The sequence below is a fragment of the Dama dama genome, chromosome 33 (assembly GCF_033118175.1).
Source record: "Dama dama isolate Ldn47 chromosome 33, ASM3311817v1, whole genome shotgun sequence".
Taxonomy (NCBI): domain Eukaryota; kingdom Metazoa; phylum Chordata; class Mammalia; order Artiodactyla; family Cervidae; genus Dama; species Dama dama.
This window is the reverse complement of record NC_083713.1, coordinates 8839772-8911026: the sequence shown is the minus strand read 5'-3', so window position 1 is coordinate 8911026 and position 71255 is coordinate 8839772. Positions and strand designations below refer to the sequence as shown.

General features: G+C 47.0%; 2 protein-coding genes across 2 annotated transcripts; both read left to right on the top strand.

The window, feature by feature from the left end:
* The first annotated feature begins 38095 nt into the window (after positions 1-38095).
* Positions 38096-54046, top strand: LOC133050748 (liprin-alpha-1-like). Its single transcript, XM_061135001.1, has 8 exons — positions 38096-38233; positions 42605-42724; positions 42821-42874; positions 50281-50379; positions 50851-51015; positions 51669-51743; positions 53083-53365; positions 53991-54046. Exons 5-8 carry the CDS (start codon positions 50905-50907, stop codon positions 54044-54046), a joined length of 525 nt encoding a protein of 174 aa, XP_060990984.1. The 5' UTR covers positions 38096-38233; positions 42605-42724; positions 42821-42874; positions 50281-50379; positions 50851-50904.
* A 3793-nt stretch (positions 54047-57839) lies between these two features.
* LOC133050747 (liprin-alpha-1-like) lies at positions 57840-70302 on the top strand. Its single transcript, XM_061135000.1, has 6 exons — positions 57840-57939; positions 58107-58173; positions 58488-58724; positions 59689-59920; positions 69196-69347; positions 70173-70302. Exons 1-6 carry the CDS (start codon positions 57840-57842, stop codon positions 70300-70302), a joined length of 918 nt encoding a protein of 305 aa, XP_060990983.1.
* Positions 70303-71255: the final 953 nt, after the last annotated feature.

The window sequence follows — 71255 nt, the reverse complement described above, 5'->3', positions numbered from 1 at the left end:
TGGTGGAAATAAATGAAGCAGAGAGGAAAAAAGAAAAAAGAATCAAAAGAAATGAGGACAACCTCAGGGACCTCTAGGACAATGTGAAACACCCCAACATTGGAATCATAGGAGTTCCAGAAGAAGAAGACAAAAAGAAAGGCCATGAGAAAATACTCGAGGAGATAATAGCTGAAAACTTCCCTAAAATGGGGAAGGAAATAGCCACCCAAGTCCAGGAAACCCAGAGAGTCCCAAACAGGATAAACCCAAGGTGAAACACCCCAAGACACATATTAATCAAATTAACAAAGATCAAACACAAAAAACAAATATTAAAAGCAGCAAGGGAGAAACAACAAATAACACACAAAGGGATTCCCATAAGGATAACAGCTGGTCTATCAATAGAAACCCTCCAGGCCAGAAGGGAATGGCAGGACATACTTCAAGTAATGAAAGAGAATAACCTACAACCTAGACTACTGTACCCAGCAAGGATCTCATTCAGATACGAAGGAGAATTCAAAAGCTTTACAGACAAGCAAAAGCTGAGAGGATTCAGCACCACCAAACCAGCTCTTCAACAAATGCTAAAGGATCTTCTCTAGACAGGAAACACAGAAAGGCTGTATAAACGCAAACCCAAAACAACAAAGTAAATGGCAACGGGACCATACCTATCAATAATTACCTTCAATGTAAATGGGCTGAATGCCCCAACCAAAAGACAAAGACTGGCTGAATGGATACAAAAACAAGACCCCTATATATGCTGTCTACAAGAGACCCACCTCAAAACAAGAGACACATACAGACTAAAAGTGAAGGGCTGGAAAAAAATATTTTACGCAAATGGAGACCAAAAGAAAGCAGGAGTCGCAATACTCATATCAGGTAAAACAGACTTTCAAATAAAGGCTGTGAAAAGAGACAAAGAAGGACACTACATAATGATCAAAGGATCAATCCAAGAAGAAGATACAACAATTATAAATATATATGCACCCAACATAGGAGCACCGCAATATGTAAGGCAAACGCTAACGAGTATGGAAGAGGAAATTAACAGTAACACAATAATAGTGGGAGACTTTAATACCCCACTCACACCTATGGATAGATCAACTAAACAGAAAATTAACAAGGAAACACAAACTTTAAATGACACAATGGACCAGCTAGACCTAATTGATATCTATAGGACATTTCACCCCAAAACAATCAACTTCACCTTTTTCTCAAGTGCACACGGAACCTTCTCCAGAATAGATCACATCCTGGGCCATAAATCTAGCCTTGGGAAATTCAAAAAAATTGAAATCATTCCAGTCATCTTTTCTGACCACAGTGCAGTAAGATTAGATCTCAATTACAGGAAAAAAATTCTTAAAAACTCAAACATATGGAGGCTAAATAACACACTTCTGAATAACCAACAAATCATAGAAGAAATAAAAAAAAATATCAATATGCATAGAAATGAATGAAAATGAAAACACAACAACCTAAAACCTATGGGACACTGTAAAAGCAGTGCTAAGGGGAAGGTTCATAGCATTACAAGCTTACCTCAAGAAACAAGAAAAAAGTCAAATAAATAACCTAGCTCTACACCTAAAGCCACTAGAGAAGGAAGAAATGAAGAACCCCAGGGTTAGTAGAAGGAAAGAAATCTTAAAAATTAGGGCAGAAATAAATGCAAAAGAAACTAAAGAGACCATAGCAAAAATCAACAAAGCTAAAAGCGGGTTTTTTGAAAAAATAAACAAAATTGACAAACCATTAGCAGGACTCATTAAGAAACAAAGGGAGAAGAACCAAATTAACAAAATTAGAAATGAAAATGGAGAGATCACAACAGACAATACTGAAATACAAAGGATCATAAGAGACTATTACCAGCAGCTCTATGCCAATAAAATGGACAACTTGGAAGAAATGGACAAATTCTTAGAAAAGTATAACTTTCCAAAACTGAACCAGGAAGAAGTAGAAGATCTTAACAGACCCATCACAAGTAAGGAAATCAAAACTGTAATCAGAAATCTTCCAGCAAACAAAAGCCTAGGACCACATGGCTTCACAGCTGAATTCTACCAAAAATTTAGAGAAGAGCTAACACCTATCTTACTCAAACTCTTCCAGAAAATTGCAGAAGAAGGTAAACTGCCAAACTCCTTCTATGAGGCCACCATCACCCTAATTCCAAAACCAGACAAAGATGCCACACACACACACACAAAACTACAGGCCAATATCACTGATGAACATAGATGCAAAAATCCTTAACAAAATTCTAGCAAACAGAATCCAACAACATATTAAAAAGATCATACGCCATGACCAAGTGGGCTTTATCCCAGGAATGCAAGGATTCTTTAATATCCACAAATCAATCAATGTAATACACCACATTAACAAATTGAAAGATAAAAACCATATGATTATCTCAATAGATGCAGAGAAAGCCTTTGACAAAATTCAACACCCATTTATGATTAAAACTCTCCAGAAAGCAGGAATAGAAGGAACATACCTCAACATAATAAAAGCTATATATGACAAACCCACAGTAAGCATTACCCTCAATGGTAAAAAATTGAAAGCATTTCCCCTGAAATCAGGAACAAGACAAGGGTGCCCACTCTCACCACTACTATTCAACATAGTTTTGGAAGTGTTGGCCACAGCAATCAGAGCAGAAAAAGAAATAAAAGGAATCCAGATAGGAAAAGAAGAAGTGAAACTCGCATTGTCTGCAGATGACATGATCCTCTACATAGAAAACCCTAAAGACTCTACCAGAAAATTACTAGAGCTAATCAGCAAATATAGTAAAGTTGCAGGATATAAAATTAACACACAGAAATCCCTTGCATTCCTATACACTAATAATGAGAAAACAGAAAGAGAAATTAAGGAAACAATACCATTCACCATTGCAACAAAAAGAATAAAATACTTAGGAGTATATCTACCTAAAGAAACAAAAGACCTATACATAGAAAACCATAAAACACTGATGAAAGAAATCAAAGATGACACAAATAGATGGAGAAATACACCGTGTCCATGGATTGGAAGAAGCAATATTGTCAAAATGACTATACTACCCAATGCAATCTATAGATTCAATGCAATCCCTATCAAGCTACCAACTGTATTCTTCATAGAACTAGAACAAATAATTTCACAATTTGTATGGAGATACAAAAAACCTCGAATAGCCAAAGCAATCTTGAGAAAGAAGAATGGAACTGGAGGAATCAACCTGGTGACTTCAGGCTCTACTACAAAGCCACAGTCATCAAGACAGTATGGTACTGGCATAAAGACAGAAATATAGATCAATGGAACAAAATAGAAAGCCCAGAGATAAATCCACGTACCTACGGACACCTTATCTTCGACAAAGGAGGCAAGAATATACAATGGAAAAAAGACAACCTCTTTAACAAGTGGTGCTGGGAAAACTGGTCAACCACTTGTAAAAGAATGAAACTAGAACACTTTCTCCCATCCAAGTACTAACCAGGCCCGACCCTGCTTAGCTTCCGAGATCAGACGAGATTGGGCGCGTTCAGGGTGGTATGGCCGTAGACTAGGACACTTTCTAACACCATACCCAAAAATAAACTCAAAATGGATTAAAGATCTAAATGTAAGACCAGAAACTATAAAACTCCTAGAGGAGAACACAGGCAAAACACTCTCTGACATAAATCACAGCAGGATCCTCTATGACCTACCCCCCAGAATATTGGAAATAAAAGCAAAAATAAACAAATGGGACCTAATGAAAGGTAAAAGCTTTTGCACAACAAAGGAAACTATAAGCAAGGTGAAAAGACAGCCCTCAGATTGGGAGAAACTAATAGCAAATGAAGCAAGAGACAAAGGATTAATCTCAAAAATATACAAGCAACTCCTACAGCTCAATTCCAGAAAAATAAATGACCCAATCAAACTATGGGCCAAAGAACTAAAAAGACATTTCTCCAAAGAAGACATACAGATGGCTAACAAACACATGAAAAGATGCTCAACATCACTCATTATCACAGAAATGCAAATCAAAACCACAATGAGGTACCATTACATGCCAGTCAGGATGGCTGCTATCCAAAAGTCTACAAGCAATAAATGCTCGAGAGGGTGTGGAGAAAAGGGAACCTTCTTACACTGTTGGTGGGAATGCAAACTAGTACAGCCGCTATGGAGAACAGTGTGGAGATTTCTTAAAAAACTGGAAATAGAACTGCTATATGACCCAGCAATCCCACTCCTGGACATACACACCGAGGAAACCAGATCTGAAAGAGACACGTGCACCACAATGTTCATCATAGCACTGTTTATAATAGCCAGGACATGGAAGCAACCTAGATGCCCATCAGCAGACGAATGGATAAGGAAGCTGAGGTACATATGCACCATGGAATATTACTCAGCCATTAAAAAGAATTCATTTGAATCAGTTCTAATGAGATGGATGAAACTGGAGCCCATTATACAGAGTGAAGTAAGCCAGAAAGATAAAGACCATTACAGTATACTAACACATATATATGGAATTTAGAAAGATGGTAATGATAACCCTATATGCAAAACAGAAAAAGAGACACAGATGTACAGAGCAGACTTTTGGACTCTGTGGGAGAAGGCTAGGGTGGGATGTTTTGAGAGAACAGCATTGATACATGTATATTATCTATGGTGAAACAGATCACCAGCCCAGGTTGGGTGCATGAGACAAGTGCTCGGGCCTGGTGCACTGGGAAGACCCAGAGGGATCGGGTAGAGAGGGAGGTAGGAGGGGGGATCGGGATGGGGTATACATGTAGATCCATGGCTGATTCATGTCAATGTATGACAAAAACCACTGCAATATTGTAAAGTAATTGGCCTCCAATTAATAAAAATAAATGAAAAAAAATTAAACAAAAACCATAAAAAAAATGAATATTGTCATTTGCAGCAACATGAATAAACCTAGAAATTTTCGTATTAAATGAAGTCAGGCAGAAAGACAAATATCACATCATGTGTATGTAGAATCTAAAAAATAATTCAAGTGAACTTATTTACAAAACAGAAATAGACTCACAGACATAGAAAACAAATTTATGGTTACTAAAGGGGAAGGGGAAAGGGTCAATTATGAATATGAGATTAATAGATGCCACTTTATTTAAAATAAACAAGGATTCACTATATAGCACAGGGAACTATATTCAAAATCTTATAATAACTGATAATGTAAAAAATCTGAGAAAGAATATGTAACTTCCTGTATTTATCACTGAATCACTTTGTTGTTTACCTAAAACTAACCTAATATTTTAGTTTAGCCTGTTCACCACTTGCTAGCTGCAACTAGAAAAACCCACATGCATGTGCGTGTTAAGCCACCTCAGTTGTGTCTCTTTGCAACTCCATGGGTTGTAGCCTGCCAGGTTCCTCTGTCCATGGGATTCTCCAGGTAAGAATACTGGAGTGAATTGCCATACCCTCCTCCAGGGAATCTTCCAGACACAGGGATGGTCTCTTTTTGCACTGGAAAGGTAGAATGTTTTAGTAGTTTTGTAGACCTGCATGTCTATGTTTTCCCCAGGTTTGTAAAGTTCTCAGCTGTATTTCTTTCTTTTTTCGGTTGCACCACTTGGCTTGTGAGATCTCAGTTCCCCCATTAGGCAACGAACCCAGGCCCATAGCAATGAAAGTGCCAAATCCTAACCACTGGACCACCAGGGAAGTCCCTCAGCTACTGTTTCTTTAAACAAACTATCTGTCCCCTTTTGTCCTCCCCTCCTTTGGAATCCTGATTATTTGGATATTTGCCTTTCTGATGGAAACCAATGGCTCTCTTAGGCTTTCTTCACTATTATTAAGTCTTCCATTCTTCTAACTGTATTCTTTCTATAGCTCTATCCTCCAGGAGACCATTCCTCCCCCTGGTCTGCCTTGCTGCAGATGCTCTCCACTGCATTCTTCATCTCATTCATTCATGGAGTCCTTCAGTCCAGATTTTAAAAAATAATTTCAAAATCTTTGCTAAGGAAATCCTTACAATTTTATTTATTTCTGGGATTATTAAATTGCCTTCTTGAGTTTTCTTGTAGCTTGTTGAATTTCTTCATAATAGCTATTTTGAATGCTTTATCAATCAGATCATAATATTCCATGCGTTTGTGTTCAGTTGCTGGAGAATTTTCAATTTGTGATAACTTATTTCCCTGAGTTTTCATAGTGTTTGCATCTATGCAACTGTGCATTCACCTTTGAAGTAGCAGACACATATCTTAGTTAAGGATTTAGGTCTACTTTGGTTCTTACAAACTGTGTTGTGCTGTGCTTCGTCGCTCAATCGTGTCTGACTCTTTGCGAGCCCAGGCTCCTCTGTCCATGGGGATTCTCCAGGCAAGAATACTGGAGTGGGTTGCCATTTGCTTTTCCAGGGGATTTTCTCAACCCAGGGATTGAACCCAGATCTTCCGCATTGCTGCTGCTGCTGCTACGTCGCTTCAGTCGTGTCCGACTCTGTGCGACCTCATGGACTGCAGCCTCCCAGGCTCCTCCGTCCATGGGATTTTCCAGGCAAGAGTACTGGAGTGGGTGCCATCGCCTTCTCCACTCCCGCATTGCAGGCGGGTTCTTTACTGTCTGTGCCACAGTGGGAGACCCGGGTTTAATCCCTGCGTTGGGAAGATCTCCTGGAGAAGGAAATGGCGACCCACTCCAGTATTCTTGCCTGGAAAATCCTATGGACGGAGGAGCCTAGTAGGCTACAGTCCATCGGGTTGCCAAGAGTCAGACAAGACTGAGCGACTTCACTTTCACTAGGAGCATTTATTTTGTATTCCAGTAGGTGGCGCTATAAGTCAAGTTTGTGATTTCGCTTTTGCCCACCGTTTGCGGTCTGTTTTCTGAGCAAGCTCCCTGTATCCTGGATGCCTCTCTCACAGTGGCACTGGGGGTGCACACAGGAGCTGACAGCAGGATGGCGGGAGGTGTGGGGTTAGCACTGGGGCTTTGAGGATGTCTTTAGGCCAGGTGGAGATTCTTATGTGTGGTCATCCGAGCCTAGCGGGCAGATCCCATGCTGACTTCTGAAGCAGACAGCAGTAACCTGCTCATTTAATGTTCGAATATTTCTATCTGCTTTCTTTCCACCCTCCCCCCAGAAACCAGGGTGCTGTTGGAGGGAAACAAATTTCTCCAGCCATAATCCCTCAACTGGGTATCTGGGTGGTTACCACTTTCCACCTCCTCTCAGGAGAGGTTGCAGTTGCTGTCTCCCCAGGCATTATCCTGGGAAGGCGGGTAGTTCTGGTATAGCTCTCCATCTGTCTGTCCATGGCAGTGGCCTGCTGGACTCGCTCTCCAGACAGGCTGGGCTTGCACAAAATCTCTTGCCTGTGCTTGCCCAGGTCAGAACTCTCCTGACCTACTGGGGGAAGGCTCTCTGACTCCTTGAATCCACAGCCCTTACCAAGGTCTTGTTTGTTTATTTTTGGATTTATATTTGGATAGCCCTCTGAGTCCCTTGGCCTAGGATGCTAAGTACTTTAGTTCCTGTATGTCTATCTAATTGGTTGTTTACAAAGGGCTGGGGTAGAAATGACTTTGCTGCTGTGAGTTCATGTCACTGTCTAGAAATCAATACATTTATTTATACATAAACACAGTCATTCCATCCCAAAGAAGAGCAATGCCAAAGAATGTTCAAACTACCCACACAATTCCACTCATTTCACATGCTAGCAAAGTAATGCTCAAAATCCTCCAAGCTAGGCTTCAGCAGTACGTGAACCGAGAACTGCCAGATGTATAAGCTGGATTTAGAAAAGGCAGAGGAACCAGAGATCAAATTGACAACATCTGTTGGATCACAGAGAAAGCAAGGGAATTACAGAAAAACATCTGCTCAATGACTATGCTAAAGCCTTTGACTGTGTGGATTATAACAAACTGGAAAATTCTTAAAAGAAATGGAAATACGAGACCACCTTATGTGCCTTCTGAGAAACCTGTAGCAGGACAAGAAGCAACAGTTGGAACCAGATATGGAACAATGGACTGGTTCAAAATTGGGAAAGGAGTACATCAAGGCTGTATATTGTCACCTTGCTTATTAACTTCTATGCAGAGTACATCATGCAAAATGCTGAATTGGATGAAGCGCAAGCTGGAATCAGGATTGCTGGGAGAAATATCGATAACCTCAGATATGCAATGGCACCACCCTTATGGCAGAAAGCAAATAGAAACTAAAGAGCCTCTTGATGAAGGTGAAAGAGGAGAGTGAAAAAGCTGGCTTAAAACTCATTTTGAACCTAGAACCTATTATACACAATGAAGTCAGAAAGAGAAAGATAAATATCATCTTTTAATTCATATATACAGAATCTAGAAAAATGGTACTGAAGAATTTATTTACAGGGCAGCAATGCAGAAACAGACATAGAGAATAGACTTATGGACATGGGGAGAGGGGAGGAGAGGGTGAGATGTTTGGAAAGAGTAACATGGAAACTTACATTACCATATGTAAAATAGATAGCCAACAGGAATTTGCTCAGGAAACTCAAACAGGGGCTCTGTATCAACCTAGAGGGATGGGATGGGGAGGGAGATGGGAGAAAAGTTCTAACAGGAGGGGATATATGTATACCTGTGACTGATTCATGATGAAGTTTGACAGAAAACAGCAAAATTATATAAAGCAACTATCCTTCAATTAAAAAATAAATTAATTAACAAAATAATAAAATAATTTTCCCAATATATTAAAAAAAAACTCTCAACATTAAAAAAAATGAAGATCATGGCATCTGGTCCCATCACTTCATGGCAAACAGATAGGGAAATGATGAAAACAGTGACAGACTTTATTTTCTTGGGCTCCAAAATCACTGTGGATGGTGACTGCAGCATGAAATTAAGACACTTGTTCCTTGGAAGAAAAGCTATGACAAACCTAGAGAGTGTATTAAAAAGCAGAGACATCATTTTGCTGACAAAGATCCATATAGTCAAAGCTATGGTTTTTCCAGTTGTGATGCATGGATGTGAGAGTTGGACCATAAAGAAAGCTGAGTGCTGAAGAATTGATGCTTTCGAACTGTGGCATTGGAGAAGACTCTTGAGAGTCCCTTGGAATTGCTAGAAGATCAAACCAGTCAAATCTAAAGGAAGTCAACCCTGAATATTCATTGGAAGGACTGATGCTGAAGCTCCAATATTTTGGCCACCTGATGTGAAGAGCGGACTCATTGGAAAAGACCCCGATGGTGGGAAAGATTAAGGGCAGGAGGAGAAGGGGGCGACAGAGGATGAGATAGCTGGAGAGCATCACCGGCTCAATGGACACGAGTCTGAACAAACTCTGGGAGATAGTGAAGGATGGAATCGTGGCATGCTGCAGTCCTTGGGGTCTCAAGAGTCAGACTTGACTTAGCGACTGAACAACAGGTATAAATGCCACATCAGTTTTAGCCATTTATCCATGGATGGCCACTAAGGTTGTCTCCATATCTTCTCTCTCATGAATGCTGCTGTGGTGAACATGGGACGTCATACATCTCTTTGATTTCCTGTTTTAATTTCCTATAGGTATATACCCAGAGGTGGAATTGCTGGATCTATGGTAGTGCTATTTTAAATTCTGAGGAGCTTCTGTATTATTCTATATAGTAGCTGAAACAATTTACCTTTCCATCAAGGTTTCCTTTGTTGTGCAAGAGTTCTGTTTCCCACACATTCTCATCAACACTTCTTGTTGCTTGTCTTCTGGATGATAGCCGTTCTGACAGGCATGAGGGTTTTCCCACTGTGGTTTTGACACCTTTTAATGTACTTGGACCATTTGGTCGTCTTCTTTGGAAAAATGTCTTTTTCATTCCTCTGCCCAGTTTTTAGTTGGATCGTTTGTTTTTTGTTGTTGAGTTGTAGGAGTTCTTTATATACTTTGGATATTAACCCCTAATCTGATACAAATATTTTCTCCTATTCTGTAAGCTGCCTTTTCATTTAAATTGTTTCTTTCACTGTGCAGAAGCTTTTGAGATTAATGTTGAGATTAAGTCTGTTGCATTTTCTTTTTTTTTGCTTTTTATATCATATCTAAGAAATCATTGCCAAGACCAATGTCAAGGTATTTCTTCCTTACATTTTTTTAAGGAGTTTTATGCTATCAGCTCTCATATTTAAGTCCTTGATCCATTTCTAGTTAATTTTTGAAGGTGATGTAAGATTGGGGTCCACTTTCAATTTTCTTGGGTATTTATCTAGGTTTCCCTATATATGTGGAGATTTAGTTCTGAGCTCTCTACTCTGTCCCATCGGTCTAAATGCCCTTCTTCATACTAATGACATGTGGTTTTGATTACTTGAACTTTATATGATGGTTTGACATTAGGAAGTGTGCTGCTGCTGGCTTTGTTTTTTCCCCTCAGATTTGTCTTGGCTATTTGACGTCATTTATGATTCTATATAAATGAAAGACAGTTTTTTGGTTTTTTTTTTTACTGTTTCTATGAAGAATGCCATTGGAATTTTATTAAGGATTGTGTTGGATCTATAGGTGGCTTTGGAAGGCATGGGCATTTTAACAATATTAATAATTACACCCATGAACAAGAAATCTCTTTCTACTTGGGTCTTCTCCAGTTTCTTTCAAAAAAATCTTGTAGTTTTCATCATACATATCATTCACTTCCTTGGTTAAATTTATGTTTATGTATCTTGCTTTTTATGCTATTCTGAATGTGATGGTTTTAAATTTTCTTTCTTAGATGTTTCTTAGTATATAGAAATGAAATTGATATCTGATTATTGATTTTATATCTTGCAACTTTACTGAAATCATTGATTAGCTCCAGTAGACTTTTGGTTATATGTTTGGGTTTTCTATATAAAATCATATAATCTGCAAAAAATGACAATTGTACTTCTTCCTTTCCAATTTGGATGAATTGTATTGCTTTGTCTTGCCTAATCAGTCTGGCTTGGATGTCCAGGATTATACTGAATAAAAGTGGAGGGAGTGGGCATCCTTATCTTGCTTAGAGGAAAAGCTTTCAATATTTTTACCATTTACTATAATATAAGCAATGAGTTTGCTGTATTTGTCCTTTATCATGTTGAAGTATGTTTCTTCTATATCCAATCTGTTGAATTTTATCATGAAAGAATGTCATATTTTGTTAGCTGTTTTTTCTATATCTGTCAAGCCAATCATGCGATTTTTCTCTTTCATTCTATTAGTGTGACATGTTACATTTATTAATTTGAGTATTTTGAACTATCAGAGCATGACTGGGATAAATCTCAGTTGGTCACATTGTATAGTTATTTTAATAAATTTTTGAATTTGGTTTGCTAACACTGTTGAAAAATTTTGCGTTTCATTGAAATTATTGATCTATAGTTTTCTTGTAGAGTCCTTAACTGGCTTTGGTAACAGGATAATACAGGCCTCACAGAATGAACTGAAAAGTGTTCCCATCTCTTAAATTTTTTGGAATAATTTTAGAAGGACTGACATTAATTATTTTTTTAAAAAATTAGTCGAATTTGCCAGAGAAGACTCCTGGTCCTGGAAAGAAGTAGAAAATCTGAACAGACCATTAAAAAGTAAAGAGAGTGAATCGGTAATCAAAAACTGCTCAGCATGGTGCAGTGAAAGTGAAAGTCACTCAGCTGTATCCGACTCTTTGTGATCCCATGGACTCTAGTCCATGGAATTTTCCAGGCCAGAATACTGGAGTGGGTAGTTGTTCCCTTCTCCAGCGGATCTTCCCAATTCAGGGATCAAATCCAGGTCTCCTGCATTGCAGGTGGATTCTTTACTAGCTGAGCCACAAGGGAAGCCTGCTCAGCATTGTACTGGCTTTTAAATTTGTGCAATTTAATATGCACTGGCAATTTAATATGTTGGGATTTTGACAGTAACTGTCTTGAATCTGTAGATCTGTTATCTTAATAACAGTAAGTAATTTGATTCATTAATATAGGCTATATTTCCACTTATTTGTCTTTTAAAATTACTCCCAAAATGTTTTGCATTTTTGATGTAAAGTTCTATACTTCTTAAGTTAAAGTTCTTCCCAAGTATTTTACTCTTTTGTAAGCTATCAGAAATTGAATGGCTTATTTCTTGTATTTTTATTGCAATTTTGAAAAAATACAATTCATTTATATTGACTGTATCCCGCAAACTTGATAGCTCCTTTAGTAGTTTCAGTAGTTTTCCTGTATCCCATAGGACTTCCTGCATATATAGCCATGTTGCTCTTCATTTCTGGCTTGATTTCCCTGGTTAGAACCTCCATACAAGGCTGTACGAAACTTGTCAAAGCAGATGGTGCCTTTCTTGTTGCCTTTCTTGCTTCTTCTTGTATGGAAAGCATGCAGGCCTTCATCACGAAGGAGGATGTTATCCAGATTTCTCATGTTGTTGCTGTTCAGTCGCTCAGTCATGTCTGATTCTTTGTGACTCCACGGACTGCAGGACGCCAGGCTTCCCTGTCCTTCACCATCTCCCAGAGCTTGCTCAAACTCATTTTCATTGAGTTGGTGATGCCATCCAACCATCTCATCCTCTGTTGTCCCCTTTTCCTCTGGCCTTCAACCTTTCCCAGATCAGGGTCTTTTCTAATGAGTTGGCTCTTTGCAACAGGTGGCCAAAGTATTGGGGCTTCAGCTTCAGCATCAGTCCTTCTAATGAATATTCAGAATTGATTTCCTTTAGGATTGACTGGTTTGATCTCCTTGCAGTCCAAGGGACTCTCAAGAGTCTTCTCCAACACCACAGTTTGAAAGCATCAACTCTTCGGTGTTAGCCTTCTTTACGGTCCAGTTCTCACATCCACACATGACTACTGGAAAAACGATCGCTTTGACTATATGGACCTTTGTCAGCAAGGTAATGTCTCTACTTTTTAATATGCTGTCTAGGTTTGTCATAGCTTTTCTTCCAAGGAGCAAGCATCTTTTAATTTCATGCCTTCAGTCACCATCTGCAGTGATTTTGGAGCCCAGGAAAATAGTCTGTCACTGTTTCCATCATTTCCCCATCTATTTACCATGAGTCATGGGACCAGATGTCATGATCTTCATTTTTTGAATGTTGAGTTTTAAGCCAACTTTTTCACTCTCCTCTTTCACCTTCATCAAGAGCCTCTTTAGTTCCTCTTTGCTTTCCACAATAAGGGTGGTGTCATCTCCATATCTGAGATTATTGATGCTTCTCCCGGAAATCTTGATTCCAGCTTGTGCTTCATCCAGCCCAGCATTTTGCATGATGTACTCTGCATATAAGTTAAATAAACATGGTGACAATATACAGCCTTGATGTACTCCTTTTCCTATTTGGAACCAGTCTGTTGTTCCATGTCCATTTCTAACTTTTGCTTCCTCACCTGTATATAGGTTTCTCAAGAGGCAGGTCAGGTGGTTTGGTATTCCTATCTCTTTCAGAATTTTCCACAGTTGATTGTGATCCACACAGTCAAAGGCTTTGGCATAGTCAATAAAGCAGAAATAGATGTTTTTCTGGAACTCTCTTGCTTTTTCGATGATCCAGCAGATATTGGCAATTTGATCTCTGGTTCCTCTGCCTTTTCTAAATCCAGCTTGAACATCTGGAAGTTCACGGTTCATGTATTGCTGAAGCCTGGCTTGGAGAATTTTGAGCATTACTTTACTAGCATGTCAGATGAGTGCAATTGTGCAGTAGTTTGAGCATTCTTTGGGATTGCCTTTCTTTGGGATTGGAATGAAAACTGACCTTTTCCAGTCCTGTGGCCACTGCTGAGTTTTCCAAATTTGCTGGTGTATTGCATGCAGCACTTTCATAGTATCATCTTTTAGAATTTGAAATAGCTCAACTGGAATTCCATCACCTCCACTAGCTTTCTTCGTAGTGATGCTTTCTAAGGCCCACTTGACTTCACATTCCAGGATGTCTGGCTCTAGGTGAGTGATCACACCATCATGATTATCTGGGTCATGAAGATCTTGTTTGTACAGTTCTTCTGTGTATTCTTGCCACCTCTTCTTAATATCTTCTGCTTCTGTTAGGTCCATACCATTTCTGTCCTTTATCGAACCCATCTTTGCATGAAATGTTCCCTTTGTATTTGTAATTTTCTTGAAGAGATCTCTAGTCTTTCCCATTCTGTTGTTTTCCTCTATTTCTTTGCATTGATTACTGAGGAAGGCTTTCTCATCTCTCCTTGCTAGTCTTTGGAACTCTGCATTCAAATGGGAATATCTTTCCTTTCCTCGTTTGCTTTTCGCTTCTCTTTTTTTCACAGCTATTTGTAAGGCCTCCTCAGACAGCCATTTTGCCTTTTTGCATTTCTTTTCTATGGGGATGGTCTTGATCCCTGTCTCCTGTGCAGTGTCATGAACCTCCATCCATAGTTGATCAGGCGCTCTGTCTATCAGATCTCGTCCCTTAAATCTATTTCTGACTTCCACTGTATAGTAATAAGGGATTTGATTTACATCATACCTGAATGGCCTACTGGTTTTCCCTACTTTCTTCAGTTTAAGTCTGAATTTGGCAATAAGGAGTTCATGATCTGAGCCACAGTCAGCTCCTGGTCTTGTTTTTACTGACTGTATAGAGCTTCTCCATCTTTGACTGCAAATGATATAATCAATCTGATTCAGTTTTGAGCATCCGGTGATGTCCATGTATACAGTCATCCCTTGTGTTGTTGGAAGAGGCTATTTCCTATGACCAGTGTGTTCTCTTGGCAAAACTCTGTTAGCCTTTGCCCTGCTTCATTCCATACTCCAAGCCCTATTACTATTCTGTTTTCCATCTCTTTAATTTTGTCATTTTGAAAGTGTTATATAAATGGAATCATATAGTATGCAATCCATAGACTTTTGATACTGGCTTATTTTGACCCAGTATAATTGTGTTGCAATACCACCAAGTGCTGAGTGTATTGAAAGCTCATTTCTTTCCATTGCTGTATAGTAATCCATGGTGTGAATACCCCATGTCAAAGGCAAAGGAGAAGCCGCAACAAGAGGATAGGAAGGGCAAAATCATGTTTAGAATCAAACCCCATACCCACCAGAGATGCTCAGATGGCTCAAACAAAGCCTTGTGCACACCAGGACCCAGAGACCCCACAGAGACTGAGCCAGGCCTGCCTTTGAGTGTCTTGAGTGTCTCCTGCAGAGGCCTGGGTCAGCAGTGGCCAGCCATGGGGTCATGGGCTCTGGCTGCAGCAGACCTGGGTCATGCAGCGTGTGGCATAAGCCCTCGTGGAGGAGGTCACGGTTTGCACCACCACAGAGCCGCCGAGCAGATGACCCACAAACCGTACAATTATACCAAAGAAATTCTCGCACTGTTAAGAAAGTTCTAGAACCCACAACAGATTTCCCAACCTGGGGATCCAGCAGAGGGACTGAGAACCCCCAGGGAATTCTCTTTGGAGGCCAGTGAGATTTGATTACAGAACTTCCACAGGACCGGGGACACAGATTTGGAGTACATGTTTGTTTGTACAAACACAGTACAATGCTTTGTGCACACCAGGAGCCAAGAGAGAGGGTCAGTGTCCCCACAAGAGACTGAGCCGGACTTTCTTCCGAGTGTCCAGGAGTGTCTGGTGGAGGCAGGGGTCGACAGTGGCCTGCTGCGGGGTCCAGGCGCTGAACACAACAGTGTGTGCACACTTCCTTTTGAAGGTCACCATTACCACAATTACCTGGACCACACTTTGCCTCAGGGCAAACAACAGGGAGAGAACAGCCCCACCCATCAACAGAGAGTTGGATTCAAGATTTACTGAGCATGGCTCCGCCCACCAGAATAAGACCTAGTTTCCCCCACAGTCAGTCTCTTCCATGAGGAAGCTTCCACAAGCCTCTTATTCTTATCCATCAGAGGGCAGACAGAGTGAAAACCATAGTCACAGAGAACTAACCAAACTGATCACATGGATCACAGCCTTGTCTAACTCAATGAAACTATGAGCCAGGCCATGTAGGCCCACCCAAGAGGGACGGATCACAGTAGAGAGTTCTGACAAAACATGGTCCACCAGAGAAGGGAGTGGTAAACCACTTCAGTATTCCTGCCTTGAGAAACCCACGAACAGTAGGAGAAAACATATCAGCACAAAAAATATGTATAAACCTATTGGTGATTCATGTTGAGGTTTGACAGAAAACAGCAAAATTCTGTAAAGCAATTATTCCTCATTTAAAAAAATTAAAACAAACAAACAAACAAAAAAACCAAACTTAATGTATGTAAATAGTCACAGGCCAAACTTGGTAGGGGTAATTGTAGTAATTACTCCTTCAAAATTACTCCTTCAAAAGGACTTGTGCCCGCACTGTTGTATTCAGGGCCTCTGACCCCCAGCAGGCCACTGTCGACCCATGTCTCCTCCAGACTCCTGGACACTCACAGGCAGGCACGGCTCAGTCTCGTGTGGGGACACTGCTCCTATTTCCTGGCGCCTCGTGCTCACAAGGTTTTGTCTGTGCCCTCTAAGAGTGTGTTGGAGGAAGTCCTGTGGAAGTTCCATAATCAAATTACAGAAGTGGCAGGAAATAGCCCAAAACTGAAAGTAACCCAAATGTCCCTCAGTGTATAAAGCAAATGTTAGAGCATTCATACCATGGAATATTATTCAGCAGTGCAAAGAAATGAGCTTTAGATACACTCAACACTTGGCTGGATCGCAACAGAATTAATACTGAGTGAAAATAAGGCAGTATCAAAAGGCTATGTGTTACATACTACATGATTCCATTTATATAACACTTTCAAAATGACAAAATTAAGAGATGGAAATCAGAATAGAAACTGTCAGGGATTAGTATGGGGAAAGGGATCTTTGCAGAGGTGGAACAATTGTGTATCTTTTTTTTCACTTAGCTGCATGACTTGCAGGATCTGTCCCTATCAGGGATTGAACCTCGGCCCCAGAACTGAAAGCTCTGAGTCCTAACCACTGGACCACCAGGGAATTTCCAACAATTCTGTCTCTTGATTGTAGTGATGGTTACACAATCCAGCACATGTGATAAAACTGTCTAGAACTACACACACAAACATGCATGCACATACACTCATTCACATCCACACACAAGTGCATGAGAAACCGGCAAAACTGAAAAAAGGTCCATAAAAAATACCCATGTCAGTTTTCGGGTTTTAACATTGAACTATACTTCTGTGAGATGTCATCATTGGGGAAAACTGGGGAAAGGCTACACAGGACCTTTGGGTACTATGGATGCTGTTTCTTGTGAATCTGGAATTATTTCAAAATAAAAACTTAAAAGAAAAAACAAATCAACAGGGCCCATTGGTCATCTGTTCCTTAATTTCCCCACACATGTACCTCCTTTGAATACCCAACATTGGCATATGGCCATCTGCTCCAGACACCCAGGAAAGAAGCTGACTCTCCCCGCCCGCATCCAGTTAGGTACCACTTCCTAGCTCAGTCAGGCCTGATAAAAATCTCAGGAGCAGATTTCCCCCTCTCTTATCACTGCCACCCCAGAGCCATCTGACCACATCCATCCCTGTCAGTCTTGGCTTCACCCAAATCCAATGTCAACTTTCCTGTGAGTCAATTTCACCAACACAGAATTCCTCACCCCAAATATTGTCATGTTTTCCACATCTGTGCCTTTCAGCAAACTTTCTCCCACCTGCTGGGGAAGTCCTCATATCCTCTCTCAAGCTTATAGGAACTTGTACAAATGGCCTCAAATCTTGCCTCATGATGAAGATTACTCCAGGCCCCCCAAGATCAAGTAATTGTCACCTCTTCAGCAACTACCCTGTTCTTCCCACAGAATTCTATCCTAGCACTTGTCACCTTACCCTGTAAATATTTAAATGTGTGTTTGAAACCCACCTCCTAATTTTACAATCATCCGTCTGGTGGTTAGTTTCTCTCATCTTACTTGAATAGAAAATCTGCATGTTGGCATTCCTGATGGTCTAGGGGTTAAGAATCCACCTGCCAAGGCAGGAGACAGAGGGTGGGTCCCTGGTCCGGGAAGACTGCACATGCCGTGGGGCAACTAAAGGCACGAGCCACAACTACTGAAGCCCATGCACCCTGGAGCCTGTACTCCACAGCAAGAGAAGCTACTGCAATGGAGCCCGAGCACTGAAACTAGAGGGAAGACCTGCCTGCTGCAATTGGAAAAGGCCCACGCAAAGCAACGAAGACTCAGCACAGCCAAGATTTTAAAAATAATAAAAAATTTAAAACTATGCATGTTAAGTACATTAGGAATGGAACAGCATTTTCTGGGTTGAACTGAGGATGTCTCAGCAATTTCAAGCAAAAATCCTTCTGTATTATTAAATGACTACTTAAATAGACCTTTAATACATCATACATCTCAGAGTTTATGGGTGGTCTCTATACTACTTGTAGGCCTGTATTTCCTCTAAACTTGAAAACCAGCTTTTCAAGACATGTAGTCTTCACAGTCCACAGACTAAGATACCACAGTCCCACAAATCTTTCCTCCCCAGGTAAAACGAACAACTGGAATGCTGTTAAATGCCAAGGGCTGAGGGGAATTTGCAAAATGGTAGTCATGTACACACAGCAATGGTGAACACCGACACACAGCAATGGAGACACAGACAACAGCTGTGGTGGACACATGCACACAGCAATAGCGGACAGACCCATAGTGATGTTGGACACTGACACACAGCAATCTCAAACTGAATGGCTATTCAGGGCCCCTGAAAATATCACAACCACATGTTGGCAAATCTTTGTATATTGGTGAGTAAACAAAAAGTTCAGAACCAAATACAGATCTAGAAGCATTCAATTTCCTAAATGAGTCATTGGCTAGGGAAAAAAAAGCACACAACCTAAAAGTTGAGAATTATGTTTCATTTGGGGACCTTACTGAGAACTATAGCCTGGGAGACAGCGTCTCAGAGAGCTATGAGGGAGAGAGCTCAAAGAGGTAAGGGAGGAGCCAGAATGTATAGAAGTTTTTGCTGAGAAAACAAAACAAAAAACATGTAGTCAAAGATCAAGATTACTGCTAATCACAGATAAGCCGACATCTCAAGTTAATGATTACAGATGCCTTTCTGTGTATGGGCAGATACAAGAGTCTGGGCTCACTGAAATCATTCCTTTGATGTCCATGTTAAACGGGTCCTGTCTGGGGCCCGCATTCTGCTTCTCTCCACCCCAATCCCTTCAGGTACACCATCAGGGGCAGCTGCAGTGGCCAAGAGCTTAATGGCAAGCAACAATCCTTGTTTACTAAAATGGCAGGCAACACTTTTTTGTCCAACGTTCAGTGAAGGAAAATATAGGAATTTTATATCCTCATAAAGACATTTGACTATTCCTTTAATTGACTAATTGTCCAGCTAAACATGAGTTGTTGCAATCAAGGGAGACAAGGAGGGGAAGGGTGGATGATGCATCCGTCAAGAAGAATGTTAAAACCATCAAATGCTATTCCTGTTCATGAATGTTCCTGCTATACCTGTCAGGACCTCACTCTGGTAGTTGCTAAAGCCCTTAGCAGGTACCTGCAACCATCAACACTTGACACCACTGAAATACCTCTGCCTTATTCACAAGGAAACCCAGATGGTCTTCCACATAAACTGTTACTCTCCTGTATCATCAGCAGAATGGTGGTGGTGGAGGTGTAGCCACTAAGTCGTGTCTGACTCTTGCAACCCCATGAACTATAGCCCGCCAGGTTCCTCTGTCCATGGAATTTCTCAGGCAAGAATGCTGGGGTGGGTTGCCATTTTCTTCTCCAGGGGATATTCCTAACCCAAGATTTAAGCCAAGTCTCCTGTACTGCAGGTAGATTCTTTACAAACTGAGCCACCGGGAGAGCTTTAAAGGGATTTAAACAAGGTGTCGTGAACATTCGTGGCACAAGCTTGGAAGCACTCATCTTACCTGCTAGCACCATTCCTCTAATGTCTGCCTGCCACCATAGACAATCACTGGAAAGGTTCAGTACACGTACGTCAGGAGAGACTGTCTGCCCAGGAGAACTGGAGATAGTTATTAAAAAGGGGGAGGACAGAAGGCACTTCCTGTACTCCACCATTTGTGAATGTTCCCAGAGAGAGAAACTAGAGGTAGATCACACAACAGAATTTGTATACAAACAGTCACTGGCAGAAACAGACACGTATTCTAAACAACTCAGCACTACACACGAGGATGTGCGATTTGTGTTCCTGCAAGGGGAGACTTCCAGAGGGACAGAAAGAAACTGCAAGGAAAGCAGAAGCAAACAAGAGCTCCCAGCATCAAATACAGTTTAGGTTTAAAACTAAGCCATGAGGAAAAAGCACAGTGGGGATCAAAGCCAGTGTCAAACCAACATAAAAATCCCTCCAAATCATTCTCCATGGACTCTTAAAAATTTATGATCATACTCATTTTATTTATTCCCTACTTTGAGAAAAGTGATTATAATTTCCCCAAACCTTCCTTTTTTCTAACTGAAGTAGCTGACTCATAAGGTCGTGTGAGTCTCAGGTGTGCACCAAAGTGATTGAGTCACACACGTGTGTGTATACCTATTCCTTTTCAGATTCTTTTCCCATATAGGCTATTACAGAATATTGGGAAGAGTTCCCTGTGCTACACAGTAGGTCTCTGAAGATAATCTATTTTATATATAGTAGTGAAAAGAAAGGGAAGTCACTCAGTTGTGTCTGACTCGTGGCGACCCCAGGGACTGTAACCTACCAGGTTCCTCGGTCCAAGGGATGTTCCCATATATGATAGTGTGTGCATGTTAATCCCAAATCCCTAATTTGCCTCTCCCCCTTTCCCCTTTGATAACCAGAAGTTTGTTTTCGAGGTCTGTAAGTCTATTTCTGTTTTCTAAATAAGTGAATTTGTGGCATTTTTTAGATTCCACATATAAGTGAAGAATTTGAGGACAGCAGTATTAGCAGATCTTTTTCCTTCTCTCTTTTGAGAAACCTTGGGTACTTTGTTCCAGGTGAGTACATAGTAAAAGACAGCCCTGCGACTTATAAACAGGTCTGTGGTTGGAGCAGAATTTCTCAGGGAAGTGTGAACACTGGAAAGGCACAACACAGCAACCCTCCCTCCATTCCGGCCTTTCAAGCAATGTCTGTGCTCCCAGCTCTAGACGGATGCCACACATCCCCTCCACAGACCGACTGCCTTCACCATCTACTCCTTATGTTAAGGGGATGGGACTTAGAGTGCACTATGATATATTCTCTGTCAAATTATTATCGAATTGAATGTGATCTCACTGGAATACTTTCATGATTATTAAAAATTTATGCATAAAAATTTATGCATATTTCACTCCCCCCAAATATATCCTCTTTGCTGGGGATGGAGGGCAGACACAGGCATCCAGCATATTTCCTAGAAGCATTCTACAGACAAAGCATAAATTGGAAAAAAAAAAAAAAACGTGTAAGCATAAATTATTTTTCAAAGCATTCATATTGTTGTTCAGTCGCCAAGTCGTGTCCAACTCTTTGGGAGACCGTGGACTGCAGCACGTCAGGCTTCCCTTTCCTTCGCTGTCTCTGAGTTTGCTCAAACTCACGTCCATTGAGTTGGTGATGCCATCTGACCATCTCATCCTCTGCCACTCCCGTCTCCTCCTGCCCTCAATTTCTTCCAGCATCAGGGTCTTTTCCAATGAGTCGAGTGTTCACATCCAGTGGTCAAAGTCTTGGAGCTTCAGCTTCAGCAACAGTCCTTCCAATGAATATATAGGGTTGACTTCCTTTAGGATTGACTAGCTTGATCTCCTTGCGCTCCAAGGGACTCTCAAGGGTCTTCTCCAGCACCACAATTCCAAAGCATCAGTTCTTCAGTGCTCAGCCTTCTTTAGGGCCCTACTCTCACGTCTGTACGTGACTGCTGGAAAAGCCACAGCTGTGACTAGCCGGACCACTGCCGGCAAGTCATGTCTCTGCTTTTCAATATTCTGTCTAGGCTTGTCATAGTATATACTTACTATTTCCATATATATTATCTTAAACATTTCATTAAATATCCAACACTATATTTTAACATGCATAATATACACAACTTTCCAGAAATGGAATTTCCAGTCACATCTAAGGAAAATCTTACTTCAACTTTACCAAGTGTTCATCATTTTGGAAAACCCTATTAGTGGTAATAAAGGTAATTTTTGCTGCTGTATTCAAAGGGGTTATAAATAAAAGGACAAATATTGATTGCCTTCATCATCCTTTCTGGTTCAATAATTTACATGCATTGATGAAATTAAATGTACCAGGGTACTGAGTTGTTTCTGCTTTAAAGTATAGGCATCAGAGCTTTAAAGGTATAAGTGTAGCTAGGCTTTTGTCTATTAATTTCTTCTCAGAATGGTAAAGGAAATGTGGACAAAGAATGTTGATGCCATTTCAGTAAACAAAGGATGCTGCTGCCTCCAGCCACTATAGCCGTCTCCTGTGTGAGCCCTGAGAGGATACAGGAGGGAGTCAAACAGGACACTGGCCCTAAGTAGTTAAGGTGCACATCAAAGGCATGTTTCAGTGAACCCAGACTCTTGCATCTTCCCATACACAGCAAAGCACCGAGGGCATTAACTTGAGATGTCTGTTTTTGTGAGTAGCAGTCACCTTTTGATGTTCAACTACATGTTTTTTCCTTTTCTATATCCTGACCTCTTCGGGACAGTCACTCAGAGCTCTCTGAGAGGCTCTATCCCAGGCTTACGTCCTCAGAATGTCTGCCAAGTAAAACATAGTTCTCAACTTACAGGCTGTCCATATTTTTCAGTCAACAATAACATATTTGTTAGGAAAAGGAGGCACTGAATGGATAGGATTGAGAATTAGCAGTCTGGTCTAAGGATTATCCATCTGGGATGCCTCATCCTTCTGCAGGAAGCTCACTCAATAAAGAGACTCGAAATGCAAAGGAAAGGGTAACACTGGAGCTTCAGAAGCAAATGTTGCAACATGGAATGATGCAGTCATTGTCCAGGGATTAATTCCTGTGGGTGCCTGGTCATTGGAAATGAGAGAGGGCGGGAGGGGAAGAGGAGAAGGTCCGGAGCAGAAGGAAGCTCCATAGAGCCATGAGTGCAGTCTCTCTTCAGGCCCCTTGGGGACTCACAAGGAAGCCAGTGATTGTGACCCACTGGAGAAACACAGGAGGTCAACCCAGGCAGCTCTCAGCTGTGCTTTATGCGGGGGACACAGTGCCAGAGACCTGACGTCCTGTCACGATTATGAGAAAGTGAGAGTCTTTATTTCATGTGTCAAAGTAAAAACAGTCACTCAGAGCTCAGAGTTAATCCTCAGATTAACTTTGTGGAACATCTGATCACAGTGCCTCTTTCTCCTTAAAATATATGTCATCACTTAAAGTCACGATCAAAAGCTTGATGGTTGTAAAAACATTCTATTTAAGGGAACGTGTCAAAGCTACTGTTATGTTTACTATAAGTAAGTGCATTTATTTGGTAAATATTCCTTTGGGATGCTTCGTGGGTTCCCAGTGGGAATACACTACTAAGGAAAAGCAGCAGAATGGAGCTTCCATGATGTTGGAGGAGATGGACAGTGAATGCTGGGGCTGTGTGTGCAACATCCGGGCTACGTGCTCTGTGCTGTCTGAGGGGTAACTGTGTATGTTACACATTCTGTTTATCTGTTGCCCACTGATGAACGTTTGGGTTGCATCTCCCTGTTGTCTGTTGTGAATGGTGCTGGTGTGAATATTCATGTACAAGTATCTGTTGGAGTCCCTCCTGGCAATTCTTTGGGTTTAGACCTAGGAGTACTCTTGCCAGCTCAGAGGTCAATTTTCACTTTTTGAGGGTGTGTGAACTGTTTTACACAGTGGCCACATCATGTTCCATTCTCCCCAGCAAGATGCAGGGTTCCAGCGTCTCCACGTCCTCCCACCACTTGTTAATCTTGTGCACTCTTGTTATATTCTGTTGTTTCCGATCTTTACATTGAAGCTATCTTAGATGCGAGATCGTTTCTCCTTGTGGTTTTAAATTGCATTTCTCTAGGGACAAATCATGTTAAGTATCGCTTCATGAACTTACTATAATCTACATGCAATAAAACTTAATTTAAGGATATAGTTTTATGATTTCTGGCAGATAAATACACCCACGTACAGCCACCACAGACAAGATACAGAATGTTTCCATCACCACAAATCTTCTCTTGTCCTTTTCCCAACCACTCTGATGAGCACCAGGCGGCAAATGATTTGCTGGTTTCGAGAGATTAGATCTATTGTCTAGGATTTCATAAAAGCCGGATCATGGGTTTGCATTTGTGTCTGACTTCTTTTGTTTCACATAACAGGTTTTCTTTCATTGCTTTTTGTTTGTTTTTCAATTTCCTTCATTTATTTCTAATAACCCTCAGGCCTTTTCCTGAAAAGGAAATGTCCCCATTTTTTATAACATTTATCAGAAATATATGGATACTATTTTAGTTTTTATGCTGTCTGTGGCATTCCTATTTTTTCATTGGCTTTTATTTGGCTACTCTGGGTCTCAGTTGTGCTATGTGCGATACAGTTCCCTGCCTACGAATCAAATCTGGGCTCCCTGCTTTGGGAGCGCAGAGGCGTAGCCCCAGGACCTCTCTCTCTTTTTTAATTGTGTGATAGTCATTTTACAATGGTACATTATTCTCTGCTGTACAATGAAGTGAATCATTTATATGTATACATCAATCCACTCCCCTTTGAGCTTCCCACCCATCCCCTCATTCCTCTTCTTTAGGTCAAGGGAGAGCACCAAGCTGAGCTCCGTATGCTACACAGCCGCTTTCCACTAGCTCTCTGTTTTAAAGACCTGAGGACTATTAGAAATAAATAAAGGACGTTTAAAAACAAACAGAGAGCAACAACAGGAAACACGCCAGCACTGCATGCGTGTCAGCGCTCCTGTCTCAGCTCAGCCCCCTCCCCGCCCCCTGGGGTCCTCCAGTCCCTTCTCTGTATCTGTGCCTCTGTCTGAGCTCTGCAGATGAGCTCATCGGTCCCGTTTCTCTACATACGCAGGGCTTAGTTGCTCAGTCCTGTCCATTCTGTAGCCTGCAAGGCTCCTCTGGCAATGGACTGCGTCCTTCAGGCTCCTCTGCCCAAGGGGAGTCTCCACACAAGTATACAAGAGTCAGTTGCCATGCCCTTTCCCAGGCTATCTGCCCAAACCAGGCACCAAACTCAGGTTTCCCACATTGCAGGCAGATTCTTTACCGTCTGAGCCACAAGGGAAGCTCAACAATAGTGGAATGGGTAGCTTATCCTTTCTTAGGGCATCTTGTCAACCCAGGAATTGAACCGGGGCCCCATGCATTACAGGAGGATTCTTCACCAGCTGAGCTACCATGGAAGCCTCTCTCTCTATGTGTGTGTGTGTACATATATACATGTATAGATTCGTATCTACAAACATATATACATGTGTGTGTGTATATATATACACGAATACACAATATTTGTTTTTGATTTTCTGTCTCATTTCACTTCATGACTGACTGTCCATCCACATCTCTTCAGAGAACCCACTTTCATTTCTTTAATGGCCACACAACATTACACCGTACATATGCAGTGCCGGGAGCCAGCACACGAGATCCCACCCATGACAAGGGCATGAGGAGAAGGCCTGCCAAGCGAGGCAGATCAGGACTTCAGGGATTTCGAAAAGCTGCCCGGCGCTCACATTAAAGATGATCTCTGTCTTTCTGATGCTTGCTGTGTTAGACTACTCCCTAATTTCTGTGACACAGGTAGAAGGCCTTCCCCGATTTCTCTCCAAACAGAGTCAACTTAGAACTTTAATCAACATGTCCCCCGGACGCCGGTATCCTATAAGATTATCCAGGATGAAAAGAGTGTTTCAATTCAGACCCCTTTGCTGGCATTCTAGCCTGCTTGGCAAATGCGTATTAATGTAACACAAAAATATTATTTTAAAAGTGGTTAGAATTGTTCATTTTAACCAGGAATGCTAAACAGGGGCTGCCTCACTGGAGCTGCAGAGTCTTTGTGTTGTAAACCTTTTAGATAAATTCAACTAATAACTTCTGCAAAAGGACTAACCTTTGTGTTCATTAAAGAATAGATTACAGGAAAACAGCTTTTCATTCACCTAGGTCATAAAATGTCAATAGGACCCGAGGCCAGAAGATAATGTAAAAGATACTCACAAAGAACTTACTGGAAACACCCTGGTTTCCTGAGGGACAAGATGATGTAATGTTAAACTTTCTTTCCCTAAAAATGTATTAACTTAGGGTATAAAAGCTATGGTAAAAAAATAAAGCATTGCCAGACTCTGCCAGACCCTACAAACACCCCCATCTGGTCATTCTCTCTCTCTCTCCCCCCCTCGCGGACTTGGCCCTATCAAGGCTGGTCTCACTTCTCTCTCTCGCCGACGCCGTTCATCCTGAGGGTACCTCTGGATCCTGCTGAGGGTGGACCCCGGCAATGCAGCAGCTTTCCCTACCCAGTTCTCTGTTGACGGACATTTAGGGTGATTCCATGTCCTGCTGCTGCTGCTAAGTCGCTTCAGTCGTGTCCGATTCTGTGCAACCCCACAGATGGCAGCCCACCAGGCTCCTCTGTCCCTGGGATTCTCCAGGCAAGAAAACTGGAATGGGCTCCCATTTCCTTCTCCAATGCATGAAAGTGAAAAGTGAAAGTGAAGTCGCTCAGTCCTGTGCAACTCTTCCTGACCCCATGGACTGTCATCTACCAGGGTCCTCCGTCCACGGGATTTTCCAGGCAAGAGGACTGGAGTGGGTTGCCGTTTCCTTCTCCAGATTCCATGTCCTAGTTATTGTAAAAAGGGTTGCAATGAACATGAGCGTGCATATGTCTTTCTGAACTATGGTAGCCTCATCAAACCCAGTGGGATTGCTGGGTGGTATGGTCGTTCTATTTTCAGTTTTTTAAGGAACCTGCATACTGCCCTCCACAGCGGCTTTATCAATTTACATTGCCACCAACAGTGCAACAGGGGTCTCTCTTCTCTACATTCTCTCCGGCATTGGTTCTAGAGTTTTTGATCACAGGTATTGTGACTGATGTGAGCTAATATCTCATTTGCAGTTTTGACTTGCATTTCTCGAATAGTGATAGAATAGTGAATGATGTTGAGATTCTGCTGTGTTTGGTATTCCATCCTGTGACTTACTTATACAATACAGAAGAACACTTGAATAGATTCTGATTGACCCTTTGCACTATATAAAATGATACGCTTAGACAAATGCATATTGACAGGTATTCATCCTAAATGATCACTTCCAATTCCCACTCCATGATCTGCTAATCATCTATGTAGCTTTACCTTTCCGAGAATGTCACAATGGGGTCATACTGGGTGCAGCCTATTCAACTGGATTCTTTCACTTAGCCATATGCATCGAAGATTTATCCCTGTCTTCCAAGGGTTGATGTTTCATTCCTTTCCATTGTTGAGTGTTATTCCTTTGCATGTATACAGGAGGAAAATAAATTTCCTTCTTCCCTTCCAGGTTCTTGGTCGAGCCCTCCTTCATGATTGAACACATTTTATCAGGGGAAAAACAGAAGTTCAATTAACATGTATACCTTTTGCATAGAGAGGAGATGTCAAGGAAAACTGAGTCACTCCCTGAAATGACCTAAGACTTCACCTTAAATGGCTCTTCAGCCCCAAACAGAAAAAAGACCTTGAGGGGAAGGCGGAAGCCATTTATGGCAGGTTACCAGGCAAAGCACAGTAAATAAATAGATGATTGTCTGCAGATTGAAGTCCTGACTTCTTCACTGATAAGTGTTCCTTCCTTGAGATGTAATTATCCTTCTCCTAGGTTCAAAGAGGCACACCCTTACAAATGGCGATTTCCCTAATAAATGTAAATGTACCTCACAGAAGGGCAACCTCAGTCTTCCCTGGTGAGCCAGCTGCTAAGAATCTGCCTGCTAATGCGGTGGACACACGTTCTGTCCCTGATCCAGGAGTCTCCCACATGCCTCAGGGCAGCTGAGTTCATGCACACCTGCTGAGCCAGTGCCCTAGAGCCGGGAGCCACAGCTCCTAAAGGCGGGCACCCCAAGTCCTGAGCCTGCACCCCTGGAGCCCGTGCTCTGCACCCAGAGGAGAACCCACGTCCACAACTAGAGAACGCCCGCCCAGAGCAACGGAGACACAGCGTGGCCTAAAGACATGAGCAAATCTTAAAAAAAATAGGGGGCAACCTCGACTCAGTTTTTTTTTTTTTTTTTTTTCCAAATTAATCAAACTAAAATAAGTCAGACAGACCTAATTTGGGGTGGTGTGTTCTGGTCCCCTTGATATCTGTATACACCAATTGCTTGCACGTTCATCTACTGAAGGATATCCTGATGTCTTCACGTTTGTAGCCACTGTGAATAGAACTGCCGCGCGAAGTTGCATCCTCATTTGTATTTGGACTTAGAATCTCAGAGCAACTGCCTAATTACTGAAAGCGCGGTGGCTGGATCCCAAGGTGAGACCTGTGGAGCTTTGGGGAAAACTGCGAGACTGTCTCTTGTGGGGGCTGCACAGGCATCCCACCAGCAACCAGGAATGGTTCCTGTGGTTCCTCACCCTCCAGCAATGGCTATTATCTTATCTTTGGAGTTTGGCAGTCCTAAGAGGTGTGGTGTGAGATATCACAATTTTAATGTGTACCTTCCTGATTGTACATGATGGTGAGACTATGTGCTATTTATTTTTAACAAGTAAGGAAATTCTGATATGGGTGGCAAAGTAAGTAAAGTTTGAAGTCATATGCCAAGTGAAACAAGCTAAAGAGAAATGGGCAAATAATCTATGGTTCCACTGTGAGATGCCCAGATAAGCCCACTGCAAACACAAAGCAAAAAAAGGCTGCCAGGGGATAGGGGGAGTTGGAGCTGTTGGACTTGGACAAGGGCCAGTGACTGTGTATGATGATGGTGCTGGTCAGTCAGCCAGCCAGTTCAGTCGCTCAGTCATGTCCGACTCTTTGCGACCCCATGAATCGCAACACGCCAGGCCTACCTGTGCATCAACAACTCCTGGAGTTTACCCAAACTCACGTCCATTGAGTCGGTGATGCCATCTAAGCATCTCATCCTCTGTCGTCCCCTTCTCCTCGAGCCTTCAATCTTTCTCAAAATCAGGGTCTTTTCAAATGAGTCAGCTCTTCGCATCAGGTGGCCAAAGTATTGGAGTTTCAGCTTCAGCATCAGTCCTTCCAATGAACACCCAGGACTGATTTCCTTTAGGATGGACTGCTTGGATCTCCTTGCAGTCCAAGGGACTCTCAAGAGTCTTCTCCAACACCACAGTTCAAAAGCATCAGTTTTCTGTGCTCAGCATGAGACACAGGACACAGCCAGAAGCAGCACCTCCTCACACAGATTTCCAGTCAGTGCCTGTCAACTTTCTACAGCCCCGGTTTCACTCCTTTGGGTCTGAGAGCTCAAGGCCTCATGAAATTGAGGTGTTCTCCTTCTCAGACAAAGGAACCTAGCACACAGCCCCCTGCCTCACTCTGCCAGCCAAGGCTAGCAGCTCCTCTTACTGAAGAGCCACGTGTCACATGTGTCCTATAGAAGTCCTCAGATTAACACCAACAATGCCAACGAGAAGATCTAGGGTGGGGGAGGGCTGAGCTTAATGAAATTATCACCAGAGGCGCCAGACCGCCAGCTGCTAAGGTGTGTGGCATCAACTTCCCACTGGCCTGACATCTTGGAGGTCATGTCCTCAAACTGGTGACAAGACACCTAGGAGGGACACTCTGGCAACATGATCAGCAGGTAGTGAGACCTGCAGGGAAAAGTGGAAGTGGACAGAAGGTGGATCCTGCAGCAAGAGCAGATTCTCCGAGTTGCTGTGCTTGGCATGTGCTATGCTTAGTTGCTCAGTCCTGTCCTACTCTGAGAACTCAGTACCTTTACAGATAAGCAAAAGTGAAGACATTCAGCACCACCAAAGTAGCTTTACAACAAATACGAAAGGACGTTCTCTAGGCAGGAAATAGAAGGGAGTGAATAGACATGAAAAAAAAACACAAACCCCAGAATAATAAAGTAAATAATAATAGTATCATGCATATCAATAATCACCTGAAATATTAAAGGATTAAATGGTCCAACTGAAACACAGACTGGCTCAATGGAAACAAAAACAGGCCACATAAAAATGCTGTCAATAATACATCCACCTCAGACCTAGGGACACACACAGACTAATACTGAGGGCCTGGAAAATGGTTTTCCATGCAAATGGAAATTTAAAGAAAGCTGGAGTAGCAATTCTCATATCAGATAAAATAGACATTTCAAGAAAGACTATTACAAGAGACAAGGAAGGACACTACACAACGATAAAGAGATCAATCCAGGAAGAAGATATTGCAATAATAATACACACGCATCCAACACAGGAGCCCCTAAATATATAAGACATACAGAAACAAACATCAAACAGGAAATTGACAGTAAGAAAATAATACTAGGGGATATTAACACCTCACTTAGACCAATGGACAGATCATCCACAAAGAATATTAATACAGAAACATACGCCTTAAATCACACTTCAGACTGCTGCTGCTAAGTCACTTCAGTCGTGTCCGACTCTGTGCGATCCCATAGACGGCAGCCCACTAGGCACCCCTGTCCCTGGGATTCTCCAGGCAAGAGTACTGGAGTGGGGTGCCATTGCCTTCTCCACACATTAGACCAGATGGACCTTATTGATATCTTTAGCATATTCCATCACCAAACAGCAGAATGCATTTTTTTCCCTCTTAAATGCACATGAACATTCTCTGGAACGGATCACATCTTGGGTCACAAATCAAGCCTTGGCACAGTTAAGAAACTGAAATCATAGCAAGGATCTTTTCTGATCACACTGATACAGGATTAGGGATCATTGATAAGAAACATTTGTAAAAAACACAAACACATGGAGAACTCAAACAGGTCACTGAAGAAATCAAAGAGGAAATTTAAAAATCCCGAAAAACAAATGGCAATGAATAAATGACAACCCAAAACCGATGTGATGCAATAAAAGCAATGCTAAGAGGGAAGTTTATAGCAAGACAAGAAGCCTACCTCAAGAAATGAAAAGAACATCAAATGACCTAATCTAACACCTAAAGAACCTAGAAAAAGAAGGAAAAGGGCCACAAAACCTCCAAAGTTAGCAGAAGGAAAGAATTCATAAAGATCAGAGCAGAAATTAATGGAAATGAAGGAAACACTAGCAAAGATCAATAAAACAATAAGATACGTCTTGGAGAACATAAACAAAATTGACAAATCATGAGCCAGACTCATCAAGAAAAATAGGGCAAAGACTCAAATCAACTCGAAATGAAAAAGGAGACGTTACAACAGACAACACAGAAAGAGAACCGATCATGAGAGACAATCAGAAACAACTGCATGACAATAAAATGGATAACCTGGAACAAATGGACAAATTCTTAGAAAAGTACAATCTTCTAAGACTGAACCAGGAAGAAACAGAAAATATGAATCAATCAAGCACTAACACCAATCACAAGCTGTTAGAGCTGGTGAACACATCAATCACAAGCACTACTAACTGTGATCAAAAGTCTCCAACAAACAAATGGCCAGGACTTCACAGGTGAATGCTCTCAAATGGTAGAGATGTGATAATACCTATGCTGGTCAAACTCTTCCAGAAAAATGTGGAGGGAGGAGCATTCCCAACTCATTCTGTGAGGCCACCATCACCATGAACCAAAATGAAGCAGAAATGCCACGCAGAAAAGAAAATTACAGGCTAACATCACTGAAGAACATCAACACAAAAATCCCAAGGAAAACGCTAGCAAAAACAAAACTAAACAAAAACACAGTAAAAGGGTCATACATCAAGTTCAAGGGGGGTTTATCCTCAGGATGCAAAGATTCTTCACTATGTGCAAATCAATCAATGTGATACACTATATAAACAAACTGAAAGATAAAAACCATAAGATAATCTCAATCGATGCAGAGAAAGGTTTTGACAAAATTAAACAGTAGTTTATGATTTAAAGAACGCCCCATAACTGGGCATGGAAGAGACCTACCTCAACATGAGACAGGTCATATAGGAAAATCTCTCAGCAAACATTAGTTTCAGTGGTGTCACCATGCAAGCTTTTCCTTTGAGATCAGGATCAAGACTACGGTGCCCATTCTCATTCCTATTATTCAATACAGTTTTGTAAGTCATAGACACAGCAATCAGAGAAGAAAACAAAAAAGAATGCATACTGGAAAAGAAGAAGTCCATCTCTCATTGATTGCAGAGGACCTGTTTCTATTCACAGAAGACCCTAAAGATAGAACCAGAAAATTACTAGAGCTAATCAGTGAATCTAGTAAAGCACAGGATACAAAAGTAACACACAGAAATCCTTTGCATACTTATCACACAACAAGAAAAATCAGCAAGCGAAATTAAGGACACAGTGCCATTCCCCACTGAAACAAGAAAAATAGCGTAGCTAGGAATGCTGCTGCTGCTAAGTCGCATCAGTCGTGTCCGACTCTGTGCGACCCCATAGGCGGGTGCCCACCAGGATCCCCCGTCCCTGGGATTCTCCAGGCAAGAACACTGGAGTGGGTTGCCATGTCCTTCTCCAAGGCATGAAAGTGAAACGTGAAAGTGAAGTCACTCAGTCATGTCTGACTCTTCGGGACCCCATGGTCTGTAGCCTACCAGGCTCCTCCATCCTTGGGATTTTCCAGGCAAGACTGCTGGAGTGGGTTGCCAGTTTCTTCTCCAATAGCTAGGAATAAACCTACCTAAACAGACGAAACGTGTATGCAGAAAGACAGGCTGTATGATGAAAGATACAAAGATGAAACAAACAGATAGAAAGATATGCCATGTTCTTGACTTGAAGGAAATCAATGTTGTGAAAATGACTCTACTACCCAAGGCAATCTGCAGATTCAATTCACCCCTATCAAACAACCAAAGACATTTTTTAAAGAACTAGGACTAATAATTTTACAATGTATATGGCAGAGGAAAAGACCCAGAAGGGCCAAAGCAACCTTGGAAAGAAATGTAGAACTGGAGGAATCAACCTTTCTGACTTCAGACTATACGACCAAGCTAGAGTCATCAAGACACTATGGTACAGGCACAAAAATAGCAACAAAGAGCAATGGACCAAGATACAAAGTGGAGGGGTAAACCCACACTCCTACAGGCACCTTCCCTTTGACAAGGGAGGCAAGAATGCACAATGAGAAAGGACAGAAAAGAGCGCCTCTTCATGAAGTGGTGCTGGGAAACTGGACAACTACATGGAAAAGAATGAAATTAGTACACTGCTTCACACTATACACAAAAATGAATTCACAATGGATTGAAGACCAACAGTACGGCCAGGAACTATAAAATTGTTAGAGGAAAAAATAGGCAGAACACTCGTTGACATTTATCACAGCAAGATCCTCTTTGATCCACTTCTGAGAATGACTGAGATAAAAAACCAAAATTTTAAAAATGGCATCTAGAGAAACTTCAAATTATTTAAGCAGCAAAGAAAACTATAAACAAGATGAAAAGACAACCCTCAGAACAGGAGAAAATAATTGTAAAACAAGGAATTGGCAAAGGATTATCTACAAAGTACACAAGTAGATCATCGAGCCTAATATCAGAAAAAAAGCAACCAATTGAAAAGTTGAGCAGAAGACATGAACAAATTTCTCCAAAGAAGACATTAAGAAGGCCACCAAACATATGAAAAGATGCTCCACATCGCTCATTATTACGGAAATGCTAATCAAAACGACATGAGGTATCACCTCACACCAGTCAGAATGGCCATCATCAACAATTCTACAAATAATAAATGCTGGACAGGACATGGAAGAAAGGGAACCCTCTTGCACTGTTGGCAGACATGGAAATGGATGCAGCCACTATGGAGAAGGAGTGTAGGTTTCTTAAAAACGTAGGAAGAAAACTACCATAGCATGCAACAATCCTCTACTGGCCATATACCCCAGAAAACCATACCTCTAAAAAGTCATATGTACCCCAATGTCCATTGCAGCACTATTTAAAATAGCCAGGGCATGGAAGCAACCTAATGTCTATCAAGAGAACAATGGATAAAGACGTTGTGGAACATATACACAATGGAATATTACTCAGCCAGGAAAAGGAACAGCTATGAGTCAGTTTAACTGAGGTGGATGAACCTAGAAACTGTGATACAGAGGGAAGTAAGTCAGAAAGAGAAAAACAAACATACTATATTAATGCATACACATGGAATCTTGTAAAATGGTACTGGTGAATATTTGAAGGGCAGAAGTAAATACACAGATGTAGAGGAAGGACTTGTGAACTCAGCTGGAGAAGGAGAAGGTGGAACGAATTGAGAGACTAGCATTGAAACATCACCACTACCATATGTAAAATAGCTAGCTAGTGGGAAGTTCCTGTATAACATACGGAGCCCAGGATGGTGGCCTGTGATGACCTAGAGAGTGGGATGGCGGGAAGTGGGAGGCAAGCTCACCAAAGAGTGGACAATGTATGGCCTATTCGTGTTGGTGCATGAGGAAAACCAACCACACATTGTAAAGCAGTTATCAATCAACTAAAAAGAAATAAATACAATCTGAAAACTATCATTCAATACATCTGTACAGTCATCTAAAGCTATATGGGATCATCTTCTATCCCTAGCTATTTTTCCACTACAAGTGCTTATAAATGTCATTACAGGTTTTGAAAATATGATTTTACTAGCTACACAGTATTGCTTAATATCTCATACAGAAATAATAAAACTTCACTCTCAACATAGAAACATAATACCAAAAAGGGTTCCATTTTAAACCAAGGCTTGCATTTTCACGCAGTTTCATGAGAATTCCTCTGAAGATCTAAAATTCTTACGAAAAATAAATCATGTGGAGTCCTTCTTGCTTTCATCTGTTCTGCCTTATTGTCATTTACTTCTAAGGACTCTTGGATTTTGACATTTTTGCCTTAGACTGTAACTTTTGCCTGAGAGAAAATCTTAAATTTAGATATTAAGAATGTCAAGAAGCACTCTTGTAAGTGTGAGTCACTCAGTCATGTCCAGTTATTCGTGACCCATGGACTGTAGCCCACCAGATCCTCTGTCCACAGAATTTTCTAGGCAAGAATATTGGAGTGGGTAGCCATTCCTTTCTTGAGGGGCTCTTCCTGACCCAGGGGTCAAACCCAGGTCTCCCACATTGCACACAGATTCGTTACCAAACAAACCACCAGAGAACCCTGACCCTGGTGTACACGGATGTAAAAATCCTCAAAAGAATATTAGCAAACCAGATTGAAGATACATTAAAAGAATCATACACGATGATCAAATGGAATTGATTCTGTGCCTGCATGCATGATTTATTATCTGCACATCAATCCCTGTGATACACAATATGAGCAAAACTAAGAATGATATCATGTGATCTTCTCAACGATTGCAGAAAAAGCTTTCAACAAAGTGTAACATCAATTTGGCTACAATCTCTCAATATAGTGGCTATACATGGAACATCCTAAAGGGTATATAAGACAATCCCACAGCTAACATCCAACTCAGTGGTAAAGAGGTGAAAGATTTTCCTAAAAGATCAGGAATAGTACAAGGATGCCCACTCTCATCACTCTTGTTCAACACAGAGGGGGAAGTGTCCTACCCAGCATAACTAGGCAAGAAAGGGAAATAAAAAGCATCCCTATAGGAACAGATGAAGTTACACTGCCACTATTAGATTACGACAGGATTTATATGACACCCTAAAAACTCCACCAAGTAACAAGCTTTAAAACTAATAAATTCAGCAATAGAGCAGGATATGAAACATCAGAGAGAGAACAGAACAGTCCCATATACAAATGCATCAAAAAAAAAAACAAAACCTGAAATAAATTGAATCGAGGAGCAGAAACACCTGTACAGTCATGGGCTCCAAGACAAAGTGTCTGGGTTCAAATCCTACCTTACTCACTGACCTGCAGAGTGACTCAGGGCAAATCACACTGAGGCTCAACATATTCAACTGAAAAATGGACACAAATCCAGTATCTCTTCCCAGGGCTGTGAAACTCCAAGGAAATACTTACTTAGGCCCGGGGGTTGGAGTGTCTCCGGGAGCCTCTCCTTGTATGAAATTCGTCTAGAAATGGGCTCTCCTGATCCTGTGGGTGAGGGTCAAGTGTAGAGCCTGGGAGACAAATGGGACTGGACAAGGACGAGGACAAAAAAAAAAACAAACAAAAAAACTAGTTCTGTGTCAGGGAGGGAAGCCACCTCCTTTCCAGATCTCATAGCAGGGCCTGCACCGAGGGCCCGGGGGATGCACAATCAGATGTGAACTCCAAACCCCCCACAGCAGGCATGGAGCCTTCCTGGCAAGAACCGTCTCTCTGGTCCAGGCTCCATTGCGATGTGGTGCTGCTCCCTGAGTGCTCCATGTCCCCACCAGGCAAAGAGGAGCTCTTGGGGGTTGGGGGTCTATTAAACCACAGGTGCCTGAGAGTCAGAATGACACAAGGACTAACAACATTGAAATTAGCTATATTAAAAAAAAAAAATGACAGAAGCACAGACGAGGCAGGGGATGAGAAGCAGAAGGATTGACTACCTCTCAAGTCTTTAGCAGAAATATCTCCACACCAGCTCAGCAGAGACCACAGGAGGAAAATATAATGGCAAAGCAGGCTATGGGTATATCTCTACACTGTTGGACCCAGGGACCCACGTCCCAATCCACCAACATCACTTTGTGTATCCAGAGATGAAGAGGAAGAAACACAGAGCTTGCCTGAGGAAGTCTCAGCCAGACTTAATAGTGGGCTTGCTGAGCATGGTCACATGGTCACTATGGACTCAGCCCGTCCTCCGTGCTCACATCCTCTGTCCTCACAGAAACATACATGGTTCACTACAGAGAACCCTCTGAGGGTACTTGTGTACACTAGAAACTGGCAAAGGTGAAATGCGAAGCGAAGACACACACATGGAAACGTGCCTCTGGGGTGCTGTACAAATTACCAAAGAACTGACGTTTTTGATACTTGGCATTTTTAAAACAGCTTCTTAATGTGTAAACGCAGAAAGGACACTTCCAGGAGAAAGGACAAGGGAATCGTCCCATTGGGACAACTTGGTATCCATGTGGGAAGGTACCTCGAAAAACACCACCAAACCAATTAGACACCTACTAACAACCAACAATTGAAGAAAAAACTTCACAAAATTCTGAACCATTTTTCATGAGGGAATATCTTTTCTTAAAATGAGGTGATGTTGATTGACAATAAACTGCCTGTTTCAGGTGTAGAGCAAAGTGATTCAGTGATTCACCTCTCAGGTGCTCCCTTGGACAAAACTCATTCCCTTTGGGAGGCCCCGGGGCCTTGCCCTCTCCTCAGAACAGCTAAGAATCCTGAACAGGCAAAGCAGCATGTGGTGGTGCGCGTGGGGGCTTTTAAACTGAATACGTTATTCTAAGATGGTACAAGAAAGAAGCCCAGAGGTTAAGAGAGGGAAGATCTCCAAACCTACCTTTGAACAGGACGTCTTGCTCCCCTGAAAGTGGGTGCGTGAAACAGCGCTTCGGAAGGGAAGAGATGCGTCATGACTATTCCGTCTGCGGTGTGTAGAGAGGACTGGCAGGCACTCCCAGGACTCTCAGGCTCCCAGAACACTGAGCACACGCACACAGTGACGGGACTCTTAGCCCCGCTCTGGGGGCATCGCACTGTCTCCACCCCTGACACAGGGTGAGCGGCTCAGGCGTGTCCTGGAGGGGATGGTCACATGACCTGGACCTGGCCAATCTGTGTGCTCCATCCTCCCTGGCCACCGTGATTGGCTCAGGACTGGGGCGGTGACCAATCAGGGCCCAGGGCCGGGCCTCACGCTGGCCTCAAGGGAGGAGGAGCGCTGGTTCTGCCGGAAGGGGTGGGGCCGCGTGAGGTCAGGCTACAGCAGTGGGAGGGGCGTGAGGTCAGCCTGGGGCGGTTGGTGGCCTTCCCGCGCCCGCCCGTCGGGGCAGAGCCGCCGGCCTGAGACGGAGGGCGCTGCTGAGCCCAGGGGTTGAGAGTCCTGGTTCCTGCTGTGGTCCCGGAGCTCCACCTGAGACCGGAGGGAAGCCGTCTGCCCGTGAGTCCTCTCCTGCTTGTCTGTCAGCTTGTTTGAACCACGCTGGGTTTTCTGTCCAGCTGGCTGAGCGGAGACCTGTGGAAATGCACCTGTGTGGGTTTTGGCCGGCCTCAGGGAAGAAATGCCGGATGACACTGGGAGACTCCAGTTTAACCTGGATTCAGGTCATATCCCTTGAAAGTGAAGTGGAAGTCCCTCAGCCGTGTCCAAGTCTTGGCGACCCCATGGGCTATACAGTCCATGGAATTCTCCAGGCCAGAATACTGGAGTGGGTAGCCTTTCCCTTCTCCAGGGGATCATCCCAGTCTCGGGATTGAACCGAATTCTCCCGCATTGCAGGCAGGTTCTTTCCCAGCTGAGCTACAAGAGAAGTCCAAGAGTACTGGAGTGGGTAGCCTGTCCCTGTGTAGCGGATCAGCATTCCTGACCCAGGAAGCAAACCGGGGTCTCCTGCATGGCAGGAGGATTCTTTACCAGCTGAGCTGTCGGGGAAGCCCAATATCTCTTAAGGCCAGCTACTAATTGTAGAATTACCCTAATTAGTCTTCACGGGATTAAGGTAGCAACCTGCTAAGGTAGCAATGGATGTCCTTTTTCTAGAGGAGAAAACTGGGGCTCAAAGAAGGGGGTAACACAGCTACAGCAAGGAAGTGTGTACCTACACAAAACCCCCAGATCCTGTTGTTAGAACTCAGGGAAGCCATATGGTGTGGCTTGTCCATGTGACAGGGGCTAAGGCAGCCAGCCCACACTGGATACAGTGGGGACCTGACTTGGTAACTGCCTTCTGGCAGCTCTGAGACTCACAAAAGCAATTTGCACTGAAGAGAAGAAGGACACCTCCCTCACCCACCCCACCACACCCTCTGGGTACTCCCACACCCTGCCCCCTTTCTCTTGCTTTGTGAGGGACTAAGAGTCACGCTCAGGTGACCACATTGGCTGTCCACTGTTCACGAGCTTCCAACTGGAGCTGCTACAGGAGAGGCCAAGAGCCTTTGCCCCTGAGTACCTCTCTTTCCTTTGCACCGTGGGGGCCCTCCTCCACACCTGTACACCAGAGGCCTTTTCTGAGACATGCAGGGACCCTCCTTCAGTTTGCATCAGGTTGCATCCATCGCTGTCCTTTCAGTGCCTCCCTTGAAACTCAGCTCATGAGCTCCTTTGTCTGCATCGCGGCCCACCTGGCTGCCATGGAAGGGACAGAGCTGACAATGAATCCAAAGCTCAGATCTGACAGACAGGAATCTGTGTATAAAGGACCTGATTATTCACGCTGTAGAAGCTGTAGGAGGCTCCAGGGATCCGTAACCAGGGCTTGGGCCAAAGTGGCTCCACGGCGGTTTTAATGCCTGGGGAGGGTTCTGTCTATAGTGGGGGTGGGGTGAGTCTCCTGAGGTTCTGAAGGCCCACTGCGTGCAGGTTCATGGTGCACAGAGAAGAGAAGGCAGAGTCCTTGCCTGGCGGTGGTCATGGATGAGCCAGACAGGCGGGCAGGGCACGATAGCACCTGAGCTGCCTTCGTGAGTGAATGGTGTGGGGGCGGAGGAAGAGAACCAGGTCTGCCCCCTTATGTGGTGCCTGGGGCAGGTTGTCACCAGACTAAACACTTACTATGGTGATGGCCATCACTGCTGTCTACCTGGGGTTGACATTGGTGTGTGCCTACATCTGAGCGGTCAGGCCGTCTCGAAACTACACTGGCCATGGGCAATGCCTGTCCTTGGAACTTGACATGTTTCGTCTCTTCCTTACTGAACGTTGATTTCCAAGAGGGTTTTTGGGCCACAAGGATGTTGGTTTTTCTCTAGCTTTGTCTCGTGAGGAATGCTTTTCTGGTCGTTGGTGTGGTTTGCTTTCCCAGCTCTCTTTCTTGGCTTATTTTGTGAAGTTGTTTCTGCCAGAGGAAGAGCTCAGAATTTGCCTTCTGGCTGAGATGTGACACTTCACTTGAACCCAGCAGAGGGAGGAGTGGTGGGTCTGGAAGAAACGGGTTCATAACTTCGTGTATAGGACGCGTGGAGGCTGAGCCTGGCTGACTGGCTGTGACCACAGGTGACCCTCTTGCCCCCCACCTCCCCCAGGAAGCGTAGGCCCAGAGGAACTCAGCTTAAAAATAGCTTGCCCAGCCACCCACAAGAGGGGCCCTGCTTGTCAAATTAGGATCTGACACCTTGATCCAGAAGTCAGTATCACACACGAGTGTCCAGGAGCGGTGTCATGCCAGAGACCCCTGGGGCAGCAGACAGGATGGAAATGGTGGGGAAAGGTCCCGGAGGCAGGCGGCCCAGGCCTGCTTTCTGCAGGAGCGCCTCATCTGTCCACCCCCCACTCTTCTGTCCCTCCAATGGCATTGGGGTCAGCGGCCAGGGTTCCCAGGAAACAGACAAGAGCAGCTTGTGGGCCAACATGTTTCCTTGTAACTGAAACCCATCAGCATTTTTCAAGTCCAACCTCAAAGCCAGAGCATAATTTATGCCCACTGGTCATTGCCAAGAAGGCCACACTGAAAATCCCGTCTGAGTACTGGGGTTGACCGAGGCCCACACTGCCCTGATGTTGAACTTGACTCCGGCTTTGGCAGAATTATGAAGGCCGCAGACACGTGAACCCTACAAGGTCAGTTTGCTTTTGAGCTGCCTTTCAGGGCTCGCCACCGCACCCCAGGGCTGGCGGGCTGTAGTTTCTCCTCATTCCTCCCCGGAGCTGGTGTGGGCCGTGGCGCCATCTGTTTCCCATCTTTGTGGATGTTGTTTTCTGAAAAGCAAGCGAGGAGCTGCCTGCTGGAGGATGGGAGCCGCCTCCACACCAGACTCCAGGAGGCTCGGTCAGGCAGTGAGGGCACCTGAGCTCCCAGGGAGGCTCATACCCCGCCCAGCCCCTCTGAGGCCACATGTGTGTGTCCAGACCCAGCCCGGCCACGACCTGGGGGCTGAGCAGCCTCAGTCTTTCCATCTGTAGAATGGAGAGGCTTTAATCTGCTGGGGGTGGGCAGGGAGGCCATGGACATGGGGCGGGGGGAGGGGCATGTTTCTTGCAGTTTCCAGCTGAGGCCTTGTGGGCGTGAGCTGGTGTCGGAGACAGTTCCCTGACTTGGCTAAGTGTGGTGATGAGGGTGGAGTTGGGGGTAGGGGTCCCTCCTCATAGCCTGGACATTGGGGTGGGGTTTCTCGACTTTGAGGCACCTCAAGTCTAATTTCAACAGCTCCGTATGTAAGGATAATGCAGCCACAGATGTTCTCAGGGACTTGTCAGCCTGGATGCAAACCCCCATCCCCACCTCACCCTGTGTGGGCATCCTGCCCCGGCTTGTGGTACAGGGGTCAGATCCCTTTACCGAGGGAAGGAACTGAGGCTCTGAGAGGTGGGACAAGGAGATCAAGGTCCCTGGGCCCGACAGGGGCAGAGCCAGCACTTGAACCTGGGTGCTGGGCCCTCATGTCCGACTCTTTGACCTGAACCGTGAGAACTGGACTGTAGAGAGGGCTGAGCGCCAAAGAATTGATACTTTTGAACTATGGTGTTGGAGAAGACTCTTGAGAGTCCCTTGAACTGCAAGGACATCAAACCAGTCAATCCTAAAGGAAATCAACCCTGAATATTCACTGGAAGGACTGATGCTGTAGCTGAAGTTCCGATAGTTTGTCCAACTGACGTTAAGAGCTGACTCATCGGAAAAGACCCTGATGCTGGGAAAGATTGAAGGCAGGAGGAAAAGGGGGCGCCTGAGGATGAGATGGTTCGATGGCAACACTGAGTCCATGGACATAAGTTTTGAGTAAGCTCTGGGAGATGGTGAAGGACAGGGAAGCCTGGCGTGTTGCAGTCCATGGGGTCTCAAAGAGCTGGACATGACTTAGTGACTGAACAACAACAAAATGTCTTCAGGCCCCATCTCACTCCTACCCAAAGACTCAGTGTCTATGCCATGAGCCTCTCCTACATTGAGGTGTCAGGGGCCATTGTGTAGTCCCAAAGCTATTCATATCTCTCTTCCAAATCCCACCATCACACATTCATTTCTTTGGCCAGAAAGTTTTCATGTCTCTTGAGTCTTAAGTGCTGAGGCTTTTATACACCCCACCTGTCTTCCTTTGGGCCTCTCTAGGTTTTGTGGAAGCATACTTGTTATAAACTGGAGAAGAAAATGGCAAAGATATGAAGTGAATTCTGGACATGGTTTAAGAGTCTTGTCTTGAAAGTTGCCCAAGGAAATGGCAACCCACTCCAGTGTTCTTGCCTGGAGAATCCCAGGGATGGGGTCACACAGAGTCGGACTCGACTGAAGTGACTTAGCTTTAGCAGCAGCAGCATCTCTACTCAGAGTCAGCAATTTGACCTTCTTGTACTTCTTTTCCTTGTTGGTTTTAGTATCAAGGTTATGCTAGTCTTATGAAACAAGGAGGAGAGTGTTCCTGGTTTACCCCAAGAGTTCCTGTGAGATTGCTGTTTACTTCCCTGGCTTTTTGGAAGAATTGATTGGCAAAACAAGTAGGTTTCATTGTGGGGAGGCTTTTCACTTCAGATTTAATTTTTTTCATGCAAATAAAAATTTCTGATTTTGTATGTCTTCTTGGGTCTATTTAGGTAAAGCATTTCCCACTGCTAGGAATTTAGTGAGGCCAGCAGACTCTACAATTGGTAAGTGAACTGTGTTCATAATCTCTTTCTTGTCTGCAAGATGGGTTGTCTCCCCTTTTAAAAATCCTTGATATTGGTGATTTGTGCCCTGTCTCTTTTTCTTAATCAGTTTCTCTAGGGGTTTATCATTTTTATCAATCCTTTCAAAGAGCCAACTTTTGGCATTGTTTTTTTAAAAAAATTCGTATGTGCTTACTGTTTCCTTATTTTCTGCTCCTTTTTCTTCTATCTGCCTTGTGTGTCGTTTGCTCTGCTTCTTTTCTGGTTTCTTGGGATAGAGGCTTAATTGATTTTTAGCCTTCCTTCTTTTCCAGGATATGTGTTTAAGGCTTTAAGACCCTGTAAACATAGTTCACTGGGTCCCACAAGTTTGAATAAGCCAGACTTTCATTATCTTTTATGGAAAAGTATTTCTAATTTTCGTTGTGTTTTTTAAAATTATTATTCATGAAGTTCTTCAAGAAGTATGTCATTTAACTTCCCAATGTTTGGGAAGGTTTTTCTAGTGACCCTTTTTTGATTCCTAGCTTAATTCCATGAAGAGCCCTGTCTTAGGCTTTTAGGGCTACTGTTACCAATACTGTAGACTAGCTGCTAGACAAGAGAAAGTTGTTTCTTAGAGTACTGGAGGCTGGGCAGTCCCAAGATCACCAGCAGGTGCCACGTCTGGTGAGGCCTGGTTCCTGGTTCCTAGACTGCCTGCTGCTTCTCCCTGTTCTCGCATCACGGGAGCCCATTCCCTCCTGACCTGACCCCTCCCAGAGTCCCTGCCTCCGAGTATCATCTCCACGTGCGGGGTGAAGTTTGAGGGCACATAGACCGTCAGCCCATTGCAATCCCTAAGCATACCCTGCATTATTTCAGTCCTTTGAAATAATTCGAGCTTTCCTAGTGGCCCAATATATATTCCTTTTGTTATATGTTCCTTGGGCCCCTGAAAATCACGCGTATCAGGGGGAATGCAGTGTTCCGTGCGTATCACTTAGATCAGGTTTGTCAATCATATAATTCAGATTTCGGTAGCCACGTTGAGTAAAGCAGAAGTAGGTGAAATCATCCGTAATACGTTTTATTTTAACACACCCAAAGCAGTACCCTTTCCGTGTGTGATCAATCAGCATGATGGAACCCAATGAATCAGTTTCTGTTCTCTTCTTCACGCTGCGTCTTTAAACTCCAGTGCGTGTCTCACGTGTGCAGCACGCCTCAGCGCAGCGCCGGCCGCACTTCAGGTCCTTCATGGCTGCAGGTGCCCACGCACCAGGGAGCCCAGCTCCGTGAGAGATGTGTCTTTAACGTCTGCCATTGCGATTGTGAACCTGGCTGTTACTCCTTTTCTGTTTCTGTCAGTTTTTATGTATTGATATTTTGAGGTTATGTTATTAGGTACATTCAAATTTAGAATGCTCATCTTTTTGGTAGACTGAACTTGTATCAGTATGAGATGCTTCCTTTTATCGCTAGGAATGCTTCTTACTCAGGGCACTGTTTGACAGTGATATTGCCACATCAGTTTTCTGTCCTTGTTTGCCTGCGTATCTTTTCGTATCACCTGTCTGTGGTCTTCCATCTTCACATGTACCTCTGTGAATAGTGTAGAGTTTTGATGTTAATCAGTTTGACACTTTTTATCTTTCCGTGAGAACCTTTGCTCTGTTTACAGTTTGATGTTCCCGTGTGCAGACAGCGTGTTGCTGTTTGTTTTCTGTCTGTCCCGCCTCTTCTGTGTCCTTGTCTCGGGCCTTCTGTTAGAAGGATGAGGTGCTTTTCTAGTTCTTCCTCCTCTGCCAGGTGGTTGGGTGAGTGTGCGCAGATACGGCGCGTGGTTTACATTTAAGTCTAACTTAGTGCTGTTACTGCCTCCCTGACAGGGCTGTTTGCTCCTTGTCACTGTTATCCTTTAAAACTGTAGATATATTTTTGGTGTTGTCATGATTGTAGAGTTAATGTGTACTGTCAGAGTTACCTCATGGTTGGTCTTTACTTGTTTTTTATATTTCAGTCAGAGACTACTTTTCTTTTTCCCAAAGCACGGCCTTAATATCTTTTTAGTTCATGTCTGTGGGTGAAGAGTTGTCTCATTTCCATTTGCCCTAAAAGTCTTTATTTTCTTTCCCCTTGGAAGCATGTTTTTGTTGGGTGTAGAACTCCAGGTTGGTGGTGTTTCTTTGCAGCATTTTACAGGCGCCCGTCAATGATCTCCTGACTTCGTTGTTCTTGAAAAGTCAGCTCTCGGCGTTGCTGTGCCATTAAAAGCCACACCTTTTTTCCTCTGAGCGCTGGAACATTTTCTTCTCGCCTCAGGCACCCGCAGAGCTGCTGAAACCAATGTGTGGTTTTCATTTTTGAGTCAATAGTCTGATTCTTGAGCCAACTCTTGCCCCCGTCCGTGCCAGTCAGTTCAGTCACTCAGCGTCTGACCGGTTGCGACCCCATGGACTGCAGCACGCCAGGCTTCTCTGTCCATCACCAGCTCCCGGAGCCTGCTCAAGCTCATGTCCATCGAGTCAGTGATGCCAGCCAACCGTCTGGTCTTCTGTTGTCCCCTTCTCCTCCCGCCTTCAGTCTTCTCCAGCATCAGGTTCTATTCCAGTGAGTCAGTTTCTCGCATCAGGTGGCCAAAGTATTGGAGCTTCAGCATCAGTCTTTCCAGTGAATATTGAGGACTGATTTGCTTTAGGATGGACTGGTTGGATCTCCTTGCAGTCCACGGGGCTCTCAAGAGTCTTCTCCAACATCACAGTCCAGAAGCATTGATTCTTCGGCATTCAGCTGTCTTCATGGGCCAATTCTCACATCCATACATGACTACTGGAAAAAACACAGCTTTGACTAAATGAACCTTTGTCGGCAAAGTAATGTCTCTGTTTTTTAACATGCTGCCTAGGTTCATCATAGCTTTCCTTCCAAGGAGCAGGTGTCCTTTAATTTCACCATCTGCAGTAAGTTTGGAGCCCAAGAAAATAAAGTCTGTCACTGTTTCCATTGTTTCCCCATTTATTTGCCATGAAGCGATGGAGCCGGATGCCATGATCTTCATTTTTTGAATGCTGAGTTTTATGCCAGCTTTTTCACTCTCCTCTTCCACTTTCATCAAGAGGCTCTTTAGTTCCAACCCCTGGAGGCATTTCTTATTCCCCTTTCTGTCTTTTCTCCCTCATAAGGGGACCCATTTATAGCTTTTAACAACATAGTTTCACAACGGGCTCTTTCTGTACTTTTTTCCCTCTTATATATATTTTTTAACTGATCCATCCTTCAGTTCACTGATCCTCTCTTCAGGTACGTCCAGTTTGATGTTAAGCCCAGAGACTGAGTTCGTAAATTCAGTCCCTGTTATTTTAAAGTTGTAGCATCGGTTTTGATTCTCAGAAATTTCTCCTTTGGTCAAGTATATTTTTTGAACTGGTGACGTTTGCATCTGATACCTCTAGCATACCTCTGATATTCTGATAGACATCTGCTACCTCTGGATCTGTTTCAGTTCTTTTTCTCTTGGTCCTGTTTGTTGTTACACCCTTTTTTGCTTTGTTGGTTGCATGTTGGACACTACGTTTGGAAAACCCTAGAGGTCCTGAGTGATGCTGTCTTCCCCAGACTTTCCTCTGACGTAGACCTCTAGTGGGGACAGAGCTCTCTGTTCACTCAGGGCCTGAGTGACTTGAGTCTGGGGGGGTCCTTGTAAGGTGAGTCTCAGCAGCCTTCACCCACCTTCCCCGCCTCCCCCCACCCGACCCCAGGGAGGAGCCCTCCGGCGTCTCCGTCTGGAAGCCTGGGGGCCCTCCCAGGGCCCCTCCTTCTCGGCAGGTCCTGAATCCCACCGTCCGCCTCCTGAAGACCACGAGGTGATTGATACTCAGCGCTCAGCCAGTTTGGGCAGAGTGTTGGGTACGTTTTCTGTGCCCAACTTTTCTTGGGGAGATTGGTCTCTACCATCCGGACTGACTTGTCAGGCCTGCGCTCATATGTTTGTCTTCCCAGCCGGAGGAACCGTCCAGAGCTGTGTTAGCCAGTCCCCTCTGCTGGACTTTCCCCTGCCTTTTGTTCGCAGAGTCAGCTTTGTTCAGATGCCGTGGGGGAAGGAGCGGACCTCTCAGTCTCCAGCTGCCTCACTGGGCTTCCCTGTTGCTTGAAATCTTGGATTGTGGCTGCCTGAGGACCTCTTTTAAAATGTATTTAGCTTTTCTAGCTCTGGGTAGGCTGACCTACAAGCTGCTTGCGTCTGTAACTGGAAGTGGGGAAGCCCTGGGTGTCTTCTCTCATCTGAGGCCACATGTAAGCATCACAGTAATTATACTGATCATCTTTATTTGATCCCAGGAAAACAAGAGGCAGGGGTCCTTGCTTAGTACCCACGGTTGTGTTTCGGATCAGAATCCCCAGCTTGCCCATGCTCTTTCAGTGCCACTTGAATTTGGGAAGAAGGTGGAGCAAGCGGCCCACGCAGCCTGGGGACGGAGGAGCCGGTGTGCCCGCTTCCCCTGCGCCTGCCAGCCCAGGGCAGGCCTTGCGATGACAGGATGCTGGTGGTGGACGAGAAGCTGAGGAGGGCGGGGCTGCGTGACCTGTGTTCTGTGATGGGGTCACATGTGGGTTTTCTTTTTCAGTTTGAAAAGTGACTGCTTTTACCACCGTTAGTATTTTTTGGACCAAGGCAGATATATAAATAGGTAAATAAAGGCTCTTTCGTCGATGAAAAAAAAAAAGAAAAGTGACTGCTTTTAATCTTCCCTCCAGTTTCACTTTCAGGTTGACAATGAAGATTTTATTCTTCAAGTTGAGCACAGTGATTTTACAGTGTTTTTGAAAGCCACAGTTGAGGTTTTCAAAAGACGTCTCAGAGAACTCCAGTAGATAAAGCGAAAAAAAGAGAACGTGTTCAGGGTGCACTGAGGGCGGGACCCGAAACTGTACCCTGTCTCCCCAGAGTCTGTCATTGCTGAGATGGGCGGACATACGACCCCAAGCACCCAGGGGACTGAGTCCTCAAGTGACCGCAGAGGTCCGGGCTGAGCCAGGAGCAGTATGGGCTATGCCCTGGCGCGTGGAGAGCCGCGAGGCTGGGAGTGGGGCCAGGAGAGGGGGTGGGAGACTCGGGCGCGGAGGGAGGGCAGGGCAGCCCCTGGCGGGATCTGGGAGGCGCTGGCTGTCACGGCTGGAGGCAGGGCCACCCCTGAACTTCCACCATGCCGCCCCCATGGGGCCGAGTCTTCTGGCGGCCCAGGGTCCAAGTTAAGAGCGCGAGCTCGCAGCAGGTTGAATGAAACCCTGTCCCCACTGTGGGTTCATTGTAAGCGCCCGGAGCGAGGTTGGTCAAGCCCTTGCTGAGCTCGAGTGAGGGAGCCAGTCAGGGAGGACCAAGCTCAGGGTGAGAGTGAGGGGCAGCCAGCATGGTGAGTGCTCCTCAGCCGGGTGGGTTCTGGGCACACCCTTGAGTTCAGGGGTGCCCTTTCAGTAGCCTCACTGCAGGCTTATTTCGGGGGTGGAGGAAGCAGAAGCCCACTTAGAAGACGTGCTCATCCCTAGTGGTGGTGGTTTCTGAAGCAGTTTATACTGTTCGGTTTGACTGTGACCCAGTGACTTTGCAGGGTCACGTTTGACGGTGGGCCTGAGCTGTGGGCACGGCCTTCCTTCTCCCGCACCCAACACACACCTGCCATCTTTTTGGCAGCCCCTCCCCGCTCTCTGCACCCTTGATGGTGGGCCTGAGCCCAGCCCCCCTGTTACCATGGAGCCCCTTGTGACAGAGTGGGTTCCATGTTCTGGGCTCCTGGGAGATGTGCTGGAGGCAGAGCCTTCGTGCCATTTCTTCTTGAGACAGCGGAGCTGGTGGTCATAGTGTGAGATCGGTGTGTGTGAGAGCAGTGTGTGCGTGAGAGCGGTGTGTGTGAGAGCGGTGTGTGCGTGAGAGCGGTGTGTGTGAGAGCAGTGTGTGAGAGTGGTGTGTGTGAGAGCGGTGTGTGTGAGAGAGCGGTGTGTGCGTGAGACCGGTGGTCATAGTGTGCGATCGGTGGTGATACCTCAGGTGCTGAGGTATCTGCCTGGGAAACAGCAGGTGCCCCTGAGTGGGGGGCTGCCCACATCCGCGAGGATGGGTCGCAGAAGGGCCAGCCTTTGGGCGCTTTTCCCATGCTGCAACCCCAAGAAAAAGGCCAAGACAAGAAATAAGTTGGCCTCATCCCAAGTCCTGGAAGCAGAGTGGCCGGAGGTGAGAGCAGCCGGGGGCTGGGCCCGTCGGGTTGGCCCTCACCTGGTGAAGCGTTGGGGTTCTGTTTCACTGTGTTCGCATGGTTGTGGGCCCTGCCGGCCAGGGCGTTCTGGCCTCCTGGGCAGGATCGACCCCAGCAGGTTGACCTTGTAAGAGGCTGTGCATGTGGTGCATGGACGATGGGCGGGGGCCCCACAGGAAGGGAAACAGTGGCTGGAGGAGTCACTGGGGCACGTGGACTGAGCCATAGAGTCAGTCCTTGGAGCAGAAAGGCTAAGCCCGTTAAGGTCTCTCTTCTTCCAAACAAGGCATCCCCTGGCTGGAGGAGTCTCTGGGGCATGTGGATCGAGCTAGAGAGTCAGTCCTTGAAGCAGAAAGACTAAGCCCCTTAACGTCTCCCATCTTACAAAGCACAGACCAGTTCGTCCAGTGTTCTCGTGACGGGTACCTAGTGCTCATGTATATAACATACACCCTCATAGCTTCACATGTCTACTGCATGCCTCTTAAAAAGTGTTGGGCAGTGCTCTAGGTGCCGAATACTTAGTATGTAGTAGGGGATACGTGGCCCAGGATTTTTGTATTTGTGCAAAGAACAATCGAAGAATGAAAGAGTCCGTGTGGTTCGGTTTGAGCAAGTTCACCACATGGACGGCCCCGCGTACATACATATTGTGATAAAATACATATAACATGAATTTACCATTTTAAGCATTTCATTGAATGACTGGGTGACTTCAGTGGAGTCAGGCTAACAGATGGCCTTGGGGTGCCATCAGCCTCTTTCGCAGAGGAACACTCCAAAGCCTGGTGGCCTTGTAGACCTTACCTTTCTTCTTCACTCTCCCCAGGGGCTCTAGGTCACTTGTCTGTGTGTCGTTGAAGAATCTCTTTATCCACTTTGTTGTTAGGTGTATGTTTAGGAAAGTTTCTCAGACTTCCCTGGGTCTTGAGAAGGCTGGCTTGGATTCCGGGTTCTCCCCTGCCGCGTGCCTGCCAGGTCGAGGTGGAGGCTGCAGGCCAGTCTGAGTTGTAGGGGTCTGTGTGGTCTTGGGGTCAGCGGACCCCCTCTTCTCCGGAGGGGCAGGGAGATCCTTTGAGTGGAGCCTGGAGAGAATGGACAGTCAGTCTTCAGAGTCTCGCTCTCTTTAACATTTGTGTTTGCATTTAGTTACTTCCTCATTTACCTGTTTTCTAGGAGTTGGCCACATCTCAACAACTAAAGGCATGCAGGGAGCAGCTTCTTACAAGAGAAGCGGAAATCGCGGAGCTGAAAGCCGAAAGGAACAACACCAGGGTCAGTAGGCGGAGTCTCACGTGTTGACCTGTGCCCCGCGGGGGTCACCGCTGGGCTCCGTGTTGGTGTCTTTAAAGTCTGTCTGGTTTTCAAGTCATTTTTCACATCTTCCCACTGAGCAGACCGAGGTGGATCAGTTTGGGGTTCTCATACCTTGCTTCAAATTTATGATGAGAGCTAATGTAATTTTAGTACACTTGAGGGGAGAGTTCTCTTAGCTTCCATTTTTGTCCATGCTGCAGTTTGTGTGGGATCTTAGTTCCCCGACCAGGGATTAAAACCCATGAGCCCTGCAGAAGTGTGGAGTGTTAACTCCTGGGACACTGGGGAAGTCCACTCTAAATTCAGACTGAACTGGCGGGATTCCGACGTGCCTTAGCATGGTTTTGGTCTTAGCATGAGGCTGAGAGGCGTTCTCAGCCCTGAATTCAAGTGTGAGGTTGAAGGTGCTCCTTTGGCCCCGCCTTGCAGCTGCTGCTGGAACACCTGGAGATCCTGGTTTCCCGGTATGTGCCGTCCCTCCGGATGACGGCGGGCCCGCAGCAGGCGCAGTCCCCAGCCAGCATGACCAGCGAGGTGGAGCTGCTCAGGGCGCTGAGATTGCTCTTTGAGCACCACAAGGCCCTGGACGAGAAGGTACCAGCCACGCGGCCGTCCTGGATTTGTACATTTGCTGCCTGGTTAGGTGGACGATGCGTGTATTTATGGAACTAGTTGACTTTTGAGCTTCTTGAATTCTTGTAAATACAGGCTTTTCTGTAAGAACTCAGAGTTTTATATGGTTAAAAAGCGTTGCCTGAGTCCATGCTCAGACATGTCCGAGTCTTTGCGACCCTGTGGACCGTAGCCCACCACGCTCCTCTCTTCATGGGGCTTCCCAGGCAAGAATACTGGAGTGGGTGGCCATCTTCTACTCCAGGGGATCTTTCCGACCCAGGGATCGAACCTGCCCTCTCACATTGGCAGGCAGATTCTTTACCACTGAGACACCTGGGAAGTGCCCAGTTAAAAAGTATTAGTTGGCATAAATGTCTCAAGGTTTTTTTTATTCTGTATACCAATTTGCAATTAAAAACTGGGTAATACAGTTCTTTTAGGATAACAGTTTTTTCCTCTGAAACTGAGAATTTAAAGCTGTTAGTAAGCAGATTTTCTTCACCTTAAGGTCAATGAGAGACATTAAAGGTATTCTGTTACAGTAGCCATGGAATCAGGTGAGGGTAGAATAAGAAGCGCACTAACGTATGTACACACATCAACACACAGTGATTCGGCCCCTTTTATTTCAGTGGAGAGAGCAACTACGACACGCTCTCGAAAGGTGTAGTTCCTTAGAAGAGGAATTAAGGACCGCAGACAAACAGGTGAGTTTGGACAGTCATCGTGTAAAGGGTTCGTCATTTGTGTACTTTCATTCTCAAAAAGTATGAAGGCTGTAGTGGTGGACATCATGTGTTATTTATCTTTGAAATGGGGCGCAAGGGCCTGAGGAATAACCCCAGGGAGGGTGGGGCCTGGAGCCAGGGAGAGACATGTTGGAGGGCGGCGGGGTGGGCAAGGAGGACAGGGGGCTTGGTGACATGGGTTCCTGCAGCCCCCGGGACCTGCCCGGCAGGGCGGGGCACAGCGCCTGCTTGCAGAGAGCTGGAGACCAGGCGGGAGGGGGACAGCAGAGGCCGCTCCCAGGGAGCCTTCAGAGACCCCGAGTGGGCGCTACAGGGAGCCCTGGAGGAGGAGTCTGCTGGTTCCCGTTGTGCCATCTGAAGGTCAGAGAAGAGAGGATGTGCTGACCGGGCGGATGGGGGTGAACCCATAGGCAGCTTCTTTGCTGGAGCGGAACTGGGATGATGGCAGGTGGTCCTGCAGCCAGCGAAGGGGGTGGCCCAGCCCTTGGGAGGGGTCGTGAGGAACACAGGGGGTGTGGGCTGAGACCACGCGGCCAGGGAGCCGGCAGCCAGCACCTCGAGGCTGCCCCTCGGATGCTTTGAAGTCATGTCTGGGAAACAAGGCAGGACCTGGGTTGAGAGTCGGACAGGGGGGAGACTTGCAGAGAGAAGGGTGTGAGGTGTGAGATCGGGAGGGCGGCACGGGCCCCAGCAGGCACTCTCCCGTGCGTCTCTCATGGCAGAGCCGCCCTTGTGGTGCGAGGGGCTGTCCCTCAGAACAGCCCGAGTGCCTGTGCCCCGAGAGGACAGCCGCGGGGTGCTGGCCCTCCAGTCCCCTAGCTGCCCAGCTCGCTCCTGTCTGTGCGTGTTCAGACCAGCCTGGAGCACGGAGGGCTGGGAACCTGTGAGGACGGCACTCCTCGGGGAGCTAGTACAAGTGATGACCGCTGACGTGGACCCAGCGGCTGCGGAGCTGAAGGATTTTTTCCTTCTTATTTTCCTTCAGCCTGCCCGATGGAGGCATGGATGTATGTTTTTAATTTTGGGTTTTTGTCTCTGACTCGGTCAGCCCACCCTTGTGAATAACCTCATAGGATTGCCTTCTGTCCACGCTGAGACCTGACTGTCACCAGGCCACCTAGGAACTCGATTCTCCTGCTGCCCGTTTCTTCAGTACTGCTCGCTTAAGAGATGGCCGTGTCTCATAAGCATGGCCGTTTATCCAAAGTTGGGGCTTCCATATCAAATTGTGCTCGGTTCCTGACAGACGAGAGCTGTCCTGAATGTCGCTGACGAGCCGTGGTCCTCACGTGCCCAGGTGCAGAGCCAGAGGGAGCAGGACTGGGAGTCCGCGCAGCAGGCCCGCGTGGTGGCCAGCGTGGCCCAGGCCTTCGAGAGTGACGAGGATGTGTCTGACGGCGAGGGCGACGGGGTCACCCTCCTCAGCTCGGCCGGTCAGCTGCCGCCCAGTGGGCAGGCCGATGGCGACACTCTTCCTGTGATGCTTCAGGAGCAGCTGGACGCCATCAGTGAAGAGATCCGGTGGGTGCACCCGAACTCAGCTCGCCAGAAACTGGGCTTCTCTGAGGAGCTGTCTTCTCGTACGAGAAGTCTGAGTGTTCCATAGTGAGAGAACTGACTTCAGGCCTGCTTCAAGGATTCTCAGTTCTGAGATCGCCCTTGATGAGAGAGCTCAGTGAGGCAGGGCGTTCTGTCCACAGCTGGTGTCAGCCCTTTGTGGAGGGGGTGTTGTAGGGTGTCGCCCCAGCTCTGAGCCCCAAGGTGGGTGAGGTGCCAAGGCGGTGTCCTCCCCGGCCCGTGTACCCTCCAGCCCTGAGGGTTCACCCTCCCGTGTCCATCGGAGACTCCCACGTTGTGGTGAAAAGCCACATGGAAGAGAAAAGCAGGGGTTTGGGAGTTGGCAAGTTCCCACTCAGATCTGCATTGTCCTTTTGAACTCAATACAGTGTGAAGATTGGCTTGTTGTAAGACAGTGGTCCAAGGACATGTGTTTGAGTTTTCCTCATGTCGTCAGTATATTTAAGATGTTCTCTTTAGACACCGTCTTGGCAGTTGTAACAGTTTACAGAACGGGATAGAACGCAAAGGCCCGCCTCGTGGTGAGCAGCGGGCCTTGGGTCTGGGTGCAGCCGGGTGTCCGGGGGCCCCGAGGCCTGCCTGGGCCACACGCGCACAGCTACGCCCCTGTCCCCGGTCCATGTCCAGAGCGGCCGCAGGCCGGTGACCCCGTGCAGGACCAGGCAGAGCTGCTGCTCAGATAGTTCTCGTCACGTCAGCCCACGCCGAGGTGCCCGTCCGTGCCTGTGTGCCGAGCACGCGGGGCTCGGGGGGAAGGCAGGGGTGAACGGCACAGCCAGCCATCGCAGGTGGTGGCGCCTGTACTTTTCACGCCTAGACAGACTGCTTCCTTGGCCTTGTGTCAGCTCAGACCAGCTCAGAAAGACGGGCTTTCCCCGTCCCCGCAGGAAATATGGAACGGTTCCATATGAATATGTTTATTTTTACAGCAAGTTGTCAGGTAAAGTGAATTTTCCTTAGGCAGTAAGTTGACTTGTTTATCAATGGTAAATTCTGTCCATCAGCTTGCTATCACAAGTGAGTAACTTTCAGGACTTATAGGTAGAATGAAGCTGAAGAGGTTATGACCTGCAAGAATCCTGTAGTTTATTTTGGAAATCATTTTATAGGCATCATCGAGTATTTAAACTGCTATATAAAATCATCCGCTAGACATTAGGGGAGAAGAGCAGGAAGCGTGAATGCTAGGTGAATGCGGCACTTTGACATGAATCCAGAAACTCGCACAAAGCTGGTGGAGAACTTCATCAAGTGATGCGTTGGTTACACATAAAAACTTATAAAAGAAAAATCCCCTCAGCACTTCATCTGGTCTGGGGACTTTTGTTTAGAAAGTCCAGCTTGTTCGTGAATCGCTGTGTTGGTTATAGAGAGTTCCCGATTCCCACGGCAAAGACTTGAGGCCCTGACGTGCACCTCTGCCCTGAGAGCAGGGGAAGGTGAAGGTGGTCAACCTCAGGTATCTCCTCACAGGGAGAGAGTCGCCACCCAGGCCCCGTCAGAATGTTAGCGTAAATAAGTCAAATCAAACGTGAATGACCAGGGGCCAGTTTGCAAGACTCAGTGCGAAGTTATTCCAAGTTTGTGAATATTCAAGAGAGTTAAAGTCGAACCTTTTAGCCGAGATGTGAAATGAGCAGATGTTCCCGAAATTTGCTCATCGTGACACAGAATGCCAGCCCAAATTTGTTGTCCAGACACGGTCCTGTGCTGACGAGGGCAGCTGACGAGTTTTGCTCTCTTTTAGGTGGATCCAGGAGGAGAAGGAGAGCTCGGAGCAGCGGGCCGAGGAGGCTGACAGAAGGGCGGGCGGGGCGCGCTTAGGCAGCCTTCGGCGTTTTAAGTCCCTGAGCTCCCTCAACCTGTGTCCTGCCTCCTCACTTGCCGGCTCCTGCCCGCCCAGCAGGGAGCGCTCCGTGCCCCGAGGGAGGTGGCACAGCCTGGCGCGCGAGGGAGACCAGCTGGGCGTCATGACTCCGGTATGTGTCTGCCTCCTCCCTGCCACATCCCTCCCCGAGCACAGTGTTTTCCTTCCTTTGTTTTTTCTGTTTTTCCCCAGAGGAAAATCAGCTACTTTTGCTCCGCTCAGAGGTCTAAGACTTTTAAAACTGCCTGGCCTTTAATCATTCCATAATGGCACAGGAACCAATTAGGCTTCATATTTGGACCACCGGCCTAGCAAGCCATCGTGAACTCAGTCACAGCCTGCCTCTGGATCGGTGGGCCTGGCCTGTGCTGGGCACGGCAGCGGCAGGAAAGTTTCTGTGGTCAGGGAGCAGACAGCCTCGTGAAAGTAACCATAGGCAGCCCTCATGGTGAGTGAAAGCCAGGCAGCACATGTTCCATCTGGGACACCTGGCTGCAGCGTGCAGGGCATGCGGTGGCAACAGAACCATGACTCTAAACTGGTCAGCTTGCTGATGGGCCTGGCCGCATGCTCAGGCCAGCTGTGCGTGTGAAACCAGTTAAAGGCCCCGTGCCCCAGGGCCCCAGGGAAGAAGTCAGGCTGCCTCACTCTTCCGCGTCTCAACACAGGATGACCACCTAGGGCTTCTGGTGACAGAGCGTGCAGCTCTAAAGCACATGTGCCTGCTTTCTTGCCTGTGTAGCCTAGGTTTCTGAGTGCATTGCTGTTTACCCCGTGAATCACGTGTATAACACTCTCCTTGAAACTGCACTTGTATTATCCCTTTTTTCTGTTACCACCCATTTCCTGTGAGCTGCGTGGTTAGCATAGAATTAAATTAACTGTGGGTCATTTTAGATGCATGTGAAGTGGTAACTGGTCCATTTTGTGGTCTTTTGACACACTGCTTTTATAATTTGTATCATTGTCTAAGTAGTTGATTTTTAAAATTCTTGGACGATTGCTCTGTGGTTTCATCCTTGATTTCTTTCCGAGTATTTGTAAAAAAACAGTTCTGAATATTTTTCCTTGTGGAGTTTTCTGACGGTGTGTCTGCTTTCATCATTGGTTTTGATTTCCTGACTCATCCTGTTGTCTGTTTAACCGTCATCAATCCAGTCCGCAGCCTCCCATCCCCCCCACCGGAGGCTGTAGTTCACACATCCATCTCCCCTCCAGCATCACACCACTTGCTCTGGTCATATCAGTGCCGTGTCCCATTAGTCTGGTTTGTGCTTTGTCTTCGTGTCTCATTAAATGGTGTTTTTCCCGCATAGCAGTAAGTTAGAGTTAGTATATCACTATGCAGTTACAGGCATAATGTAGATGGATCATACACTATATGGACAGCAGATGCCTCTCCCAAGGAGCCTTCAGAGACCCCCAGTGGGCGCTGCAGGGTGCCCTGGAGGAGGAGTCTGCTGGTTCCCGTTGTGCCATCTGAAGGTGAGAGAAGCGAGAGGATGTGCTGACCTGGCTGATAGGGGTGAACCCATAGGCAGCTGGTTCGCTGGAGCGGAGCAGTGATGATGGCAGGTGAGGTGGTCCTGCAGCCAGCGAAGGGGGAGACCAGGCCCTGGGGAGGGGTCGTGAGGAAGACAGGGGCAAGGGCTTTGGCCACAGGGTCCAGGTAGTCGGCAGCCAGCACCTCGAGGCTGCCCTGCGGTTGCTTTGAGGTCATGTGTGGGAGAGAAGGCAGGACCTGGGTTGAGAGTCGGACAGGGGGGAGACTTGCAGAGAGAAGGGTGTGAGGTGTGAGATCGGGAGGGTGGCACGGGCCCCAGCAGGCACTCTCCCGTGCGTCTCTCATGGCAGAGCCGCCCTTGTGGTGCGAGGGGCTGTCCCCCAGAACAGCCCGAGTGCCTGTGCCCCGAGAGGACAGCCGCGGGGGGCTGGCCCTCCAGTCCCCTAGCTGCCCAGCTCGCTCCTGTCTGTGCGTGTTCAGACCAGCCTGGAGCACGGAGGGCTGGGAACCTGTGAGGACGGCACTCCTCGGGGAGCTAGTACAAGTGATGACCGCTGAGGTGGACCCAGCGGCTGCGGAGCTGAAGGATTTTTTCCTTCTTATTTTCCTTCAGCCTGCCCGATGGAGGCATGGACTGTTTTTAATTTTGGGTTTTTGTCTCTGACTCGGTCAGCCCACCCTTGTGAATAACCTCATAGGATTGCCTTCCGTCCACGCTGAGACCTGAGTGTCACCAGGCCACCTAGGAACTGGATTCTCCTGCTGCACGTTTCTTCAGTACTGCTCGCTTTAGAGATGGCCGTGTCTCATAAGCATGGCCGTTTCTCCAATGTCAAGGCTTCCATGTCAAATTGTGTTCGGTTCCTGATAGACGTGAGCTGTCCTGAATGTCGCTGACGAGCCGTGGTCCTCTCGTGCCCAGGTGCAGAGCCAGAGGGAGCAGGACTGGGAGTCCGCGCAGCAGGCCCGCGTGGTGGCCAGCGTGGCCCAGGCCTTCGAGAGTGACGAGGATGTGTCTGACGGCGAGGGCGACGGGGTCACCCTCCTCAGCTCGGCCGGTCAGCTGCCGCCCAGTGGGCAGGCCGATGGCGACACTCTTCCTGTGATGCTTCAGGAGCCGCTGGACGCCATCAGTGAAGAGATCCGGTGGGTGCGCTTTAACTCAGCTCCCCAGAACCTGGGCTTCTCTGAGGAGCTGTCTTCTCGTACGAGAAGTCTGAGTGTTCCATAGTGAGAGAACTGACTTCAGGCCTGCTTCAAGGATTTTCAGTTCTGAGATCGCCCTTGATGAGAGAGCTCAGTGAGGCAGGGCGTTCTGTCCACAGCTGGTGTCAGCACTCTGTTGGGGGGCGTTGTAGGGTGTCCCCCCCAGCTCTGAGCCCCAAGGTGGGTGAGGTGCCGAGGCGGTGTCCTCTGCGGCCCGTGTGCCCCCCAGCCCTGTGGGTTCACCCTCCCGTGTCCATCGGAGACTCCCACGTTCTGGTGCAAAGCCACCTGGAACAGAAAAGCAGGGGTTTGGGGGTTGGCAAATTCCCACTCAGATCTGCATTGTCCTTTTTAACTTAATACAGTGTGAAGATTGGCTTGTTGTAAGACAGTGGTCCAAAGACATGGGTTTGAGTTATTCTCATCTCATCAGTATATTTAAGATGTTTTCTTCCACACCGTCTTGGCAGTTGTAACAGTTTACAGAACGGGATAGAACGCAAAGGCCCGCCTCGTGGTGAGCAGCGGGCCTTGGGTCTGGGTGCAGCCGGGTGTCCGGGGGCCCCGAGGCCTGCCTGGGCCACACGCGCACAGCTACGCCCCTGTCCCGGGCCTGTGTCCAGAGCGGCCGCAGGCCGGTGACCGTGCGCAGGACCAGGCAGAGCTGCTGCTCAGATAGTTCTCGTCACGTCAGCCCAGGCCGAGGTGCCCGTCCGTGCCTGTGTGCCGAGCACGCGGGGCTCGGGGGGAAGGCAGGGGTGAACGGCACAGCCAGCCATCGCAGGTGGTGGCGCCTGCACTTTTCACGCCTAGACAGACTGCTTCCTTGGCCTTGTGTCAGCTCAGACCAGCTCAGAAAGATGGGCTTTCCCCATCCCCACAGGAAATGTGGAACGGTTTTTTCCACATGAATATGTTTATTTTTACAGCAAGTTGTCAGGTAAAGTGAATTTTCCTTAGGCAGTAAGTTGACTTCTTTTATAAATGATAAATTCTGTCCATCAGCTTGCTCTCACAAGTGAGAAACTTTCAGGACTTATAGGTAGAATGAAGCTGAAGAGGTTATGACCTGCAAGAATCCTGTAGTTTATTTTGGAAATCATTTTATAGGCATCATCGAGTATTTAAACTGCTATATAAAATCACCCACTACACGTTAGGGGAGAAGAGCAGGAAGCGTGAATGCTAGGTTAATGCGGCACATTGACATGAAGCCAGAAACTCGCACAAAGCTGGTGGAGAACTTCACCAAGTGATGTGTTTGTACATATTCAACCATTAAAAAAGAAAAATCCCCTCAGCACTTCATCTGGTGTGGGGACTTTTGTTTAGAAACTCCAGCTTGTTCGTGAATCGCTGTGTTGGTTATATAGAGGTCCCGATTCCCAGTGGCAAAGACTTGAGGCCCTGACGTGCACCTCTGCCCTGAGAGCAGGGAAGATGAAGGTGGTCAACCTCAGGTATCTCCTCACAGGGAGAGAGTCGCCACCCAGGCCCCGTCAGAATGTTAGCGTAAATAAGTCAAATCAAACGTGAATGACCAGGGGCCAGTTTGCAAGACTCAGTGCGAAGTTATTCCAAGTTTGTGAATATTCAAGAGAGTTAAAGTCGAACCTTTTAGCCGAGATGTGAAATGAGCAGATGTTCCCGATTTTTGCTCATCGTGACACAGAATGCCAGCCCAAATTTGTTGTCCAGACACGGTCCTGTGCTGACGAGGGCAGCTGACGAGTTTTGCTCTCTTTTAGGTGGATCCAGGAGGAGAAGGAGAGCTCGGAGCAGCGGGCCGAGGAGACTGACAGCAGGGCGGGCGGGGCGCGCTTAGGCAGCCTTCGGCGTTTTAAGTCCCTGAGCTCCCTCAACCTGTGTCCTGCCTCCTCACTTGCCGGCTCCTGCCCGCCCAGCAGGGAGCGCTCCCCACCCCGAGGGAGGCAGCACAGCCCGGAGCTCCAGGGAGATCGGCTGGACGTCCTGACTCCGGTATGTGCCTGCCTCCTCCCTGCCGCATGCCTCCCCGAGCACACTGTTTTTCTTTCTTTCTTTTTTCTCTTTTTCCCCAGAAGAAAATCAGGTGCATTTACTATGCTCAGAGGTCTAAGACTTTTAAAGCTGCCTGGTCTTTAATCATTCCATAATGGCACAGGGACCAATCAGTCTTCATATTTGGACCACCGGCTTAGCACGCCATCATGAACTCAGCCAGAGCCTGCCTCTGGAGCGGTGGGCCTGGCTTGTGCTGGGCACGGTAGCGGCAGGGAAGTTTCTGTGGTCAGGGAGCAGACAGCGTCATGAAAGTAACCATAGGCCGCCCTCATGGCGAGTGAAAACCAGGCAGCACATTTTCCATCGGGGACGCGTGGCTGCAGGGTGCAGGGCATGTGGTGGCAACAGAACCAAGAATCTAAACTGGTCTGCTTGCTGATGGGCCTGGCCTCGCGCTCCGGCCGGCTGTGCGTGTGGAACCAGTTAAAGACCCGGTGCCCCAGAGCCCCAGGGAAGAAGTCGGGCTGCCTCACTCTTCCGAGTCTCAGAAAGGGATGACGCCCTAGGGCTTCTGGTGACAGAGTGTGCCGCTCTAAAGCACATGTGCGGGCTTTCTTGTGTGTGGAGCCTCGGTTTCTGAGTGCATTGCTGTTTACCCCGTGAATCACGTGTACAATACTCTGCCTTGAAACTGCACTTGCATTATCCCTTTTTTCTGTTACCAGCCATTTCCTGTGAGCTGCGTGGTTAGCATAGAGTTAAATTAACTGTGGGTCATTTTAGATGCAAGTGAAGTGGTAACTGGTCCATTTTGTGGTATTTTGACACACTGCTTTTATAACTTGTACCATAGCCTAAGTAGTTGATATTTAAAATTCTTGGAAGATTGCTCTGTGGTTTCATGCTTGATTTCTTTCCGAGTATTTGTAAAAGAACAGTTCTGAATATCTTCTCCTTGTGGAGTTTTCGGACGGTGTGTCTGCTGTCATCATTGGCTTTGATTTCCTGACTCATCCTGTTGCCTGTTTAGCCGTCATCAATCCAGACTCCAGCCTCCCATCCCCCCACCGGAGACTGTAGTTCACACATCCATCTCCCCTCCCCCATCCTCCCCCTTGCTCTGGTCATATCAGTGCTGTGTTCAGTTCGTCTGGTTTATGCTTTGTCTTCGTGTCTCATTAAATGGTGATTTTCCCGCATAGCAGTAAGTTAGAGTTAGTGTATCACTATACAGTTAGAAGCATAATTTAGATGCATCATGCGCTATATAGACAGCAGATGCCTCTCCCAAGCAGCCTTCAGACACCCTCAGTGGCCGCTGCAGGGTGCCCTGGAGGAGGAGTCTGCTGGTTCCCGTTGTGCCATCTGAAGGTGAGAGCAGCGAGAGGATGTGCTGACCGGGCTGATGGGGGTGAACCCATAGGCAGCCGGTTTGCTGGAACGGAGCAGGGATGATGGCAGGCTGTCCTGCAGCCAGGAAGGAGGTGGTCAGGCCCTGGGGAGGGGTCGTGAGGAAGACAGGGGGCGTGGGCTGTGACCACCCGGCCAGGGAGCCGGCAGCCAGCACCTCGAGGCTGCCCCTCGGATGCTTTGAGGTCACGTGTGGGAGAGAAGGCAGGACCTGGGTTGAGAGTCGGACAGGGGGGAGACTTGCAGAGAGAAGGGTGTGAGGTGTGAGATCGGGAGGGCGGCACGGGCCCCAGCAGGCACTCTCCCGTGCGTCTCTCATGGCAGAGCCGCCCTTGTGGTGCGAGGGGCTGTCCCCCAGAACAGCCCGAGTGCCTGTGCCCCGAGAGGACAGCCGCGGGGGGCTGGCCCTCCAGTCCCCTAGCTGCCCAGCTCGCTCCTGTCTGTGCGTGTTCAGACCAGCCTGGAGCACGGAGGGCTGGGAACCTGTGAGGACGGCACTCCTCGGGGAGCTAGTACAAGTGATGACCGCTGAGGTGGACCCAGCGGCTGCGGAGCTGAAGGATTTTTTCCTTCATATTTTCCTTCAGGCTGCCCGATGGAGACAAGGATGTATGTTTTTAATTTTGGGTTTTTGTCTCTGACTCGGTCAGCCCACCCTTGTGAATAACCTCATAGGATTGCCTTCTGTCCACACTGAGACCTGACTGTCACCAGGCCACCTAGGAACTGGATTCTCCTGCTGCCCGTTTCTTCAGTACTGCTCGCTTAAGAGATGGCCGTGTCTCATAAGCATGGCCGTTTATCCAAAGTTGGGGCTTCCATACAAATTGTGCTCGGTTCCTGACAGACGAGAGCTGTCCTGAATGTCGCTGACGAGCCGTGGTCTTCTCGTGCCCAGGTGCAGAGTCAGAGGGAGCAGGACTGGGAGTCCGCGCAGCAGGCCCGCGTGGTGGCCAGCGTGGCCCAGGCCTTCGAGAGTGACGAGGATGTGTCTGACGGCGAGGGCGACGGGGTCACCCTCCTCAGCTCCGCCGGTCAGCTGCCGCCCAGTGGGCAGGCCGATGGCGACACTCTTCCTGTGATGCTTCAGGAGCCGCTGGACGCCATCAGTGAAGAGATCCGGTGGGTGCACCCGAACTCAGCTCCCCAGAACCTGGGCTTCTCTGAGGAGCTCTCTTCTCCTACGAGAATTCTGAGTGTTCCACAGTGAGAGAATTGACTTCAGGCCTGCTTCAAGGATTTTCAGTTCTGAGATCGCCCTTGATGAGAGAGCTCAGTGAGGCAGGGCGTTCTGTCCACAGCTGGTGTCAGCACTCTGTGGGGCGGTGTTCTGGCGTTTCCCCTTCAGCTCTGAGCCCCAAGGTGGGTGAGGTGCCGAGGCGGTGTCCTCTGCGGCCCGTGTGCCCCCCAGCCCTGTGGGTTCACCCACCTGTGTCCATCGGAGACTCCCGTGTTCCGGTGCAAAGCCATCTGGAACAGAAAAGCAGGGGTTTGGGGGTTGGCAAATTCCCACTCAGATCTGCATTGTCCTTTTTAACTGAATACAGTGTGAAGATTGGCTTGTTGTAAGACAGTGGTCCAAAGACATGGGTTTGAGTTTTTCTCATCTCATCAGTATATTTAAGATGTTTTCTTTAGACACCGTCTTGGCAGTTGTAACAGTTTACAGAACGGGATAGAACGCAAAGGCCCGCCTCGTGGTGAGCAGCGGGCCTTGGGTCTGGGTGCAGCCGGGTGTCCGGGGGCCCCGAGGCCTGCCTGGGCCACACGCGCACAGCTACGCCCCTGTCCCGGGCCTGTGTCCAGAGCGGCCGCAGGCCGGTGACCGTGCGCAGGACCAGGCAGAGCTGCTGCTCAGATAGTTCTCGTCACGTCAGCCCAGGCCGAGGTGCCCGTCCGTGCCTGTGTGCCGAGCACGCGGGGCTCGGGGGGAAGGCAGGGGTGAACGGCACAGCCAGCCATCGCAGGTGGTGGCGCCTGCACTTTTGACGCCGAGACAGACTGCTTCCTTGGCCTTGTGTCAGCTCAGACCAGCTCAGAAAGACGGGCTTTCCCCTTCCCCGCCGGAAATATGGAACGGTTCCATATGAATATGTTTATTTTTACAGCAAGTTGTCAGGTAAAGTCAATTTTCCTTAGGCAGTAAGTTGACTTGTTTTATAAATGGTAAATTCTGTCCCTCAGCTTGCTCTCACAAGTGAAAAACTTTCAGAACTTATAGGTAGAATGAAGCTGAAGAGGTTATGACCTGCCAGAATCCTGTATTTTATTTTGGAAATCATTTTATAGGCATCATCGAGTATTTAAACTGCTATATAAAATCATCCACTACACATTAGGGGAAAAGAGCAGTAAGCGTGAATTCTAGGTGAATGCGTCACATTGACATGAAGCCAGAAACTCGCACAAAGCTGGTGGAGAACTTCATCAAGTGATGCGTTGTTACACATACAACCATTAAAAAAGAAAAATCCCCTCAGCACTTCATCTGGTCTGGGGACTTTTGTTTAGAAACTCCGGCTTGTTCGTGAATCGCTGTGTTGGTTATAGAGAGTTCCCGATTCCCAGTGGAAAAGACTTGAGACCCTGAAGTGCCTCTCTGCCTTGAGAGCAGGGAAGATGAAGTTGGTCAACCTCAGGTATCTCCTCACAGGGAGAGAGTCGCCACCCAGGCCCCGTCAGAATGTTAGCGTAAATAAGTCAAATCAAACGTGAATGACCAGGGGCCAGTTTGTAAGACTCAGTGCTAAGTTATTCCAAGTTTGAGAATATTCAAAAGAGGGAAAGTCGAACCTTTTAGCCGAGATGTGAAATGAGCAGATGTTCCCGGAATTTGCTCATCGTGACACAGAATGCCAGCCCAAATTTGTTGTCCAGACACGGTCCTGTGCTGACGAGGGCAGCTGACGAGTTTTGCTCTCTTTTAGGTGGATCCAGGAGGAGAAGGAGAGCTCGGAGCAGCGGGCCGAGGAGACTGACAGCAGGGCGGGCGGGGAGCGCTTAGGCAGCCTTCGGCGTTTTAAGTCCCTGAGCTCCCTCAACCTGTGTCCTGCCTCCTCACTTGCCGGCTCCTGCCCGCCCAGCAGAGAGCGCTCCCCGCCCCGAAGGAGGCGGCACAGCCCAGCGCTCCAGGGAGACCGGCTGGGCGTCCTGACTCCGGTATGTGCCTGCCTCCTCCCTGCCGCATGCCTCCCCGAGCACACCGTTTTTCTTTCTTTGTTTTTTCTCGTTCTCCCCAGAAGAAAATCAGGTACAATTGCTATGCTCAGAGGTCTAAGACTTTTAAAACTGCCTGGTCTTTAATCATTCCCTAATGGCACAGGGACCAATCCGTCTTGATATTTGGACCACCGGCTTAGCACGCCATCATGAACTCAGCCAGAGACTGCCTCTGGAGCGGTGGGCCTGGCCCTTGCTGGGCACGGCAGCGGCAGGTCAGTTTCTGTGGTCAGGGAGCAGACAGCCTCGTGAAAGTAACCATAGGCTGCCCTCATGGCGAGTGAAAGCCGCGCAGCACATGTTCCATTGGGGACGAATGGCTGCAGGGTGCAGGGCATGCAGTGGCAAGAAAACCTACTCTGAACTGGTCCGCTTGCTGACGGGCCTGGCTGCTCCCTCAGGCCAGCTGTGCACATGAAACCAGTTAAAGGCCCGGTGCCCCAGAGCCCCAGGGAAGAAGTCGGGCTGCCTCACTCTTCCGCGTCTCAACACGGGATGACGCCCTCGGGCTTCTGGTGACAGAGTGTGCGGCTCTAAAGCACATGGGCCGGCTTTCTTTCGTGTATAGCCTCGGTTTCTGAGTGCACTGCTGTTTACCCCGTGAATCACGTGTACAACACTCTGCCTTGAAACTGCACTTGTATTATCCCTTTTTTCTGTTACCACCCATTTCCTGTGAGCTGCGTTGTTAGCATAGAATTAAATTAACTGTGGGTCATTTTAGATGCATGTGAAGTGGTAACTGGTCCATTTTGTGGTCTGTTGACACACTGCTTTTATAATTGTATCATTGTCTAAGTAGTTGATATTTAAAATTCTTGGACGATTGCTCTGTGGTTTCATGCTTGATTTCTTTCCGAGTATTTGTAAAAGAACAGTTCTGAATATTTTCTCCTTGTGCAGTTTTCTGATGGCGTGTCTGCTTTCATCATTGGTTTTGATTTCCTGACTCATCCTGTTGCCTGTTTAGCCCTCATCAATCCAGACTCCAGCCTCCCATCCCCCCCACCGGAGGCTGTAGTTCACACATCCATCTCCCCTCCGCCATCCTCCCCCTTGCTCTGGTCATATCAATGCTGTGTCCCGTTAGTCTGGTTTGTACTTTGTCTTCGTGTCCCATTAAATGGTGTTTTTCCTGCATAGCAGTAAGTTAAAGTTAGTGTATTGCTATAGAGTTAGAAGCATTGTGTAGGTGGATCATGCACTACATAACCTGTGTAATCATAAATGAGATTATGCTTCCATGAAGAAATGCTCCTCTAAACGTAGAATTAATGGTCTTTTGACCCAATATCCTTTCGGTGTTGATGCTTGGAGTTTAGACGGTAAATCTCATCAGTTTTTGCATGGTTAATGTCTCTCCTAGACTCTTGTACAAAGTATCTTTTATGGTTCATAAGATGTGAAGACTCCACTTGCTATTATGCTAGCTTTCCTTACAGATTTTCATGGGATGCCTGCTTTAATGGATTTATTCTGAGAAGTTTTATATCAAGTTCTAGGTAAGGATTTTACATTAATGTCCAATAGGTGGTTAGATTTGTTCAGGTTTAAAATAGGTATTATGGTAACTTCCTAATCAGTGAAATTACTACTTTAAAGTATAACGTGTTTTCTATTAAGGGAAACTAACTTATAGCAAATTTTGGCTGAGAACAGACAACTCTTAAGGCCCTTTGCTGACCAGAATGCTCTGCTAAATCATGATATTGTAATAGAATGGTATCTCCTGAGTAATAACTTATAGTGTTTCTCTAGTAAACCTTGAATAGCTCATTTCGCTTCTGTGGTTAAAAATATGCTCTGTTTCCAGCTCCATGTTCTCTAAGTCTTCATCTCACTTCTATGTTTGCCGTCATGTTTGCTTTACTGTATTTGCCTGTGACGCTTCTTGCATTTTTAGCATCAGAGTTGCAATCAATCTGGTTTCTGTTCATTTCTTTGCATGCATCTTTCAGCCTAGTGATTTAAGGAAGCATCGTCGAAAGGTTAACTATTTAATAATATAGCATGCGTTTGTTTCTCTGTGAAGTATTAAAGAGTCCTTATCGTGTTACATGAATGAACATTATGTGGTTATGTACTGGTGAATAATTGACATTTTAATGGAAGTTTTGAAACTCATCCACCAGTTGAAATATGCTGATGGTTCTCTTGGTAATAGGTCATTCGGGGACTCTTGTAACAGTTTGCCTTTCTCCCACTTGTTTACCTTCTAATCAACTCATGCTTATTTATAATAGACATAGGATTATTTTTAAAATTTTCTTCAGTTATTTTTTGGCCGTGCTGCACAGCTTATGGGATCTTAGTTCCCCAACCAGGGACCAGGCCGGTGTCCCGGCAGTGAGAGTGCCAAGTCCTAACGTCTGGACCACGGTGGAATTTCCGCTCAGTGTGTTATTCAAAGAAACGGCTGAATCCGAGCCGAAGGTGGTAGCTTTGGGGGAATCCAGTCTAATGACGGGGGTAGCAGTGTGCAGGAGCCTCTGTGTGCCAGGCAGCGTGGCGAGTGCTTTCCGAGCCTGTCATGTCATCTGGCAGACACCCAGGTGAGGGCCAGGCTGCTGTCATCCCCAGTCAGCAGACGTAGACACTGAGGCTTAGAGAGGCCGGGCCCCGTGCCCAGGCTCGCACACCCAGCAGTGTGGTGCGGACTGGTCTGATGAGAGCCTGGACACTTAACCCTGCTGCCATCCAGCCCCCTTTCCTCCAGAGGCCCTCGTGTCCCTCACAGCATCCCTGAAGGAGGGAGCATCAGGAGGGAGCTCGCTGCCTCTCCCCTCGGGTCCCTTGGATGAGCCCCTGTTGTTGAGTCCAGTGCCCCGAGGGCTGGCCGTCCTTGTCCCTCTCCCGCTCCCAGCCCGCTGACCGACCACTCCTGGGACCTTCCCGCAGGACTCGGGCAGCCGCGCTCCAGTTCACGCAGCTCAGTGCCCGGGAGCCCTTCTGCTGGGCCCCGCGGAGCAGCACTGTGCCCTGGGGCTGGTGACCTGGGTGTGCCGCTCACCGGCACTGTGGCCTGCTGTGTCCTCCTGTTGCGTGAGGACACCGTCCTGCCCATCCTAGTCACGTGGGCACCAGGGGGGCGGGCTTCCCTCCTGGGGGCAGGCGGCCAGGCTGGGGACCCAGAGGCCTTCCTCAGGAGGAGGCCCGGGGAAGGGGCTGGCCGCGGTCTCTGAGTTTGAGGCAGGTGTTTGTCTCCCCTGAGTCCACGGTCAACCCAGGCGTGTCACTTCCCACTCTTTCTGTTGTTTTCTGATTTTTATAAAGGCTTATTGTAACTTGAATTTGAGACTGATCCCTGTTCAGTTCCGTGGGGATAATTTCTAGCCTCTGTAGCCTTCTGTTGCCTGAGGGTTCTTGTTGGAGATCAGGGGAGGGTGCATAGTTTACCCAGCTGCTGTTGAACGGGCTCAGCTGTATTTTGCACTGAGTCACTTTGTTGTCACCAAGCTCCTGTGGGGCTGCAGTGGATCAGTATTCTTTAGAGAATCCCACTACAAAGGCACAGGTTAGTTGGTTAAAACAAGACACTCATTGTTTACAAAAATACTTGCCGTGCCTGTTTCCTGAAACTTCCCCTGGCTTAACCACACACCCAAATGTACTAGTGAGACCTGGCTGGACCCTGAAGGGGTTAATCTGTTCCCCACACTGTTACCACCACTGTCTTTCCTGTCCTCACACCCAGGACCAGCGGAAAAGCTGGGACTCCAGGAGAAACATCTTTTTTTTTGTTTTTTAAATTGGTTTATGTTTTAATTGAAGGATAATTGCTTTACAGAATTGTGTTCTTTTCTGTCAAACCTCAGCGTGACTCACCCATGGGTATACATATACCCCTTCCCTTTTGATCCTCCCTCCCATCTCCCTCCCCATCCCACCCCTCTAGTCTCATACAAGGTCATCTCTGAGTGAAGACCTAGGGGTGCTCTATGTAAACCACAGTGAGCAAAGTACACTGGAACTGCGAGTGAGCACTTCAGTGTTAGCCCCCAGTCTCTCCGTTACTGAGGAATACGAGCCAGACACGTGGTGTTCGCATGCCGGGTGAGGTACCTTTTCTGTCTTTCCCCTGTTGTCCTGGGCTCCAGTAGGCTGCATCCTCACTACCAATGATCTTGGGTGGTGGCACAAGCTGTGTCCTTTGCTCCTTCAAACAGAAGGGTCTGGACGCCTTTGCTGAGAGGCTTCTTCCTCTTGCTGGTGGTGCTTCTGAGCAGCATCTGGCGATGAGCAGAGTGCTTTCATCAGGGCGGTTCATGCCATGCAGGGTTCACGGTGCTGGCGTCGCTCTGCTGTCCTGCCCGGCGGGGCCATCTGGTCGCTGGATTCCAGGGAGGGCAGAGCCCGGCTTCAGGGAGGCTCCCGTCCAGGGTGTCTGCACTCAGTCGGGTGCTCTCGCTGCCCCACGCCCCGCTTCTCTTGAACAAGACAGTCCTGTACGATGGCACTAAGCTGGAACAAGGGTGGTTTTTTGTTTGCTTGTTTTTTGTTTTTTTTTGTACTTGGAGGAAAGCATAGCAAATAGATTTACAAATAAGTTTCCGGTTATAATGTAAAGCCTGTGAGGTTGCCTTTTCTGACACAGTCTATCGTTAGCCAGTTTTACACTGCCATTTTACACCTGTCTCACTCAGCTGCCAGCTTTAATGGAAGAGGAAGAAGACGACGAGACCAGCATCAAAGGTGGAACCTCGAGCCCTGCCTCGCCACGGTCCCTTCGGCTGGACCGGCTGCACACGGGGGCGCTGCGCGGGGCCGGCCCCGAGGACGTCAGGGACGCCCGCAAGTAAGGGGCCTGTGCGCCTCGTCGTCAGTTTCAGGAGCCCTGCGCCTCTTCTCTTGAAAGAGTTAGAAGGATGTCTTTAAAGGAATCCCACTGGGTTCGGTGTCTGTGTTTAGTGGTGAACTTCAGGTGCTGGGTGAGAAGAGCTCAGTGGCCTTGCTGATTTTAGAAAACGTCCATCTCTACGATTGATCCCGCTGTGGGAGCTTTCTTCCTGCTCTTGCTAGAGGTCTGCCCCGCCCGGGGCGCGTTCCTGAGGGTGACGGCCCCGTGCCTCTCGGGTTCCCTCTTGAGGGTCCCTCCCTTTTCCTCAAGGGTCTCCTCTCAGGAGACTCCATCCCCTGCAGTGACTGACACTGTCCTCATTCAGACCACCGCCTGCTAAGCTCCCGTCCTCAGCCAGGCAGCACTCAATGGAGGGCATGTGTGGTCTCCTGACCAGCAGCTGTGCTGCCACGGCCGGGGACGGTCACCCTGCGGAGGTGGGGGGAGCTGCCCAGAGCAGGGGAGCTCGCCTTCTCTGGGAGCCTCGTCACCTGCCAAGCGGAGACCCTGAGGGAGGGTCGGAGTGCCCTCTGCACCAGCTGGCCTGGAGTCAAGCCCTCCCCGGGGGGAACTCCTGTCAGAGACTCTCAGCTTCCCGGGGCAGATGTCTGTGGCCGGGAGCCTGCACTGCTTGTGTGGAGTGTGGTTGGTGAAGGAGCCTCCACTGTGTGCTCGAGGTTGAGGTGCGGGTGTTGCTGGGTGGCCGGTTCTAACAATAGATCTTGAGGAGGGTTGTGTGTCTGCATGAGGGCGCCGGTTAAAGGTCCTTCTCTCTCCCCGAAGCTCGACTGGCTCTCAGGACGGCCCCGGGGGCAACCCCAGCAGCAGCACCATCAGCCAGGACTCGCTGCACAAAGCCGCGAAGAAGAAGGGCATCAGGTCCTGCATCGGCCGCTTGTTTGGCAAGAAGTAAAAGGGCCGGCCTGGCTCCCGGCAGGGAGGCCTTAGGACCAGGTGGGTGCTTCCCCGTTGAGAGGGAGGAGGGCCTGCAGGCATGTCCCTTCTGTGTCTCCCCCGCTGCCCCACGAGGCTCCTGTCACTCACGCTCGGGGTCCTCCTGGGAGCAGGAGCGGAGGAGGCATCCGTCTTCTCGGTGGGTCCAAGATGATCTGATGAGTTAATGAGTGGATGGGTGGATGAATTATGTGTAGAGGGATGGATGGATGGATTAGTGAGTGGATGGATGGATGGATGGATGGATTAGTGAGTGGATGCATGGATGAACAGATATCTGGCTTGATGGGTGGACGGAATTCATGAGTGGGTGGAATATGGACTAGTGAGTGTGTGTGGATGGTTGAAGAGATGGCTGGCTCGATGGGTGGATGAACGAAGCATGGAATGAATAAATCAGATGTTTATACTCCAACGCTAGAAACATATTCTATGAAGTTGATTGAGTAGGAGCCGGGCAATGATTCTTTCCTCCAGAACACTGACAAGTGTTTGGAAATGGCCTAAGTGCTCATCAGTGAGGGGTGAGGTCCAATCTCTGGACATCGCACAAGGAACAGCCCTCCTCCTCCTTCCTGCCACCTTCCTCATCCCCAGGAGCTCCTCAGGGGCTCTGCCCATGGCCCACGCCCCACCACACAGTCACGCAGGTCCTCCTGGGGTCTCCTCACCACACAGTGTTACCATTAGGCCCCCATCTCTCTCGACTTCATCTCCTTGAGGACAGGGTATGTTCCTGCCTCTTCAGCCAGATATTTGTAGAGTGTCTTGTTTGTGCTGGGTGTGGGATATACACCCAGGGGTAAGTGAAACAAGATGTGGTCTGGACCACAGTTAAGACACAAGAGAGAAAAAGGAGCAGATTATTCAATGCTATCCCTAGTCTTAGTAAAGACAACGCTGAGATGGAAG

Excerpts from the sequence above, each read along its gene's own strand:
- LOC133050748 (XM_061135001.1), top strand. The coding sequence starts at position 50,905 with ATGACGGCGGGCCCGCAGCAGGCGCAGTCCCCAGCCAGCATGACCAGC. Across the intron at positions 51,016-51,668 it reads ACAAGGCCCTGGACGAGAAG|TGGAGAGAGCAACTACGACA; the intron begins GTACCAGCCACG and ends CTTTTATTTCAG. Across the intron at positions 51,744-53,082 it reads TAAGGACCGCAGACAAACAG|GTGCAGAGCCAGAGGGAGCA; the intron begins GTGAGTTTGGAC and ends TCACGTGCCCAG.
- LOC133050747 (XM_061135000.1), top strand. The coding sequence starts at position 57,840 with ATGCTTCAGGAGCCGCTGGACGCCATCAGTGAAGAGATCCGGTGGGTG. Across the intron at positions 58,174-58,487 it reads CCCGTGTGCCCCCCAGCCCT|CCGGGTGTCCGGGGGCCCCG; the intron begins GTGGGTTCACCC and ends GTCTGGGTGCAG. Across the intron at positions 58,725-59,688 it reads GGCACAGCCAGCCATCGCAG|GTGGATCCAGGAGGAGAAGG; the intron begins GTGGTGGCGCCT and ends GCTCTCTTTTAG.